Consider the following 72,089-nt stretch of genomic DNA (forward strand, 5'->3'; position numbering starts at 1 on the left):
CTTGAGTCTCCTCTACAACCGTGGTAAGTAAATACAAGGTTTCTACCATCGTACTGTAATTATACTATGGGAATTAAATACTACACTGACCCAAATAATCTCTACGAAGCGTCATTTTAAATTGGTTGTAACTGCAAAACGCTCTATGAAACCACAATCCACAGATAGTGTGCTGTGTACTGTCACTGTTATTTATGTTAGCATGCTGTCACTTACGTTTGGAAGTGTTGTGTGACTGTCTCATTTATTTGGTGGCGGCGTCCTCGGATCTAAGGCCAGGGTACTGTCGGGTTGGGCCTGTGACAGGAAGTTGAGGTAAATGATAGCACGGTGGATTAGGATTGAAATTAACTACTTGCTACAAATCAAAGATGTGTCACTCAAGCGGGGACATGCTTCAGTTAATTTATCACCATGGAGATGAGGCTTTCTCTCCACCAGACTCATCTGTATCAGCAAATGACACATTTATATTCAGTAGAATATGAGCTTACATTTTGTTTTACACCCGTGTTGACATTTAATTCAAAAGACAACGGCCAACAGGCTAAGAGTATTCTCAAATCTGGTTTAATGTGTTTGAACATTCAGCTATTGTAAGGATGAGCCATGATTTCATTGAGATAATGGCAGGAGGAAACGCTTTTTGAATTGGTTTGTGCATAGTGTTATAAACTATAAAATGAGGTTCAAAGCCGAGAAAAAATAAAATCAGGATCCTCCTTTAAGGTGTGGGGCCATGAAGAACAAATGCAGATGTTTATAAGAGTCGATTTTAACTGAGTTCATTATATCACATATCTCATCAATATGCACTGCCTGTGCATCCTCAATTTAATTTATGTCTGAGAAGGACAATATTTAAAAGTGGTAAGGTGTTCAATTTTTTTTTCAAGCAAGCTCCATATTAACCAATGGCATTCCTGTGAGTGTTTGTGTCCATTGGGCAGTATGCACATCTCCCAGCAGCACCACACAGCACCAGAAGCAACCCTGCAGCTGTTCTTCTACGTGAGGGCTGAGTGTTAACTGCTGCGGTGGTACATACATATTTATGAGATTCTTACAAACTCATGATATAAACATCAGTATATGGCCAATGACAGCCATTAGAGTGGTCACATTGAATCAAACAGAATAACCTGCCTTTGATGTCATGGAGTTGTCAGCATTATCTTTGCCATTAGTGGACACATATGAGGAGCAAAGGACTTTTGAAATCAACTCTGCCTCCATTGCCCCAGCCTTAGATTTATTTTTTGAAGGGTGCAAAGCACCTTTTATGTGTGCTGTGGAGATGAGAGAAGACTGCACTGATGTGACCTGAGAAAACGTCAGGATAAAGGGAGGCCAGATTAGGAAGGACACTGAGACTTCTTTGATGGGGCAGTGCAAACCGATTTTGAAAGGAAATGGTTGGAAGATGCTTCCTTCCGTAAACGTTCTGTAAACGGAAATGTCAAATCATAATGTGCTGGTATTGGGCTTAAAGAATGTTTCAGTATTACAGAACATGCAGTTCAGTAAACCCCCCCCCCCCCCCCAAATAAAACTAAGTATGTTAGTAGCCTGTGATGTTTGACAGAATGTGACAACACCTCAGTGATAATGTTAATTTTGAGTTCTTTGACAGGAGGGACAAAATTCTCATTCTGAGCACTGGTGAGTACAGGAACAAAGAAATGCGCCATGGCAGATTGTGGCGGAATAATTGATTTCATTTAGCAAATGGCAAGCTGAAACTATCCATCAAAAGATGATGTGGGAAGAAATCTCATTATACTTTAGCATTTTGGAAACCATGCTCTTTTCTGCTTTGGGAGACATTTCCTCTTCTTGTTTCCATTTCCCTCTGCAGTAGACCCCTTACTGAATAAAAGATAATGGATGAGTTTTTACAAAAAACATAAAATATACTTTACATTAGCTTTTAGTAGACTGTTCAGTCATGGCAAAACACATCACCACAAGAAGTCTAATGGATCAGCTTTGGGTCCAGACAGTCCTTTCATTTGATTAAACATGTGACCATGGCACAACAACAACATGAATTTGTTTTCCACTGTTTTGAACTACGGTTTATCTATCTATGAAAACTCCACAGGGTACATTGTACTGACTCAGGTTTAAATATAGAGATATTTCTGAGGAGACATCAAACATTCATTTCCAACATAGATTTGTGAAAGCCTTGTGAAATGTAGAATCATTCCAATTTAAAAAAAAAACACTAAAGCATATAATGTAATTACTTCCTGAGTTTCACAGAATGTCAATCACAGTCATACCTCTGAATTGCTTAGTAGGATATTGAAATATCCTCTTCCAGTGCGAGGAACTGAAGGCATGCACTAATTACTATGAATGATGAGTACTAAGATGACTAATGCTGCTAAGGACAGGTTTTAATTGAGAATAATGTAACAAAGTATCCTGCAGATTTATATGAGTGAAGAAGAGATTCCTCATTGGGTTGCTCAGGCCCAGAAGAGAAGATTCATTTTGACTCAATGGGACTAACATAATTTTATTCAAGCAAAGCCAGCACTGAGTTAAACCACATAAGGGTGATTTTCTATTTTCTCAAGGACAAATGTCATCACTTTCAATGGCGTACAATCAAATCTTGAAAATGTAGATTTACTTAGGATTGTAGTTTGTCGGTATATTTAACCATCTCTGCCTACTATACATAAGTTACTTAACTAAATTATTTTAATACTAGCCAAACCAAGTAGGTTCAAGGAATAAGTACTTCCTACATTTGCTTATTGTTTATATCCGTTGGTGTCAGCAGACAATAAAAAATGTACAGTGTGAATATTTACATTTTCTCATTTGGCAAACACTCTTATCCAGAGCGACTTACAGTAAGTGCAGGGACATTTCCCTGAGGCAAGTGCCTTGTCCAAGGACACAACGTAATTTGGCACAGCCAGGAATCGAACCAACAACCTTCTGATGAATAGCCCAACTCCCTAACCACTCGGCCATATTCCTAAAAATCTTTATAAAACATTTGGTTTGAAATTAATAATGGTTTTACAAATAGTTAACATGTTTACATGCACATTTTATCATGTAGATATGATCTCAAGGACAAGGGAACACAAACATGGCTAATAATACAGCACCCAGTGATATTGAGGACTAGGGGGGGACTGCCTTTAATCTTTAATCTCTCTCATCATTACTGGACAGTATAATGGAGGCAATGGCCCTCAAAGGCACAACATAAAACGTAAACCTGCACAGCACATAGAGCAAGAGAAGAGGGAGAGAGTGCTTGTGAATGAGGGATTGTGCAGGATACTAGCTGTACCAGAACATGGTCCTTGGGATCCATTTAAAGTCCATTTAAATCATCAGCTTCAGGAGGCAATGAACACTGGAGAAGAAATGTACCAGTCTATATTAGGGAAGGAATTTGTGTCATACTGAATCACAACCAATCAGATAAGTGAAAAACAACAGCCCCTTCTGCGGACCACTGGACGTGGTCTGGGCTTCACCCACGCCTCAACACAGCGGAGATAGCATAGAACATCTGCCATCAGATGAAAAATAAAAGACAATTTGGTGAAAATGTACAAAAGACATCTGATTTTATTAGAAGATGTTATATAGTAATCAACACTCGAGCAAGTGTATTTCCCTGTGATGGAGTCACCCAGAAGGCTAGGATAAGGATTAGTAATGCATTTCCACATTAGGATGTCTCTTTAGGGTTAGGGCTGCATTATCCCCTCATGTTTACTACTCAGCGACTAGCTGCAGGCCACTCTTTATCTGTGAGTGACTGACTTGTATTTGTGTGTTAGCATTTTGTGTCTATGAACTAACTGAGTGATCACCAACACTGGACAGTTAGCCTCGAATGGGCAAGGCTAGTTCAAGAGCATTTATCGCCATGCCTTTTTTGCCTCCGGTGTGCAGCAAACACATATGGGTGTAAGATGGGAACATTTCTTTTTTGGTGTCTGATCGATGCCTTACTTGTCCTGGCTTTTGTGTTCCTTGTAAGATATCTTAGTGTAAAATGCATTTACACCGGCACATTTTTTTGCTTATCCTATTTATTTATTTTTTATACACTGTAAAGTCAGTCTGGTGTGTGGTGTGGTGCAGGCACACAAAACATTGTCTTCTTAACTACAGAGTTAATCAAACTACTGTATTTCTACTGCTACTCTTCTGTAGCAGTGAAAACATAAAGGGCAAGGACAAGTGTCTCTCTGACATCAAGGTGACTTTGTGATGTTCAAGCTGTAAATTCGAAGCTACTGTTTAGAGATAATAGACTTGACACAACTTTGATACAACTGCACTATGTACCAATACATGGTGTCCTTGAGTAGATATAAAGGCTACAGTCCACCATCAAATATTTGTTTGACTTTCTCCCTGATGAAAAATAACTGACAGCATTCAAAATGCAGTGTGTCTTCTTCACGGAAAGCAACAGCCAGGTTTTAATGTTGTCGAAGTCCTTTTATGTTCAAAACACATCATGTAATACACAGTTTCCTAAGTTCTCTCCAACAGATACTGCATTTTTAGCTGATGCAGCTGCATCATGCATATTTTCTCCATGAGTGAATAAGATCATAATCATAATAGGTGTGAGTGTGACAAGTACCTGAGGTTGCATCCTAATACGTCTTAGCATGACATGGTTGAGATAAGAATAATGAACATTTGCTATCACTACTGCAGGACCGGCAGAGGGAGTTCAGATACTAATATCCGTCAGCAGTTATTTGCGAGGGCAGTGTACAATGGAGGAATCACATACTTAATATGAGGGGAGCATAAATAAAGATTATTAGGTTAATTAATTATTTTGCATTTATTACTCTTTTGTACCCCGATATAATTACTCTGCGCTGATTTAATTGAATTTGAACGAGAGCCAACAGAAGATAATTTGTTTTCAGGTTACCAAATGGTTCCAGTGTTGCCAGGCAGAGAGGAAATGACACATGGTAGCAAGGCATAATTCATCTGGCTGGGACACTGACACCCAACCAACAAAAAGGAAATTAATTCAGCTCCCCAGCTGCACAGGCAAACAACATTAAACACGGAAATAAATAACAACACCAACCCAAAGACCCAAAACAAAGCCGTGTTGTATTCAAAAACCAACACATCCAATAACCGAGCCAGTGAATTAGAAATTGAGCATGGGGTGTCTTATCTGATATATAGTGTGTGAGACTGTGTGGGTTTATATGTGTGTCTGTGCGTAAGGGGGTGAGGGAGATTAAATGTGATGTACTGCATACATGTGGGTGTATCTCTGCATGTGTAAAGCTTTGTGGGGCACGTAAGCAACCTTATCATGCAGGAACATAGCCTAAAAGAACAAGAATGGGTCAACAAATCTATAAATGCTAAATGTATTTCTTGGCTAACTTACATGGGGTATTCATTATGTTTACCTTCTTTAGGCAATAGTCAGGGGTGCAAAAGATGGATAATCTCCAGGATGGCATACCATGAGATCCTGAAGAATACCTCTTTGATTGGGTCCTTATCATATAGGCCCTAAAGTACACTATACATGCAAATCACTTACAAACTACATCACATTGAGTTGAAATCACAAAGGAGTTTGACACACTGTGTTTCATTAATGAACTGAGAGAGTGATGAATGAGAAAGTCCTACACTTGAGTGGAACATGTGAATGCATGGGGTTATGTGTGTTTGCCAGCACATCTGTAGAAGTGCATTAGTGCGTTTGTGTATTTTGGTGTATGGTGTGATATTGGCTGTGAGGTATTGGAAAAGGTGTCAGGGATCTCTTTGTTGTTGCTAAAATACAATACAAGTATTATTTATTGGTCAAAGCAAGCAAAGAGCTACATGTGTAGGCAGGTGGATGAAGTAAGTCAAATAGGCCTTGGATCCACATGGTGCCACATGGTGTAATTGACAATCAAGGTTATCATTATCTACTACAGTATATGTGTGGCCACATTCTAGTGGTCTACAACATATCTTACTTTTGTTCTGAAATTAATTATATTACCATCAATCTAGTTACAATTAAATGCAGTTTCATTGCTGAAACTGACTGTGAGGACAAATATGGAAAACTGCTCCAGACTAATTCTTGGTTTTGTTTAGCACTACATGTTTTTACTTATGGCGTTGCATAACTTGCATGGTCCTATACCACTAAACTGAGGGTTATTGTATTGGCTTAGTATTGGTACCTCAAGTTTATATTAGTAATCAAGTACACTTGATTAAAAATACAGTTAATTTCAAGGATCTACTTTTCTAAATGGTGGTTATTTATGTTTATTATCAGTTGATAGTTGGTGCATTTCATATGGTGTCATCTGCAATTTAGCTTCTAAAAATGTAAAACGCATATTATGTCTTAATTAAATTACCACTGTAAGTCTGACAAGTACAGAGCCTTAATGCATTTTAGAAAGTTATTAACTGTTATCACAGAAGCAGATGCTTGTCAAAGTGGGGAGTGGCGTGTGGTGTGTGGGGAGTGGCCCCGGTTTGTTCACACATTTGGCTTGTTCATCATTATAACGAATAGAGCCAAAGGCTGATGGAGGTTGTGTAGCCTAGTACAGCAAATCCACTAATTATACACCATCGATCGGATGCAACAGTATTTCCGTTTTTGTCTGAGTAACCACTACAGCAACGGGTAGAATAATGTTACTGAAACAGTTAGGCTACCAATAGAATCTTGGTTTATGCGATGAATAATAAACTTTTCCAACTAAGCTAGACTTTGAAAACTTGAAGAACAACATAACTTCTGAAAGAAACGAAGAGCAAGAGTACGCACCGATGCTTGCATCGGCAGTGCCTTTACTGCGCGTTGGACTTGTTTAATGGCTATTAGGCATCTGCTAAATATTTTTTGTTATTTCAACACCATATGAACGGCGAAAGGTAAATTGTGGAGTCTGTCGCTGCCGGTCGCGTGGCTTCTTTGTGTACAGCAGCTGCTTCTAAATGCATGGGCAAACACCGCGGCTTGGCGCAGATATAATACGCCTTGAGGAAACGCTTGGACACTGGCCAATCTTTATTGGAGTTTTCTAAGCTCTGAAGAGGTTATTCAACAAATAGATGAGGAATACCAAAACTTCGTAGTTTACCCCCTGCCCAATCTTATGTCCACTTCTAGCTGAAGTCCCGACAGAGCTTCCCGTTTCGCCGCCTTTCTCTGTGCGCGTGGATTGTAAAAACGTAGAAACAAATTGAACCTTGTTCTCAGTACAAGTGCGCGGTTTCTCGACACATCATGGATGTAAGGTTTTATCCATCTGCCGGAGGAAATCCTATTCCAGGAGATCCACCAAACCTGGATTTTGCCCACTGTCTGGGCTACTACAACTTCAATAAGGTAAGATCATACTCTGTTATGTAGCATAGTTTTTGGACAGTATTGTGGCATGCCAGTTTCTCATCATAAACGATTTGATTCACTGTTCCACTGCGCAGTGCCCTAGTCAGCACTTGATCCTTGATCCTCCAAAATAAGAATTGTCTACGAAACTGTAAATCTACAGTGTTTATTTATACCAGTTACACGATGTTTACGCTGGTGTTAATGCTACGCTCTGCATTTTCACTCAAACTTATTGTCTCTTGGTGCATGCGAGGAGCCTAGACAGAATGGTGAAGGTTTTAGACTTAATTACGCATGTGTTTAGGGCTAAGTTTTATCTTATAAGAAAAGAGGCTCGCACACTTTTCATTTTTATGTACATTGTATTGCATATCATTACAACTTTGGTCACTGTGGAAAGATCCATGACCAGATACATCTAAGCAGACTCATTTCAATCATACTAGCGTATGTTAGTTTGAAAAGCTTTAACCATTAATTTGTTTTAGCGTTGGTCCTTAATGGTAATGTGCCATTCTTGTGACACACAGTTCTTGGGTAGATGTATAGACATTGTGTTCAACTGCAGTTGTTTTTTCCTATCCAACCCATACATCTCTATGATGGAAGCTTGAAACAGACTGAACACACTTGCATGCCAAATCTATCAGACTTCGTTTCTTAGATAGACAACAATACTAACTGTTCCTGACAAATGTATTTGGCTGTTTTTCAAAAAATAATAATCTGTGTTGTTGTAACCCAACACAATGGGTTGGGCTTTAATGAGGTGGTTGTTCACACCAGCTGTGTGGTGCTAAAGCACTGTAAGTGGAGACATTTCTTTTTTTCATATAAAGAGACACACCTTGCTCATTCTTTTAAAAGAGACTTAAAGATTGCATTGGGTTGTGACATGCAGGTAGACCACCAGACAACTCTCCATGTCTCATAACACCATGGATTTGATGCTACAGAACACTTATCATCCTAGTCCTTATCACTGTCAGGGGACATGCAAACTCTGACTGGAACATTGTGTCAGATTCTAAATGGTTTGCATTGTTTGGCCTAAATGTCTGGCTATCTAATTTCCCCATTAACAAAAAGATTTATACAACTCCATCCAAAGTATGTAATACCATGGCTTCCTAGTATTGCCTGTATTTTCATTGAGCAATGTTACAGTAATGTTAGCATGTTTTTCCTATAGCAGGTACAACCTGTTATTGTACATGCAAACTTGTAGAACCAACATTAAATTGCCAATAAGGGACATAATGGTGTAGGCCAAAACACCAATACAGTATAAATTAATCTGAAATAGATGTCTGTCCACTTGCTATGCATCTCATTAAGTAGCACATATCTCATGCCAATTTAGACTTTTGTGTGTAAAACACAAACACCGTAATTATGTGACTTAACTCATTTCAAGGTAGCACAACACAGCAGTTAATCATTCAGATGATGTGTCATGTTTGCGAGTCATGGTGAGATGAAGTATTACACATGCCATCCATTTACAAGCTTCCACATCAACTTCTTACACCACAGTGCTTCAACCGTGCCTTCGACAGTCAATAGATACTCAATTTGATTCATAAACAGCTATACCCTCTCAAAATGTTGGCGAAGGACTTAATTCAATTTTAATGACAACACAGAAGAGAAGGGCCCAAAGGCATTTTCAAACATCAGAGATTCTTTTAAATCTACAGAAAACCCAAACGAGAGGCACAAACTTAATTAGGTGCTGCAGTCATGACTACTGAAGCTGCCTGTTATTTGGCAGTAGGATGAAGGAGAAACAGCAGTGGTAAGGAGGTCCATGCAATAACTTCCCCCTGCTGAATATGTTAATATAATGTACATTACAAGGAAAATGAGCTGCTGTAATCTAGTGGAATTGAACTCTGGGGCCTTGATGAAAAATATCATTAAGGCTGATTTAAAGCACTCTTGCTCATGCTGCCTTGGTTATTATTCCTGCATCTCAATATTTAATAGCATGGATTGTGTTCAGGTGTATGACAGGCTTGTCGCAGCAGGGTGTGTCTGTTAAAGTGCTTTGATTCAAGTTTGAACACAAGGTAACACTGTTTAGGGGCAAACCCACAGGAACTATTTTTTTCATTGATTAGTTGGTCCTTCATAAATAGTGTGCAGTCGTACATTACATTACATTTTTTCTGGGGTAATGGCTTGGTTTTTTTACTGGGTCTTTGGTTTATACCAAAAGCACATGTGGTTGTAGTCAGTGAAATTTACAAGAAAAAGGTCTCACTCCAAAAGGCTTAAAATAAACACATGCCTACATATTTTTTTTAATCTTTGGTTGCAGAAGTACATTTGTTTCTTTTCTATTTGAAACCTTTCAGAAGTGGGACACTTTGAATTATGTGGCCTTTAACTAGGCAGAGTCAGCATAAAACGTCACAACCAACAGATTTTTTGGCTTGTTTTGAACTGGTTTCAGCATGTCTCAAAGTCAAACTTGATTGACTGAAAGGCCTTCATGAGCCGAGGCCCTTGTTACTTGCACATTTATGGCCAGGTGCTCCACTCTTCTGGAGTTGAATAATGTTTAAGTTATAATACACATTTCATCTAACGTTTCATTAGCTTTTCTGGCAGAGATAATTAGCTGCAGATGTTAACAGAACAGCTAACAGATCACTTACCGACACCACAGTTCTGTTTGCAAAGTTATTCATAACACTGCAATACACTTAACACTACACTTACACACACACACATACAATTCATAACACATAGTCACTCGTATGTTTAATCTGTTGACTATAGAGAAAATGTATATCAAAGTTAGTTGAGCAGATTTGCTGAGTACATTTTTATTTCTGAAAGGTTTTCTTGCAATACCTGAATGAAGGGCTGAATCTTTCTGTCTCCTTGGTGATAGGTGTCATTGTGCCAAAATATAATTTAGTTTGGTTAAAAAAAGAAGAGAAAAACTGTGAACTGAACAGGAAGTGGGATACCTCAGAGACAGAGCTAGATTAGAGATCTACATTTAAAAAAAACTAGTTCCTCTGACTTTTAAAGGTTTGGAGGACCACTTGCGATTGCACGGTGGCTTGCACTGTTGCCTCAAAAAGGTCCTGGGCTTGACTCTCGCTTGGGGCACCGTTCAGTGCTCAGGTGGGCTATCTCCTGGGCAGTTCTGTGTGGAGTTTGCATGTTCTCCCCTTGCTCACAATAGTTTCCTCTGTAAAAGAAGGCCAATAAAAACATGCAGATCAGATCACTCTCCTATCCAGGCATGAGGTGAGCACTTGGACTTTGCTCATGGTTGTGGCTGATCACTGCTCCTGGCTACCCTCAAAGGAAGGATTAGAGGATGTGAAAATGCAGAGGAAAAAACTCAGAGGTAGACACTTCTACACCCGTGTCTGTGTGTTCCCAGTGTTGCAGCTTCCTGCACTACTGCATGATGAATAAAGTATTTTCTATGACTTATATCACATTTGCATTTGCTATGAGCCCACTGTTAGAACATGGATGAAGGGAAGCTGCCCTAACTATGATACATTTGTAAGCAAGTCTGCAGCTGCACATATCAGGACACTTTATTTAGCTGGTAAATGTGGTACAGGTGAAACTAAAGCCTGACTCGATGGCTTGGATCCCATTGTCTCATCCATCTGTATGGAAAACAAAGCAGAAAGGAAATTGGTAGCCTACAGAGATGCTAAATTACAGTGCCTTCACACCAGTAAACCCCTCAGGGCAATATCTCCCTATTGTCCTCTGGCCACATTCCCCCCCTCTTTGTTTCTTCCTGTTGAGTGGGAGTGAAGGGGTTAAGACACTCCTCAAACATGGGCCGTGTGCATTTTGCCAGTGTACACAGCTGGTGCCATTTCATCAAACTGAGTCTAAACATATCCAAACACAACTTTAAAATGGGTCTACCTTGAGAAACTGCCCACTTTGTCATGTCTAAAAGTTGATTGATGTTACTACAAGGATATGTTAGAGGCTTTTCTGTACAGGAAGTGAATGCCCGATGTGTTCCTGAACATTTAATTGCACCTTGTCAAAGGCCTTTTTCAACAGATTTATTAAACAGCAAATTTTCCTGAATTGATTTGCTAAATGTATTGTTTGCCTGAAGTACTACTGTATATAGAATCTCTTGCCTATTAATGACTTATCTGTCTACATTTGAATTGTTCTACTAATTCTGGTGATTCCCCATGTAGGACTACATAAAACAGATATGTGTGTTAGCTTGATCAAACATGTCACGTGTGGTTTTTATCCACATACTTTGACTTCCTGCATGCTTCATAAAGCTTCCTGTGTTCCCCAGAACTATGCACAGTGAACAAGGCAAATAATTGTTGGCATGAAAGCTGTGCCAGTCTGGAATGATAACATTTCTGTAGCAGGATTTAGATAATAGTATGGGTGTACCCACCAATCATGCTTGTAGATGGTAAGAGACTGTTGCATAGAGTGCATTATATAAAACATTAAAAAGAGTAAAGTGTAACATTAGCTGATAATGTTCTCTTCTTTCTATAGAATATGTTGATCAAGATCATTACTTTTATCCCTGTTGGCATATACACACACACCTAAAAGGTAGTCAGAGTCCTATTTACTTTGTGTCTATGTGCACTTGTTCATTTCATACTGAAGCAAGTCAACACCTCGAGGTCTTGTCTATTCACTAAACACACTGGGATAGTCTTCATGAGGTGGTTGAGAAGCTGTTGAATATGTAAATCTCAGGCTGACACAGACCATTACCCTGATCAGCGCTCATGACGATCATCTTTAATCCCAACACCAGCGCTCGTAAATCCACTCCATTACATCTCCTCAAACATCAGCTAGCATGCTTCATTTAGAGCTCACGCTCAGAAAACATCCCACTTCCTCTGGACAGCTCAGAGGCCTTTGACAGCCGCAAAAGCACAACACTTAAGTAAAATGGGAAAGAGGTTTCATGTTTGGTGTCAGATTACCTGCATTTATTGTGAGACACAAATTCCTGGTACACTGTTGTTATTTGGCATTAGGACACATGAAAAGAAGGGTGTTCCTTAAAAGGCCACATGTCACAGTCATTACCATGACTTCTACCCACATCTCAGAGTTGATTGAACGTGTATGAGTTTTAGTTTTAAGTTAGCAACTGGCCTCTGTTCCTCTAATCATTGAACAGTTTGTTTGTGGTAATGATGTGTTGAACCTCAAAGTGGCTGTGTTTTTTCCTCTCTTGATGAGTTCAATGACGTAAATACTTTTCCTAATTGCTGATCATTGCGGCCAAGATGGAGATTATGGATTTTATTCCACATTATAATCAACAGAAAATTGCCCCTTACATTTTTGTCTCTCCAATCTCACATTTTAGAAAGAGTAATTATTCTACTCAATTCCACACCACACTCGGCTATTACTGAAGTTTTAATTATTCTTGCAAGAGGAAATGTGTTTTTACAGTGTACTGTATGCTACTGATTCACATAATTAACTGACCAACTAAAGGCATATGTATATAGCTAAACTAATATTTCAAAGTAGCCCAATGTTTCTCAGATAAAGATTGTGCACCCATAAACCAGACTTTGGAGTATCTGCAAGATTTTCCCACCATGATAAAACATTTCAATCTAGCTTTGTCTAACAACATCTCTAAAAGCACCAATCTCACTGACTTATTAAAGACTTAAATTCCCTGTGGCCTAGAAACTGCTTTTACTGTGAATTTGGATGTTTGCTAAGGGACCAGTCAATCATTTGTGGTTGGTTGATTCAATACATGTGTCATATAAATGATTAGCCTAGACTTTCATTTTTGTAGGCACACATTTTTTAAGTATTGTTTCTTTGAGGCAGCCATGTCACATTTTATATATCTTTTGTTGAATTCTTGTTGATAGTTTAAGAGACTGAATCAAAACTCTCAAGTCACAAAACCTTTAATCTAACAGCTATCCACACAAAAGTTGAGGAAATACATTACTATATTTTCCAGAACAAGATATGCATGGTTCTTCACTCAACACATAAACAAAGCCCTGTCAAGAAATCCATGAGGACTGAGTTGTTTTCAAAGATTATTTTCTTGTGAACCTTTTCTGTGACCCTTTTACAAAGAGAGCCTGTCTTTTCTTCTCATGGAGGTATTATTCACTCACTGTAGTGACATTCATTCGCAGGGTAGTGCATTGTTGCAAGGGTGAAAATCTCCCCTCATTAGTGCACTGTAGAGACCGAGAGGCATCTCTGATATTACATGTTGGGCAAAAGAAATCACACAGAGGTGATTAATCTATCCATTGTTCAGCTGCCACTGGCTACACCATGCATTCCTTTAATGCTGTAAGCGACCAGGTTGTCCTTAAGAGAGTGACAATGGCAGCAGATATGCAATGGCATGCAAATGTTTCTCCAACACACTGAGCAAAGAGCCTAGATAATAAGGGTAAGTACAACTACTGTTTGAATGTTCAAATAAAAAAGGGAGAGGGTGAATATTTAAATGAACTGCTACTGTCCAACAAAGTATTTTGCAAAAGAAGGCTTTGACTTGGGTGTTTGCAGGTTGTTTGTGTACTCGAGGCATGTTGTTTAATGTTTATCTCCAGCCATTTTTTTTTGTTTCTAGACAGAAAGGCCATCCCCCACAAATGGACTAAGTGTTGGAGATCGGGGAACCATGTTTTTCCAGTGTTGGCCTTCCAGGGTCATAGACATTGATTGTAGACTGCCCCCTCCCCCAACATTATACATGTCGCAACATTGTAATGTTACCATCTCGGCTAATCCAATTTTAGTATAGCATTAATACTGTCACATTTACAGTCATCTTCAAGTAATAAATAAAACTTTAATAGTCCCCTCAAAAGCTCATATAAATTGGAAAAGTGCCATCACACTTCGCCAGATTTTAATTGGATCTTTTATAGACATGCATTAGACTGATAAGAATATTATATTGCACCAAGTCCTTTGTTTTTCCTGGAAATGTAATTTGCCATAATTCATGTTCAAATTAAATGGCTTCAAGATTTACATAGGCACTGTTATGTCCTTTGTAAACTGAAAAACTCATAGAAATTGGCATCTTATTATATTCATCTGTAATACCCACTTTTGGGAAATATTCCATATTTTCATGCTCCCCATTTTTTGGAGCTACTATCTGATGTTAAATGCATAGTTTCATATGAAGGATACATTTTGTACCACTTTCTGTATAGAAGAATCACATTAGTCATGTACTTATGTCTTTGCTAGTTGCAAGGAGACTGGTATCAAAACCAGGCAGTTTATGGCAATGCAAATTAGTATATGTATTTTTTATTATTATAATAGTGTTTGACAGTAACCCAGAGCAATTAATCATTAGAATGTCATGTGAATTAAGAGTCAGTGCACAGAGAAAGAATAAGAGAGAGAGATACACTTTTGTTCTCTAGTACATTGATCTCTGTCTTACAGATACAGTAATTGTTGCTACAAGACTCTATGACAAGAATATGTATTATTCCATGTAGTAAGATACATACAAAGTCAGACAACTTGTGTTTGACATTTGAGTCTGACATAGTTGCCTGTATTCTGTCCATTCGCTAAATGAGGAAACATGCTGTCAAAGATTTGTAAAAATACTGTGAAGTTGGAGCAAGAGGTTTTTCAAAGCTAACAAACATGTGGTTCCTCTCATGGCTGGCCCAGCTCTAATATTTATTTCACGTGCATGTTAAAAGTGAAAAGTAGTTCCTTTTTACAGTCTTTCCAAAAAATGTACATAGGTTGCCTCATTGCTGATGCGGTTTTTAGTGGCCACAGAAGTATCCTAAACAAATGAATTCCTCCCTTTTCCTCCGGCCATAATTGAAAGGTGCATGTACAATGTTCTAATAAAGACCCAATTAGGGACACAGTGCAGCTGGCCTCCATCTGGGCCCTGAAAGCAGTATTGATGTGGAGAGTGGAAACTTTGTGAACTAGTTGTTAGTGTACTCCTTAGTCTCTCTCTTCATCGGTAAACCATTCAGGTGGGGCTTAGACGTTGAATTCCGCCCACAATTGTTCTTCAGATGATTTGCCTTGCAGTAAGTCTAGTGATAGAAAGATAGTCTTTTTTTGAAAGGGTGTGTTGTTCATGAACCTCAGGCTATCTATTGGTAGACAAACCTGGTGGTATGACCTCATGTTCAAATATGCCCGCCATTGCTGTGCATTGCCCTGTGAACTCTCACAGGTGGCCGCAGTGTGGGATGGCAGGGGTGGCAGAGACGAGGCAGAGGAGAGAGAAGCCACTGCATTTACAGACCATCCTTCCTGAGACGGCTATTCACAGGTCTTTCATACATACATTCCTAAGAAGAAAAACGATCTTGTTTCTCTGACAATAGACAATAACCCTCGAGCCTGCTCTGCTGAGGCCTTTACTCAACGGTGTATTTCTTCAGACACCTGCTGCACCTGTGTGAGGAGCTATCAGAGACAATGCACAGGACCCTTTTTACCTTTCAAACTGATAAAACACAAGAGAAGCAGAGTGATTACACTGTATCAGAGACATTACAGGCAGTTGATTAAAGCGTTAGCAAGGAGTTAGCCAAGGTTAACCGTCCATAATGAAACACTGTGAAAATAATGATACGCTGCATGGTTTTATGAAGGCTAGTAGCTGCTCGGCAAAGCTGTTGTGACCTTCAGTAGTTACGCAAGATAATCGTAGTGAACCCCCTTGCACCCCTGTAGATACATGACTCCATTACATGTGATGAGCATCTAAGAGAACCTTAGTCTACCAGCTCTGCCTCTGAAACTGTTTCAGGGACATAGCTACCATGGGGTTTGACATACAAACCTACTGTGCACTCACCTATATTCAAAGACCTTATTCAACAGGGTATTTTAAGAAATGTATTTATCTTGTTATGGTGGCTATCATCTTTTCCTCTGTTCAAGGTTAAATACTTTAAAGGTAGTTGCTTAGTGTTTCCACGGGTCATTGCTTGTTATCATAAGCAGCAGCATATCAGTTAGCTTTAGTAGCTTGGATCATGTTCTTGCTGTTGCTATATCCAGACGGGAATCTCTGGACCTTGACATTTCACACATGGACTGGGGGCTATCCATGGTCACTTTATGATAACTTAGTAAGCAATACTTACTTCACTGAACATGGAAATCCTAATATTAGTTTATCACCCCATGAAGTATTTGCAACAGTTTGTATGTGGCTGTGATATCTTAGGAATAGAAATAGATCAAGATAAGCACAAATTAGTTAATAAGCTAACACTAGAGGCACATCAACTGATTAATCTCTTTCTATTAGAGATTGTCTACTTCTTGTAAACATGAAACACTTATATTTGTGTAATTATCTTCCTGTTTATTTGTCATCCTTCTAATGATGGAACAGTGAACACATAAAAAAATGGTGTTCTAATTTCCCTTTTTAAATTTTTATTATGTCAAAACCTTTTTGTTCTGTAACCAATGTACAGGGTTGCAATGTTGCGATGGTGCACAAATGGTAAATTCCCTTATATCTTTCTTTGGCTCTAGCATTTTTAACAACAAATAGCCACTCATATTTTCCACATGCTGTTTTAATTTGTTTACTCAAACAGATGCATAGGTCTATGACTCTCCATCATAAGAGTGGGCTGTGCTAATGTCTCTCCAGGCTAAACAGAGGTCTGAGAGAAGCATGATATTTAGGCTAATTCACAAGTGTGAATGCCTCACATTAGAGGGATCCAGTTGGACAGCCACGAGGTTGAGTGCTAATTAGTGTTTTAAAAGCCAATCGGTTCCGTACAATTACTGCTACTGCATTCGGAAATGGCATTTATTTAATCTGGTATCAAAGTTTACCACGCGATGAAGTGTCATAACTGGCAAATTGTTTTTACTGTTTAATTGTAAGAGGGTGGAGACTTTGAAATTATAGGATGGCCCTACATTCCACCACTGTTGTAGGGTATTGACATTTTCCCTGGAATATATTGGCAACAGGAACTAATTAACAAATAAGAATAATTGCTCCATTTGTGTATTTATCACTGGAGTCCTCACAACAGGCAAGCCTCAAGCAGGAACAACAAAGTAGTACATAAATCAAAGTGGTTTTCTTTGCCAAGGCAGACCCCCTGGGAGGTACCTTGGTGCTTAATTAAAATCCAGAAGGATCATGTTTTAAGTGTAGGTGAGAAAGTCCTGAATAACAATGACAAATCATGAGCATTAGTTGTGTATTTTTGAACACAGAAACCATATTCTTTTTCTTAAAATTAAAATAATCTGAAAGAATTGTTTGTCAATGCAGTGCAGCGTAACACTATAGTTCAGGCTACTTCTTTTACTATTTGGCTCAGTTTTCCCAAATAAAAGATTAAGTAGATTTATCTCATAATTACCCATATGGATTGCAGTGAACACTGCCTTTGTTAGACTTTCTATCATGACTTAACAGCTCAGTTCAACATTTGTTGTTATCCTTTTATTGTATTATAATCTCTCAACATTATTTACCAAGTGTGTGTGTGTGTGGGGGGGGGGTCTTATATTGTCTTATATAAATATTTGAACCATTGTATTGCACTGTAGATAGAGGGTTTTATAGGGACAGACAGGCAGTCAGATCAACATGCTGTACAGTTTGTATGATAGGATGTCAGAGCTCACTGGCTGCCCCTCAGGCTATTGTTGTTCCTGATCTTTTGAGTTCCTGGATCTGACAACTCTGCGCAGACCAGACCAACCAGCACTTATGGGTCTGTGGGCAATAGGAGTAACAAATTATGAGAGACAAACCATATGGATTTTCCAAATGTATAACAAAGATTTAATCAGGTGGTTTTATTCTGATGTGCATCACCTCTTTCTCATGACTCATAAAAGGATGAATTTAGTTAATGGTAAACCTCTCCCAAATGAAATCCTCTCATTTACATACTATAGCTCTGCAGAGATGTCCTCAAGCTATCGTCCCATTGGCTTATAAGTCACAGTGAATCACAATGGAAAATATGCAGACAGTGCAGATTGGAATAAAGACATCATGATTGTTTCACAGTGTAATAGTAATCTTCATCAATTCATGATTTTTTTGGGGGGCAAGCGTGAGTGGCACTGACTCCTGATTAGAAGAAGCCAAATATAATGGCTGCCAGTCAATGTGCCCAGCTAATTGGGTCGATGTCTTTAGCTGAGATGAATAGAGAGATTAATTATTCCTACGATTCTGTTGAATTTGCCTCTCTGTCTCCAGGTAAAGTGCCCAATGACACGATGACAGACATAAGCTATTTCCTCCTTCTCCCAACTAAAAGACAGTGGCATTCTTGATTTATTCACCTGTCCCACACAATTGTGTTACATTTACATTTAGCAGACGCTCTTATCTTACAGTAAGTACAGGGACATTCCCCTGAAGCAAGTAGGGTGAAGTGCCTTGCCCAAGGACACAACGTCATTGGCACGGCCGGAAATCGAACCAGCAACCTTCTGATTACTAGCCCGACTCCCTAGCCACTCAGCCACCTGACTCTCATCTTGAATGGCACTTTGCAGCGGTGTGTTGGTCCGAGCCTCCGCCACCTCCAAACGAAGGCTGCTATGAGGATGGCGTAGATGAGATCTAGGCTGCCGCGTGAAATAGCGGCAGCCGCTCCCAGCAGACTGTGTACTTACAGAGATGAGGAGAAGCGGGTCAAACACCAGCCTAATGAAGACGAATGGAGACCAATGACGCTCTGTGTGGAAGAGAAGGAGCCTGGGTTGGAGAACCTGCTGCACACACATTTATTTTGGGGCAGAAACTCACATTGTGCCTCCTATTTGCCCTAAAATAGAGGTCAAGGCTCAAACACACCATGTCACTGACCCCCCTTTTTTAGCCTCCTGGACTAGAAATGGTAGTAAAGTGCTCTCTGGGAGCGGTGGTCAATGGAGGAAATCGACGCAATCCTTAACTATAGATACTTACCAGCAAAGAATGTTACCCTAGAAGTGGTGTTGGACAAATAAAATGTGCAGCTGTATCGCTTGAAATTCTTCTTTTAAATTGTGTGTAACCTTTTCTGAAGTAGTTTTCATAGCCTACTGTACACCCATGGTGGATTAACTGTAGCTAATGCCAAAATAGCACTATACATTAATAACCTATTCATCACTGAAATGTATATCCACATGGTCTCACACACCTAACAAATAATCAGTTGGATCATGATTTTGCAATGGTATATGATATTTAACTTCAGCCCAGTTGAAAGAGGGGGAAAAAACTAGATGACATTACCATAACTCTGCAGTCCCCCATTCCAGATGCTGGTTTGTGGTAGTAAAGTACGTACATGACTGACTTTATTACTTATATGATTGGCTTGTACATTACTCGTAAAAGCAAACGCTTAGCCTGATATTGTCCTTGGGGAAATTCATACTTTTTAGGGGACATGGCTGCATTTGATTGGTCACACACTGTTTAAGCGTCAGCTTCACAAAAGCTTATTTCTGGAGAGAGTTTCTTTTCTCCTCTTTTGAATGCTTTGCTAGCTAAGCTTAGCTTTTACCCTCCTGTTAAAATGAAATCCTTGAAAAACATGGCGGGTTTCAGTGACTCTGTAGACTGTCATTCCAGGTGCCTTTGATCACTGTGCTGTCTTTTCACTCTGAGGAATAGAATACTTCTACTTTGTGTCTAAACAGATCTGTAGTTTCTCTTTGTTACTAGCCTGTCTAAATGTCACTGCTATGATATGAAATGAATGGTGAAGATTAATATTTGTAATTATGCCACACTGGTATCATAATCTTACCCTTCTTTTCAAATTGGAAACGTTTAAATGACATTTTGGGTGTAAATACTGTTAAAAACACGAGCAAAGCACTTACCTTTGACAGACCGTTTCACTTAAAAAAAAAGAAAAACAGACAGACAAGAAAACAATATCTTCAATAGAACAGACATCAGGTTAGTTATTTAGATGTAACTTGTCCAGTTGCCAAGAGATTTCCAGTCTGTCAAATGGATAAATGTTATATGCCAGACTGTGTATGCTTGGAACAGTTAATTTGTCTTTAATTTGTTGGTAATAGATCAACAGCTGTCTTTTGTATCTGCAGTTGTCTTTTTTTGCTGCTGCCCTGTCATTATAGAATCTTAAAAAAGAATTGCGCAAGCAGTCAGGCTTCAGTGACAGACATGTGCTGTTGAGCTCCAGCCCTCAATTAACAGACATGCACTGTATCAAGTATTGTAAATTAGACAGGTGTGTTGAAAACACAAAAGAAAACATCCTTACGCTGTACAATTTTGGTCATTTCAGCTAATTTGCTTCAATCTTAATCTCCGCTGACCTGTTGATTGTCAGTTTCAGACACATTTCTGGAGAGGAGCCCAACAGTATTTGCAGCAGGACCTCTGTCAGTAGCGCCAAGCAACACAGCCACAAATTGGAATGTGGTACAGCTCTGGGAAGGAAGCCAAGATTTAAATTAGACAATAACCTCTGCTCTCCTATACTGCCTCTCGTCTCTTGCTGCAGGCATGGCCATTTGTTTAATACAGTCAGCCCTGTAGTGTATAATAGACTGATATATGAGTCACCGCTCAGCAGTTTGTGTTTCTCAGATTTATAGAGATTGAACAACTGGTCGGTTTGTACTTACTGTAGGCTTATCGAAAGAATAAATGGAAACGACAGAGGCAGAATGGGCTAGATACACCCACGCTAGTTTACAGCTGTATCCTTACCAAAACATGCATAGAAAACAAAGTCCTAGGTATTAGAACCCATTCCTCGCCTAAAGCAGTTTGATTTGTGTGTAAGGAGAGAAGCATAAAGACCAGTTGTAGACTCCAAAAGTACAGCAACATTGTTTTTCCATTCGATTATCGTCGTCGTCGTCATCTGCCGCTTGTCCGGGGATCGGGTCGCGGGGGCAGCGACCTAAGCAGGGAGGCCCAGACTTCCCTCCCCCCGGCCACTTCCGCCAGCTCTTCCTGGGGGACCCCAAGGCGTTCCCAGGCCAGCTGAGAGACATAGTCCCTCCAGCGTGTCCTGGGTCTTCCCCGGGGCCTCTTCCCAGTGGGACGTGCCCGGAACACCTCACCAGGGAGGCGTCCAGGAGGCATCCTAATCAGATGCCCGAGCCACCTCAGCTGGCTCCTCTCGACGCGGAGGAGCAGCGGTTCTACTCTGAGCCCCTCCCGGATGACCGAGCTTCTCACCCTATCTCTAAGGGAGAGCCCGGACACCCTACGGAGAAAGCTCATTTCGGCCGCTTGTATTCGCGATCTCGTTCTTTCGGTCACTACCCATAGTTCGTGACCATAGGTGAGGGTAGGAACGTAGATCGACTGGTAAATAGAGAGCTTCGCCTTTCGACTCAGCTCCTTCTTCACCACGACGGACCGATGCAGAGCCCGCATCACTGCGGACGCCGCACCGATCCGCCTGTCGACCTCGCGCTCCATTCTTCCCTCACTCGTGAACAAGACCCCGAGATACTTGAACTCCTCCGCTTGGTTCAGGATCTCCTCCCCGACCCGGAGATGGCACTCCACCCTTTTCCGGTCGATTACCATGGCCTCAGATTTGGAGGTGCTGATTCGCATCCCAGCCGCTTCACATTCGGTTGCGAACCGCTCCAGTGAGAGCTGAAGGTCACGGCCCGATGAAGCCAACAGGACCACATCATCCGCAAAAAGCAGCGACCCGATCCTGAGGTCACCAAACCGGACCCCCTCAACACCCTGGCTGCGCCTAGAAATTCTGTCCATATAGGTAATGAACAGAATCGGTGACATAGGGCAGCCCTGGCGGAGTCCAACCCTCACCGGGAACAAGTTCGACTTACTACCGGCAATGCGGACCAAACTCTGGCACCGGTCGTACAGGGACCGGACAGCCCCGATCAGGAAATCCGGTACCCCGTACTCTCGGAGCACCCCCCACATGAGCCCCCGAGGGACACGGTCGAACGCCTTTTCCAAATCCACAAAACATGTGTAGACTGGTTGGGCGAACTCCCATGTACCCTCCAGGACTCCGCGGAGGGTATAAAGCTGGTCCACTGTTCCACGGCCAGGACGAAAACCACATTGCTCCTCCTGAATCCGAGGTTCGACAATCCGACGGACCCTCCTCTCCAGGACCCCTGAATAGACTTTCCCAGGGAGGCTGAGGAGTGTGATCCCCCTAAAGTTGGAGCACACCCTCCGGTCCCCCTTTTTAAAGAGGGGAACCACCACCCCGGTCTGCCAGTCCAGAGGCACTGTCCCCGATGTCCACGCGATGTTGCAGAGTCGTGTCAACCAAGACAGCCCTACAACATCCAGAGCCTTAAGGAACTCCGGGCGGACCTCATCCACCCCAGGGGCCCTGCCACCGCGGAGCTTTTCAACCACCTCGGCGACCTCAGCCCCAGAGATAGAAGGGCCCCCCCCGATGTCCCCAGACTCTGCCTCCACGTCGGAAAGCGTGTTGGTGGAATTAAGGAGGTCTTCGAAGTATTCCTTCCACCGATCCAGGACGTCCCCCGTCGAGGTCAGCAGCGCACCATCCCCACCGTATACAGTGTTGACAGAGCACTGCTTCCCCCTCCTGAGCCGCCGGATGGTGGTCCAGAACCTTTTTGAAGCCGTTCGGAAGTCATTCTCCATGGCCTCGCCGAACTCCTCCCATGCCCGGGTTTTTGCCTCCGCGACCGCCAAAGCCGCGTTCCGCTTGGCCTGCCGGTACACATCAGCTGCCTCTGGAGTCCTACCAGCCAATAAAGTCCGATAGGCCTCCTTCTTCAGCTTGACGGCATCCCTCACCTCCGGAGTCCACCACCGGGTCCGAGGGTTACCGCCGCGACATGCACCGACCGCCCTGCGGCCGCAGCTCCGGTCAGCCGCTTCAACAATGGAGGCCCGGAACATGGCCCATTCGGACTCAATGTCCCCGGCCCCCCCCGAGACATGATCGAAGCTCTCCCGGAGGTGGGAGTTGAAGCTCCTTCTGACAGAGGGTTCCGCCAGACGTTCCCAGCAGACCCTCACATTACGTTTGGGCCTGCCAGGCCTGACCGGCGTCCTCCCCCACCATCGAAGCCAACTCACCACCAGGTGGTGATCAGTTGACAGCTCCGCCCCTCTCCTCACCCGAGTGTCCAAGACATGCGGCCCCAAGTCCGATGACACGACTACAAAGTCGATCATCGAACTGAGACCTCGGGTGTCCTGGTGCCAGGTGCACATATGGACACCCTTATGCTTGAACATGGTGTTCGTTATGGACAAACCGTGTCTAGCACAGAAGTCCAACAACAAAACACCACTCGGGTTCAGATCGGGGGGGCCGTTCCTCCCAATCACGCCCCTCCAGGTCTCACTGTCATTGCCCACATGAGCATTGAAGTCCCCCAGGAGGACGAGGGAATCCCCAGGAGGAGCGCTTTCCAGCACCCCCCCCAGAGACTCCAAAAAGGGTGGGTACTCTGAGCTGCCGTTTGGTGCATAAGCACAAACGACAGTGAGGACCCGTCCCCCCACCCGAAGGCGGAGGGAGGCCACCCTCTCGTCCACCGGGGTGAACCCCAATGTACAGGCGCCGAACCGAGGGGAAACCAGTATTCCCACCCCAGCTCGACGCCTCTCACCAAGGGCAACTCCAGAGTGGAAGAGAGTCCAGCCCCTCTCAAGGAGACTGGTTCCGGAGCCCACGCTGTGCGTCGAGGCGAGGCCGACTATATCTAGCCGGAAACTCTCTACCTCGCGCACCAGCTCAGGCTCCTTTCCCGCCAGCGAGGTGACGTTCCACGTCCCTAAAGCTAACTTTTGCAGCCGAGGATCGGACCGCCAAGGCCCCCGCCTTCGGCCGCCGCCCGTCTCACACTGCACCCGACCCCCATGACCCCTCCTGCGGATGGTGAGCCCACTGGAAGAGGGTCCCACGTTGTCTCTTCGGGCTGTGCCCGACCGGGCCCCATGGGAAAAGGCCCGGCCACCAGGCGCTCGCCATCGAGCCCCACCCCCGGGCCTGGCTCCAGGGGGGGGCCCCGGTGACCCGCTTCCGGGCAGGGGCAACTGAGAACCATTGTTGTATTTCTTCATGGTTGGTTTTTTGAGCCACGCTTTGTCTGGTCTTTCACCTGGAACCTGTTTGCCTTGGGTGACCCTACCAGGGGCATGAAGCCCCCGACAACATAGCTTCCAGGATCACTAGGACACGCAAACCCCTCCACCGCGGTAAGGTGGTGACTCAAGGAGGGGCATTCGATTATTAGGTCTACCAAAATTTTTCATTAGACCTATTGTCCCCATACTTTAATCCAGAAGACTTGTTAAGATTGCATGGGTAACCTAATTCATTCATGTTGTTTCAACCTAAATTCAAAGTTTTTTTTCTTCATGTCATTAAAACATTATAGTATAACACTGAGCCCCCTAAACATTAGTTTACCCCTCAGGACCTTGTCTTAGCTGTTTACACTACCAATGCCAGTTCTAATGAGTGCAGCAACCAGTAATGGTGTCCAGGGAATGGAGACGTGTGTATATTGCCAGAGCAATAAGAAACTTCATTCTGACTAACTAATTCTCAGTAACTCACAAAAGAGTTCCAGGTCCCTGAGCTCATAGCCACCTGTTAAACCAAGTACAGTGGCTGTGCCATCTGGATTACCACTATCAAAACAAAAGGCATTTTCAGAGGTAAAAAGCTTTCCAGAATTGTCCTTAAACACAGCACAGGTAATGAGCCTTTAAACGCACAGAAGGCTACAGCTCTCGTGGAGCATGTAGAGTGGAGCAAAGTAGCCCATGTTTTAAATATACACCTCTGATAACATCTTCAGCTGGAGTTACTTCAAAGCCGGACAGCGTAAACAGCCTCAAGACATGGCTTAAAGGCAAATGCAAGACAACACCTCCAAGCTAGTCCTTTTTTGATGCCGTTTCTCAAAAAGTGCACATTTATAGGCAGCAGCCGTTGTGGGAAAGCAGCACCATGTTTCTGGGGCCCTCTCCATTGCCTAAGCCCTTTAGTGGGCTATGGGCCAATGGCTCTGCACCCCGCTAGATCAAAGACGAAACTCACATTTAGCTTGTGCTTTCTTTTAAGATTTGCTCAGAAGAGTGCAGACCAGACTGAGCTAGAGAGAGAGGGGGGAAAGGTTGGAAGGTTATCTTCTTAGTATTAAAATTAGCTAGATGTGAATTTATTGCTAATCTCATGCACTACTACCACTGCACCACTACCATTTCTTTGGTTGTAGTTTTGCTACCAAATACAGATTTGAGGCTGTGGACTGATTCCAGTGCTGTCAGGTGAAAGTCTGAACATTGCAAACATGTCAACATCGAACAAGCGGGGCCCACAAAAGAAATGTGAAAAGATGGAATACATATTTTCTGAACTGTAAAAATGAAAATAAACTTGTTTTTTTATTTTATTGCAGTTAAGCTTTATGTAAAGCAAAAATAAGCACTATTCCTAACATGCACATACATGCTCCATCTTAGTCCCTATTGAGGGTTAACTCCCAAGTAGGAGCATCTCTAATTTCCTGATCTCCCATTTCAGAGAGAGAGGGGTGGGGGGTGGGGTGAGGGAGAGAGAGAGTCTTATTTTTTTCATGGTATAAGTCAATATTCACCAAATTGTGTACCCTGCCTTTCAGTGGGCACCAGCACCTGGGATCCCACATTTAATTCACCCAGATCAGACACCAAACACTGGTTGTGAACCACAGAAAACAGGTGGTCTTTTATGGTGGTGTTTGATATCCCTGCAAGGAGTTAAACTTGTCCACCAGGTCCAGATTTATTAAAGCAAACAGGCCTGAGGAGACAAAGACCAGGGCTGGGCACAGTGCTGTAAAAGAGGAGACAATCAGGACACAGACTGAATGAAACTGTCATCAGCCAGATCCAGGCATCTGATAAGACCCAGCCCTGCTCTCAGGCCTGTCCCACCACATAGTTCTAATCTGCCCAGGCCTTTCCTCAAGCCTCGCTCTGAGAGACAGAGTCGGAAGGACAGAGAGACACTGGGAGAGAACTACCCTTTAATGATACCATTGGTGTTTTTTCCAAGAGCGGTCCTTATGTGCCAAACAGCCTGTGCTGTGCAAGCAGAGTAATGGTTTTATCTTTAAACTGAATTACCAATCGATTGGGCCTGCAGATCAGAAACCAGCATGGGAGCTGACTGCGTGAACCCAGTGTGCTGTGGAGTCGCTTTACAAATTGACTACAGAACACAGGGGGAATATATAGACATACTGCATATCTGTCAGGTGTGTATATGTCAGGATGCACTGCATGCGTGGAGACATGCTGTGAGCGTGAATGGCTCCTGCGATCACACCAGTGGCAGCTGCAGTGTTTACGCTGAATTGGGTTGTAAATGAGTATGTATTTAGTGAGGAGGACCAGGGGAATCAGAAGGTAACCTTCCCAGAGGTTTCTGTTTACTCTGCACTACGACTGGCCCAGAAGGGCGGGAGGTGGGCGGGGAGGAAAGGGTGCCACTTGTGTTGGGTCTCCTCCCCTTTTTTGTAAAATGAACGGGTCTTAAACGGGCACTCTTCCAAACCCAAGATCAAGCTAAATGTACCAAAATATATAATACCAAAGCAAATTACTTTTGGTCTCTCTGGGCAACCATCGTTCTTCTTCTTCTTTTAATTTTTTTAATAATTTCATAAATAACAGTAGTGTTCATGCTCTCTTTTCTAGATATGAGAACATATTAGCATAAGCATCGTGTTCCAGAGAACAGAGACAAGGCTGTGATTACTGAGCTCAAGCTGAACTGTAAAATCGCTTGTCAGCAGCTGATATGTTTCTGGCAAGCGTCTGCTCATGATTGAATTAGTTGCTGGGTTTCTGCAGGGAGGAGGAACATGGCCAAGTTGCTTACCTGCTGTCAGGCAAGCAGACTGATAATGTGGCTCTGACCGTTATTGTAAATCTAAGTGCATTTTTCTCTGTAGTTGTTTTTAAACATATGCCCAAACATGTACTGTATATTCATTCCAATCCATTAAAGCATTTAGCTAGATTTATTAATAAGACTTGATCCAATTTTATTCCAATGTGGAACATTTCAACGATTTCCTCAAAATGATGTAGGGTGCACATAGACTTTGCTCTCCAGTTGGCGGACCTGCAGTAAGCATTCGATCTCCAAATGGACACTCTATCTTACTGGCAGTTTGCTACACTATCAGATGCTCTTCAGGCGTGTATTTTGTGGATCAAACTTGTCCAGTCCATGTTTACTTATAGGATATGTGTGGTTTCCCCATTATATTTGGGTTAGATAGGGTCATGTTGGTGTAATATTGCATGTGCCCCGGGGTTGGAATAATTTTGTTTGGTGTAATAGCTGCCAAACAGCTTATTTCCCACTGGACACAGTTTCATAAGAATATTCTTGGTCTAAGGTTATACATATTGTGTTGAAATATTTCCCTTTCAAATGACATTGCCTACATTCGTGCCAAATATATTGAAGAGGTTGCAGAGCTGATTGATGTTTAGTTTGAGTGTTGAGATTCTCCAAATTTGTCTTTGAATGGTGGAAGCTAAGACGCATTTAGTAAATTAGGTTGTAATATGTCCCCAGGCAAATCCTGGAAGTACTGAATTATCAAATATATCAGAAAAAGAGAGACAGAAAAAGAGAGACAGTTATAGGAAAAAATCTGAAACAGAGGAGAGTTACTAAAATGAATTGATTGCTCTCCAAGAGAAGAGGGAATTCATATTTGTCTCTGCATGAGTCAACTACAGGAAGCACGCTTTTCAATCTCCCTGTGATCGTTGAAATAGTACAGTCTTTTCACTGTGGGATCAGGCGCTATGTAAGCTCTTAATTCTCCGTTCTGAAACATTTATTGAAGAAATGTGCTGGTAGTGCACAAGTGGGAATGAAAACACTGCCTGGCCAGTGTTTGCTCTGTCGTTTAGCCGTGTCTGGCGCTCACCACAGCTCGTATTACACAGCTTCTTTGGCCATGGGTTCACCCTGTTAATAAAAGCCTCCTATCCCACGGCTGTTTTAAAAGAGCTCTACTCTCGATGCTCGTTCCCCTCTGCCAGAGCCCTCCAGGAGAAAGAGAGAGAGGGGAGAAAGAGAGCGGCGAAGAGAGATATCACTTGTTTTCGGGAACATGCTGGGCTTCAGTGTGCTGGGCCGTCTAAAGGCTTTGTCACAGCCGGGCTGTTGCTGCTGTGTTCCTATAGATTTTTTCCAGTCAGTTCCTTGGTTAAGTAAAGAACACCCTCTGATAACATTTCAGTAACATCCTACCCTGTCATGATCAAGTGATACGACTCCGCTGATTGGCCCATCTCCCACCACCAGTGGCAAAGGACTTCGCTGCCAAAAAGCTTTCCGTGAGCGTAGCATTGTTTGCCCTAACAAGGCTGTTACTGCACTCATCCAGCTCCTCTCATCATTTTAATTACAGAGCGCTCATTGTCTGCTCTGACCCATTTCAGTGCCTTCCCAGCCGTCAGCTGCACGGTCCCTCCAATCACATCTAATTTCATCTGGCATTTGACTCAATCGGCCAGGCCCGTGAACATGAACATTAAAATGCGTTTGGCCAAAATGAATCGAGAATAACAATAACAAGATCCTCTCTCTGTTCTGCCTGGCTTCTCCGCCGAGGCCTGGGCCAATGGCCTGCCGCTACAGAGCTCTTAATGGTCAAGATTGATACCAGTGGCTGGGGACATTTCCTGGGTTGTTAGTTAGGGGGTTCTCCGAGGAGAATTGGACCTGTTCTCAGAGGAGCCTGGAAACCTTCCTCGAGGAAACGGAGCCCAGAGAATTTCACACCGCTAATTAATGCTTGGCCTTTCCTGATTGCACCATCCCTGGTGAGGGGGTTTGATTTGAACATTAAATTATCCCTCTGGGTCTTTATTCGTCTCACATGTTGATCCGGTGTGTGTTGGTTCATTCTTTGATATGTGCATTATTAAAGGTAAAGATGTGTGATGGGTAGAGAGGTGGTGCAAGGCAGCTTATTGCTTCGGAAATGAATGAAACCAATGAAAAACACCAAACATTAGAAATAGATGCCTTCAATCCTCCAGCTTGACATATACACACTCTTTGTAGTTTCCCTACAATTACAATGTGCAAATCAGTCAGTAACTTCATGAACCAATGTTTGTTCACATTCTGGAACATGTTACTCACATCTAGGATAACACAAGGGGTGGGGTGGGACAAAGACAAGACTGCAAGAAACCCTATCTCTCTCCACATCGGCACAATGTTCCCTGTGTTTGAATAGGAGAAGGATATCTCAGAGACTTCAATTTGTAATCTAAAGAAGAAGAAGAAGAAAGGGGGGGGCAGGGTAACACTCCACAGATAAGCCTTCTGTGAGGTTAATTACTAGCCGAGTGCTTCTGAGAATATCTGACGTACCCTGGCTGTGTCAGGTCTCCAAGTTACTGGGGCTGGGAAGGGAGGACCTCTAATTGTCAGATGTTTTTCAGTCAACTTTATCTATTCGTCTGTGCATGTGCAAAAGTGTGTTTGTTCTGCAGTGCCCAGCTAAGATACAGTTTAGAAGGGCAGCACCAGGTGAGAGGTCTAGCAATGGACTAGAGTGCTGCTCAAACCACCTGCTTTGCCAACTGCTAGCGGGCCTTGTGGCTTCCTTTCTCGTTGGTGCGTTACGCTGTTAACATAGCCGCTGATTCTCCCTTCTCTCTCCAGGGCACAGACTAATTAATGGATACCATTCGCAGTTGATTAGACGCAGTTCTTGCGGTAATTACATTCGCATACTAACCACTCAGAAGAAAAGGAGGGACAGAGAAGAAAAAAAAAACAAAAGAACAGAAAATAAATGAACGCACTTCTCATTTCGCTCTGATCTTAATTTGTTTCCACTATTGTTTGGCATTCACTAAGATAAGAACCCCCCCCCCCTTCTACTTCTGTTTGAGTTCTGCATTCATAATGTTTTGAAATAATGACTTTGTAATAAATACACAAAAGGAGATTTCTCCACTGCTTTGTTGAACCAGGAAAATGTCTTGGGGTTTTCATATGAAGACTCAACACACTGTGGTTTGCTCTTTCTGCCTCCCTGTGTAGGCTGGGTTGGCGCTGCTCACTCACAGTGAGGTGCATTGTGCTCCAGGGCCCAGCTGCTAGGCCATAATTCTTCATTCTCTGTCCCATTGTTCCTATCTGTCAGCACGCTTGTGTCTCAGAAGAAAGGAAGTGGCAGCCATTTTGCCTGGGAGGAGGCTGTGTGTGGGTTTAGAGGAGTCGGTTGTGAAAGCACCATGCTATTTCTTACCCAAAGCGCCACTGTATTTAATAGCTCATCTACACTTAACCCCCACTTATGAGCCCGACCAAACCCAAACCTACAATAATCTAGTCCTACTCGCCACCATCTTGTGATTGTTCCTGAGCATCTTCAGCCCCCACTACCACCACCAACACCGTCATGGGTTACTTCAAGTTAATAACCTGCCTCTGCATCTCGATACTTTGCTTTGTGATGCAAACCCATCCTTAATTGCCATCTCATAAGGTCTGAATAGCCAGGCCCCGAAATCTAATTATCCTGTACTGAATTGGCCAGGCCTCTCCCAGGATGGGCGTCGTTCCAACAAATAATAAAGCAATAGTTGTCAGGATGCAAGGAGAGCGAGGGGTTAACTCACAATGTAAACACGTGACACCAAGTGATACACCCACAAATGGATGGACACCCATTCTGAAAGGGAGATGTCTCATGTTTCATCAGTTGATGTAATGTTGATATAAGGTCAGGTTGATAATGATCAGTTCTCTTCTTCTCTTGCAGTTCCAGAACAACAACAACTACATGAATATGGCGGAGGCGAACGGTGCCCTGCTTGCAGCTGGTGATGTAAGTATGGCATATCACTGTTACTTTAATACAAGCTTAGTATTTAAGAGAAAATCAGGGGAGTCTGACAGACCAAATCTTTTCATTCTGAATCAACACATTTCAGATGATATTACGGTAGTCTGAAATCTGTTTGGTTCTAAACATTGTTAATAAAATGTTCATCTGTCTCCGACTGCATACTTGATAGGCTACTGTGCACGCACATGATACAATGTTGGAAACACCCATCGAGGCCTGAACTTAATATACATCTATACAAACATAATTTTGCAGAGATGCAAAAGATCAGCCAAGTTCAACATAAAAACGTAATTTAGAGCAACTGTGTGGATTGTGAAACCTCTGTGAGGTGACTGCCCTCACAGCACTCAGCCAAGGTGTCTTTCCAAAAAGACACCTGTTTTCATTCTCATTCAAAGAGGCCATGAAGGAGCCAGATGAGATGCTAGCGCTGTCATCCACCTTACCATTCTTTTACCTGACAGTTGACGATGTTACGACATGCCATCTGGCATCATTATACAATAGAAGTGTCAGCGTTATATGTATAAAGTGTATATTTCATGAAAGGCACGTGCAGGTTGGGAACAGTTAGGCTCTGTGACTTTCCCAAAGCTTTCGCTCAGAGCTTTGGCTGGATTAAGACTCAACAGTGTTCTAAATATATCAGTGTACTCCTTCACTTCAACCCTGTCATTAGACACAAACCTTCAAAAAATACTTGTCAGCCTTTGTAGTTTAACCAAGCCATTCCTAATCAAACCAAAACAGTAATCTCCCTTGAGATGTTTAACCCCATCAAATAATCATTTTACGGCAGGGAAAATTACGGCCTTTTTTGAAATGGTATAAAAGCATCTTAACTGGAGTAGTTAGCAGGAAACAGCAGTTCCCTGTATCGTTAGCTCCATAGCAATCCTCCTGCTCAATTCAGGTGCAGGGCTGTTACGAGCAGGGTCCTTTGACCTCAAATCCACTGAATGACCAGAGTACAAAGCAAGAGACTTAAAGGGAGAAGTTTAATTTCCCCCCACATTTGCTCCGACTGGGTGCATCCTGCACATCTACAGGACTGGTGAGGCTCAGCGTGGCGAGGCCACGCCAGCACAATCTGTTCACAGAGCGTTTACAGAGTGTTCAGAAAGCGTTCATCTCCAGCTGTGAGGGCCCGCTGGGTCAGGATGGGGGCTGGTCTGGTAAGGACTTGATACAACAGCCCGACTCATTTGCATTTTATCAAAAGGAACAACTGTTTCCAGTGTTATAGCGCAGATGGCATTGTACTTTAGCCTACGTTTTGTCTTCACTCTTCCATTTTCAGAGAAAGAGAGAGAGAGAGTGTAACCGCAGAGCACGGATTCTTTTATTTTCCAATGAAAACATGATTGGAGTGGATGCCGTATCGTTTTTTTGTAACCTGAGCTGAAGTAAAATTAAAGTGACTTTCCACTTTCTGTTGTGTAATTTTACACTGAACTGAACTTTCTCTCCACTGTTGCACCATATTAATCTACTTAATGTGTCAGCATTGGGCTTTGGGTGCAGTGGAAGAGAAGGCTTCTGCACCAGTGCCAGCCAAGATGGATCTTGCTCTGTGATGAACAACTAACTTTGAAAGCAGCTACATTCATGCTGCGTTATTTACACAGACATTGTTTTCAACTGGAACCAAAGGGCAACTTGAAAAACTGCCAGACCTTCTTAAACTCGGTACTATTTGGCTCAGTAGGATTAGGACTCACAGCATATGCTTCAATTCAGAATAAAACAGGCTAGAAAGGGAAAAGAAACCAGGAAATATCTAATGCACTAGATAAAGTAATATTGGCTGGCTTTGGATTGAGGTTGGTGTATTATTACCATGCGCACTTACATGAGGAGATAAGATGACCTTGGTGTGCTTGTTAAAGCATACAGTACCTCCAGACTGAGAGCTACACTACTCGCCTAAGGGAACATGATATTATGCATAGGGGGTTTAGTTTCACACAGAGGGATCCATTCTCCCTTTCAATCAAATTAGAGAGGTGTAATGAACTATAAATATGTAGAAATGGATTTAAGATGGTCCAAATTTGAAACATGTTGATTGTGGGCCTCAGCGATGTAATTTGAGGGGCTGGGCTTTTCTGGCCCATCAGATATTGGAAACAGAGCCGTTGTTCTGGTGTATCGATCCTGGTGCCTATTATATGCAGTAATTCTATGGTGCTGCCTTTAACAAGTCTTGGTTATTGCATCAGCGAATTGGATTACAACATTTATTGAAAGGCTGAAGATATTGCCTCAAAGCTTTACTATGACCCTGTTTGATGTTAGGAGAGACCCTCCAGTACTGGCACCAGGAAAAGTGGGATGGGGGTCCCTGAATCTGGAAATCTCTCATTAATCATGTCGCTTTTCAATGTCTTTGGGAGTTAATAGTACTTGCCACCATGCTTGCACTGTAATGCATGAGTAGTGTACATGGCACATGGTGTCGGGGAGATTCCCTGCACATCTGCTGGGGCATGAGATCTGGACTCTCTCTTACAAGGCCTGTTCTGCCCCCCCACCACTGTACCATCGGACCCTGAGCTTGCCAACAGAGCGTCCCGTCACACACACACTCACACATACATGCTCTCACACCCAGAGCCAGCATCTGGCTTGGCACTAGCCTCTGCTGAGCTTTCAGAACAATTTAAATGGATAATCAGGCGCTGATGTGAAGAAAGTGGATTGTGCATCTCTTAATCTGAGATCAGAGCCCCCCCTAAGCTGCTCCCAGTGCAGAATTAGGCAGGCTTTATGTGAAGTGACACCAGGCAGTGTGCAAGGCTGTAACACACTCTCTCTCTGGGTTCCACCAGGCTCTCCTTAGTCTGGCACCTCCTCCCAGAGGAGCAGGCCATCAGTGACAGCTGACACCTTCCATACTCCCGGACGAGACGTGTCTCCATGTCTCCATTTGCAACTCTTCTTGTGCAGATGTTAATTTGGATCATCATTAACTGCAGCAGATGAGGCACGGGCGTAGTGTTTGGGAGTGATCCCACTCCATTTGTTCTCTCCCTCTCTTCCCCTCTGTCTTTCTTTCTTTATCTCTCTCTCTCTCTCCCCCCTTTCTTTTCTCTCCTTTACTTCTGTGCTGTTTAGCAGAAACCAAATCCTTCCATTGCTGCCCTTGAAGGGCATGTCTGTGTTTATCTTAAAGGTCGCAGTCACATTTGCTCTGTTTTACTATAAAAATGGAATTCACCTCAGCTCACCTTCAACCATGGTTGTCTCAGAGCTCTCGGTTGGCACTGTAATTCAGGCCACAGTACACTAGCCCATAGGGCAAGACTGTCCATATATAGTCCTGTACGCTGCCCTGATTTCACTTACACATTTTAATGCCTGAGGAAATTTGCTTGCATTGCTAATTGTATCCATATGAGAGACACCAATGGAAACCATGGCTTGCCTCTCTCCTTGGCCATAATGGAGAGGACTGTAAAAGTAGCCAACCAAACACATTTTTACTGCACGTCAATCTTCCCTAATGACTGGTTCAGGTTTTGATTGTCTGAGATGATCTTCTTCCCCTGATCACTTCCATATGTCAGCCTGGACACTCCAGCGTTGAGCCATGACTGTCCATTTTGTTTATGTTAAACACTTTTTGTTTTGATTAGTTTGGACTCTCCACTGTTATTAGGCATGGAAGTGAAGAATGTTCCAGAAAGGGGTTTGTTTCCTTTGGGCTCAGGGAAGAGATGGAAGCAGGGTACAATGGTTGTTTCTTGTTAGTTTGTCTGCTTCTCACAGATAGAAGCAAAAGCTGGGATGAAGATGATTTGGGGAAACATACCGATTTAACAGAAACATGCAAATTAAAACCCAAACACTAATATATGGACAAAAATTAAGGGAACTAACCAAAAAAATAGAAAGATAACTCTACTAACAATCTCTTCCACTGGAATTCTTCAACGCTTGTTAAGACAGCTGCCCTGAGTAGGCAATGATTTAGTTTCAAGTGTCTGTGTGCTAAGGCAAGCGAGGGGAACATTAATATACTCTAATCAAGGGCTATGTTGGCACATTCCCCCCACTGCTTTCCTTTTGTATTATTCCACTGCCAGGCTGGAGAGAGGGAGAGAGGGAGAATTAGATTGACATATGTGCTCTCCCCAAGCCTATCCTGGCAACATGTGAATCAACAATGATAAAACACTGACCCAAGGAATAGAGAGACGGGTTTGAACTCAACTTAAAGCTTTGATATGGAAGAGAGGGAGCAGTTGAATCCCAACATGCCTGTGACCAAACTTATCTGGATGTTGCTGAAATTTGGTCATTGTTGGTGCGTGAATACATTGGCCTTTCGAAGACTGGCTTATGGAATGTGCAGATGAAGACAAGCCCGGAGTAGGTGAGCAGTCAAAAGCCAAAAGCTTTAATTCAGAAGGGAGAAGGATTAGGCTGTTTGATGAGCAGATTTAAGGGTGCAAGCACGGGGAACAAAGATAAATACTTTTGGCAAAGTGCAATAATCTCTGAAAATGTTCTTTAAACCCATCTCTGTGTGACGTGTGTTTTCTCCGCACTTTCTCCGCCCAACATCTTCCATCACTACCCCCCCCCCCCCCCCCCCCTAAGATTAAGAGCTTTTTTCATGTTGCTCCTCTCTCATGATTGCTGCTTGATATTTTCGGATTTGACATCGTCTCCATTCTGCACGTTCCCCCCCCCCTCCCCCTCAGCTCAGAGTGGACTTGAATAGGTTTTAGGAAATGTTATATCTCAGTTTGTTAATAGGCAAGTGTATCACCACTCCAATTTAAAGCAAAGTATTTCCTTTAATCAGTCGAACACAAGTTTTGATGTGCAATGGAGAGATCCACCACACCTTGATGGATAGTTTAAACCATTGCTTTGATCCTAAGAGTCTGTGTGGTATGTATTGTCATTAACAACATTGAACTCCTCTTTTTCTTCAGACATTTCACACCCCAAGCCTGGGCGATGAGGAGTTTGAAATCCCTCCCATCACCCCCCCTCCAGAGACGGAGTCTGGCTTGGGCTTATCAGAGGTGGACACACCCTTCCCAGGAGTCCCAAACCCTCCACCTCACCACAGGGGTCCCTTCACCCCCCAATTCCCCCCTCAGAGTCTGGAGCTGCCCTCCATCACCATCTCACGGAACATGATGGATCAAGAGGGTCTGGCTGGCAACAATGGCCTTCCAGTGGTGAGTTCAACAAACTGTCCCTATGCTGGAACTTCGACTCCATGACACTTATGAAAGTATGAGTAGCCAAACCTACATAAGCCATTTCACTGAGGCATAACCTTCACTGTGTAAATCACCCACCTCCTGCAGTTGCTGCACCTGCCACAGCATCTGGTCTTGTTTACAAAGTATGAAAGAAAGTACAACATTGCAGTAACGAGGGTCAAACATTGTGTGTTCAACATGACTAGTCTTTTTACTGTGGTAAATTGGTGCGCCCTAATACTACACTTTTTTTTTATAATGTAAGTTCCAGAAAGACCGACAGCAAATTCTGATGCATTGTGCTGTCAACTAGCTGTCACATAGGAATTCCATGCCTTTAGTTCTCTGCGCCTGAATGAACCCAACTACAATGCCTTGATGCAGTTTAGGTTCAGGTTTTTACTGTATGTGTTGAATAACCAAGGGCTTCTAGAATTAACCGTCCAGAGCTAGTATTTAGCCAAGAAGTCAATGAATGGATTTCAAGCTTAACCCTGCTGCCCATTGATGTGAACGCTAAAATGTGGAATAGTGGTCCCAAGCAATCACATATTTTATACTGATAATGTTATGTGGTAAAGATTGTAAGATTGTTGATAGAAAAAGGCGTTTTCAAATGCCACAGAGGCACTGAGGAGGAAAAATGGAAATGTCACTGCCTGACTAGTTGTCTTAGAGCCCTATTACAGAAAATTGAGGATTCATTTAGGGGAAAAGAAATGGAAGCCAGAGTGTCACTGGCAGAGATGATATTGATAGTGGGTTTGTTTTGTGAACCACCATTGAGGGAAAATATCATTATCTTTTTACTGTCTGTTTATATCAAATAGGTTTTAGACCCCCCCACCTTTTTGTTACACACTGCTGTCATATTAAAGATATTTATTTACATTGCTATATGACCAGGCACTACACATTTTATAACATTTTTCCCTTCAATGCTGTTGGCATGTAAAATAATTGCAGCCTTTAAAATAAAGTCCCAGAAGGCTTTTGCCTAAAGAATTTTCATTTCATGGTCAGTTAAGCTTTCTACATCTGGAAGAAACGAAACCTTGACACAATTACTGTCCCGACTGTTCTCACGACTTGGTGGAGGATTAGATTTGATTCTCAAACATTATTCCTCTTTAACACCATTTGCATGGCTCATGTCTCCGATTGTGAGGAGACTCTATTAAAAGTGAGTGGAGAATGTAGGTTTCTGCTCCTTGCCTTGTGGCATTGTCACTGGCACACTGCTCTCTCTTTATCACTCACCGCACATTGTACCACAGAAAGGCTTACGGTTGCCTCTTATTTTGTGTGCAAATGGGATTGATCCCCAAAAGTCCTGAACAGTGAGACAAGGCATTGAAAATTCCATTGATTTACGTCATTGTCTTGGCTTTGAAAGGGGAAAATCAAAGTTTGATTAAATAAGTAAGCTTATCTTTTGCAATTCATTATATAGAACGACACTACACAAGCAAAGGTCTTTCAATGTGTTTCAAAGTGATATCAACATTCAGCATCACAATATTTAGTGTGAGTTATTTGACACACAAATAAACCATGCAGTGTTACAATTACTTTTTCTATGAACCACATATTCCCCAAACATAATTTTTAGTTTTCTTCTCATAACTGTCTGACGGTAAATAAATCCTCCCTGTGATAGCCTGTCCCAACGTTATTAGAAACAAACCAATGTCTGTACCTGTACTCTTTGAGAATTGCCTCTATTCCTTTCCCCTAATGCCTTGCGTATGTCTTGCAAATTGGCCACAGATGCTGTGGTTCTACAAAGAGAAATACATTTCTCGGCTGCGAAAAACGCCTGGCAAGCCCTGAATGTGAAGTCATTATTTATTTAATCTGCTCTCCTAACAAGCTCCTGACTCTCATTTTTGTCTCCCAGCATGTGTCCTCCTGATTTGTGATTGGGTCTCAATGGTGCCAAATAGTATTGGAGGTAGAGCTGCCAGTATTGCCTATACTAGTATTGCCTAGACCTATTTCACTGCCTGCTGCACAGGTCTTCTATTCTTGTTCAGAAAAAAACAGGCTATCTCTTCCATCTTTTTAGCTTGCCTCCCTTCACAGGTAAACACAAGCAGAGCAGTACATGAAACATTCTCTGCAGAATGTCATTTATAATTGGGTTCGAAATGTACAGTAGCCACCAAGAGTGGAGATCAGAAGAGAGATCCATTTTGTTTATACTTTTGCTGTGTTTTCTAACAGAAATAGATACAGAGATGTAGTGCACATGATTACATTTGTTGTGAGAGCTGACCTAGGGTGTGTTTGTAGATATCCATCTTTAGCTACATTTTGTGATTATCGATTGGACCATGACAATTTTGCTAGAATAGTTGAGTTTTGGACAATGCTCAACAATGCAATCGGAAATAAGTAAGTAATTTGCAGATGGTGGTTTCTATGATGAAATTGAACCAATTCATACTAGTGTGTCCTAAATGTACTGGAAAATGTGACCCTTGTTGCAGGGAGCATGTCTTTTTTTTTCTTCTTTTTTTTCTCGCTCTTATCTCCCTTCCAAGCCTAGTCCGACTGACATCAGTTGTACATCAATTTCAGAGAGTGGATTTTCCCTCCCGTCCTGTTTTTTTCTCTTTCTTTTTTCTTACTGCAGACAGCTATTGTGACATATTGGGTCAGACAGAAATGAAAGATATTCATGCAGGCATGCAATACTTGTAATGAAGTCTCAACCTGACCTTCTATGTGATTGATTCTTTAATTTGGTTTTCTCAGGCAGTGCTTGAAATGAAATGATATCATGTTGAACAAGTTTTAAATACCCACAGTGCATGAGGAGAAGCGGGGGAGGGGTGTGAGATACTGTGGCAAGGGGAAGGAGTCATGGTCAGGGGAAAAAAGAAGGGGTGTGGAGAATTAGAATACATTTCAGGCTGGGTGTGAGGGTGGAGAGTTTTGGGGGGCTGTGTAGGTTAAGAAAGGTTGGCTGAACTATGTATGCAGAAGAGGAAAAAAATAAGGTGTGTTGCCCTGAGACAGGGGGTAAAAAGAGAAAAACAATTTATCTTCATGCTATTATAGCTTTTACCAGCATTCCAAATTCCATTTTTCTCATTTGGCTTAAGCACTGAGTTCTGCAGGTAGCCGAAAATGGGAATGAAAATAAAATGATGTTCCCGTTTAGAAGCCCAGTAAAGGAATATGTGCAGAGGACTGATAAACTATCTTTAATAGGACTGACCTTTCATGCTGGCGAAAGTTACTGGGGGATTCATCCTATAATTACCATATAGATGATTTTACCCTTCGCCTGCAATGGAACATTTCCAAGAGCTCTGTCGTTGATTGAATGGAAATTGAACTTGTTAACATTCTTTTCAGCCTGTTACAGCTCACACAGTGCCACTGTTAATAAATTCCCCACCTCCCCAAATTCTGATTCCAATATCTTCAAGAACAGACTCTTTGCTCTTTTCATTGACATCCCTATTGAGATTGTTATCCTCTGCACTTGTGCGTGTGAATAAGTAATATAGCATTTTTCAAACCCAGCTGCTGTGTGTATTGCCCTGTGTGTGACAGAAGGATGTTGGTCATTGTTGTTGTGTTTTATTGCGTCTGATAGTTGTTGGAATGCTTTGATGTCGAGGAGAGGATATAATGATTTTTCCAGAAATCAGTCTTCCATCAAACAAGTCAATGGACTTGTGGTGGCTTGACCGGTACATGGGTCAAGCTGGGTCCTTTTACTGGAGTTGTCCTGAGCTCAGTGTTTTACGGAGTACAAGTTGAGTATTTTCCTCTCAATGTTTCCATCAAACAGATTTATTGATTGGAGGATAGATTGCTTTGACTCTTACTAGCTTACTAGTGTTTGATATACAAACATGCACAGACTTATTCACAAAGACAAGCTCTCTCTCACACATACACACACACACACACACATACAAGAGGATGTGGATGGAGACTGGCAAAGGAGGGGTTTAGGAGGGGGTTGGAGTGGGTCGGGGGCTGGGCACATCTGGCCACTGTGCACTCAAGATAAGGACTTATTTACAGATTTATGATGACTATCAAAATAACTAGTTAGATGTCTGCTCTGTGACTGCAGACAATATTGCAATCAAAATGCAAATGAGAAAACAGAAGGATTGAAATAAACTTTTAGACTTTTTTCAGATTCACACACAGCTTCTTAATCAAGGTAATTGTAAAATGTTTTTTTTTAAATCTCACTAGAGCTAGGATTGGTTCATGTCTTTTTTAGTTGGATAACATGGTTCTGTTATTAGGAGTTAATGTCTTTTTTTTATAATTAGAAACTGAACAAGTTGTAAAAAAAACACACCCCTCTCAGTAATAGTTGAGAAAGATCGACAAGATGTGACCATATTTTACACAAACCAATAAGAACTATCAGTGGCCTTCTCTTTTTAAAGTAAAAGCATTTTATAAGTGCCCTTTGAACAAGTAAAGGCCATTTGGAGAGAAAATTATGTGTGGGAAAAAACTGCAGAATGAGTCATTGCAGTAAGTGAAATTGCATCAGTGGGATTGGACCAAAGTGTTATTATACAGATGGTCACGGCTAATGAGCTCAGTGTGCATCTTTGATGTTCTCAAGGAGTAGAGAGCACTGTTAGAGCCCTTGTGTGCTCACTAATGGAGATGACAATGAGACTTCCACATCAACTAGAACATTCTAGACTGCAGATATGTAAATCATAGTCGCTCACACAGGCTCACTTATAGCGGCATTTATTCAGGGAGGGAATTGAATGGCACCATATTTGCAATATCAGAATGAAAAACAACTCTGAATAATGTTCCGCTTTTACAGAAGCTTCTATGCAGATGTAAATATGGAATACATTTCGTTTGGTAGATTGTGTTTATGATAAGCAGTAGACATGGCATATGAGAAAGAAATGGATTGTAAATCCAATATGTTTTTTGTCTGAGGTGTAAGAATATTGTTTTGAAGACCGGGAGTTCATGAGGTTTTTTCAATAAATCCAGGTGCGTGGTGTGATGATGTGTTGATGTTGGTAGAGATTGAGTTTGTGCTGCTGAATACCAGATGGATGTGCCCAGGGAGAACAAATCACCTTTCTGTGTTCACTTCTTTTTTCTTCTTCTTCTTCTCCTCCTTCTTCTTCATCCATTCTCTGTGTTCCTTGTCAGCAGTACTGGCTCTCTGATCTATCTTCCCTCTTGGCAGACTGGGAATCCTAGTCATTTCATCCTCACTGCAATCAATGCAAACACTTCACCTCCCCCCTCTCCAAAATTACATTTCGAAGACCTAAACGTTTTATCAAGAAAATTTATAAAAACCACTGAATGTGTTATTTGATTGGACACAGGATAGTAAAAGAGAGCAAAATGTCGAAGACACTCAAATCTGATTCCCCTCAGCAAGTTGATTTATTGAGTTGATTATACAGAACTACATTATTTCACTCTTTTGCAGTGAAAATGTGATCTATGAAAGCTGCCAGCAGATAGAATTTCATCTCTTAAAAGTACTGGAGGTATCGTTTTATGCTTCAATCACCGAAGCAGTGAAAGTTATTACCTTCGAAATGTCACACTTTACAAAAATGTGAAGACTTTTGAGTTGTTGGGGAGCAGATATCCAAAGTTAGTTATTGCCCATACAAAATGTGACTGTTCCTTTTCAATGGATTTTGAGTTTATGTACCCATCTGAAGGATACAAAATCTGCTATTATCCATTCCATTCATACGGACTAGGGATATGACATATGCCTAAGCACACAATGGGGTTTTCAACCAAGTCAGTGCAAGTTATGCAACCGTGTATTTTCTGGCAGACCAAGTTGGGTATGCATGCATCTAGATCGTTTTTCCTTTTCAGTAACTGAGATTACAGTTTGTTTGTTTTGTTCATCCTTGATTCATATAAGGTGTGTACAAGGGTTTTGTATTATCTGATAACTGACACACTGGAGAATGATGGCCTGATTCTTCTGCGGAATGTAGGAATGCAATGGTGTGATTATTCTTTTTGTGTGTTCCTCCTCTGGTTCAGAACATTGGCCAGGGCCACCTTCGCCAGTATCCCCCCAACCCTGCCATGGTGATGAGGTCTATCATCAGTATGAACAACCCCAATGCTATGATGTCACGGAACCAGCTCACTACCATCAACCAGTCCCAGCTCAACGCCCAGCTAGGCCTCAACATGATGGGGCCGAACATTGCCCACACCTCACCCTCGCCGCCCGCTAGCAAGTCTGCTACGCCTTCACCTTCCAGCTCCATCAATGAGGACGACCAAGATGATGGCAATAGGGTGAGTTGAGACCAAATACCTTTTGGATACCATCAGAACAAAATATTACCAAAGAAATGCTTTGCATTGAGGTTCAACAGGTGGTTGATGTCAATTGGCGTTACAAACCTTGTATGTGCTACAAAAGCTCTGTCTAAGGAAGACTATTTTGATTGTGGCAGGTGATTGGAGAGAAGCGCCCAGCTCCAGATGCTGGGAAGAAGCCCAAGACCCCCAAGAAGAAGAAGAAGAAGGATCCCAATGAGCCCCAGAAGCCTGTGTCGGCCTACGCCCTGTTCTTCAGAGACACACAGGCAGCCATTAAAGGCCAGAACCCCAACGCCACCTTTGGAGAAGTCTCTAAGATTGTAGCATCAATGTGGGATGGCTTGGGAGAGGAACAGAAGCAGGTGAAACAAATTTTTTCCGTTTGGTTGAAGACGTACCACTTGATTGTTAGCAAATACAAATAATTGCTCCTACAGTGTGAATGAAGTTATATTGCAATTTTAACTCTCTGTTTGTCAATCAATACCTTGCTGTTTTGTTGCTTAGCAGTATGGAGTGTCATACTAAATTCCAGGATTATTGAGTTCTGACTTCATGGATAAAAGAGAAAGGAAATTGATAGACCCAAACCTACAAAGCAGACAGTTTTGACACTTTATGAAATTGCCTCAGGTGAAAAGAAGTATTGAGAGACCCTTTGTTTCTCACCTGTCGTTCACACCTGTCCTTCTTGTCATTGCAGGTGTACAAAAGCAAAACAGAGGCTGCCAAAAAGGAGTATTTGAAAGCCCTTGCTGCCTACCGTGCCAGCCTGGTTTCCAAGGTGAGACTCTTCTTTCACTTTTCACCTGACAGAAACAGGAATTTGATACTGACATGCAGTAAATTGAATATTCACATTTTCACACGGAGCTTGTCACCCTTCTGCTGTTGTTGTTTTACCTGTGCGAGAGAGTCCTCTTAAACGGGTTCAAATGGGTTCTGCATTTGTGTATAATCATTCTTTACATATGACTAACACATTATTGTTTCTTCCAGGCTGCAGCAGAGTCAGCAGAAGCTCAGACCATCCGCTCTGTGCAACAGACCCTGGCCTCCACCAGCCTATCCCCAGGCCTGGTGCTGCCCTCACCCCTCTCCCAGCATGCCTCTATGTCCGCGGCTGCCCAGGCCCTCCAGAACGCCATGCCCCGGGCCATCGCCCCCAAGCCACTGCAGATGAGGCTGGGGGGCAGCCAGATCGTTACCTCTGTGGCGGTGGCCCACCAGAACATGCCATCTGGCGGCGGAGTGCCATCACAGCTGCTGGGCCAGATGGGCGCTGGAGGTGCCATGGTGGTCGGAGCCCAGTCCACGGCCGTGTCCCAGATGAGCCCCCCCATGCAGCCAGTGCAGCAGCATGCCATGCAGCATATCCAGCAGCAGCAGCAACAGCAGCAGCAGATGCAGCAGCACCTGCAGCACCACCAGCTACAGCAGCAGCAGATGCACCACCAGCAGATCCAGCAGCAGATGCAGCATCAGCATTTCCAACACCACCTCCAGCAGCAACTGCAGCAGCACCACATGCAGCAGCAGCAGCAACAACAACAACAACAACAGCAGCAGCAGCAGCACATGCAGCAACAGCAACTGCAGATCCAACACATGCAGATGCAGCAGATGCACCAGCAGCAGATGCAGCAGCATATCCAGCAGCAGCAGCAGCAGCAACAGCAGCAGCAGCAGCAGCATCAGTCCCAGTGTTCCCCACCACATCACTCACCCGGTACGCCACACTCCGTGGGCGGCTCCTCCTCCCTGGGCAGCCCTCAGCCCGCCACCCAACAGCCTCACCCCTCTCAAATCCAGGCCCACGCCCAAGTCCTGTCCCAGGTCAGCATCTACTGAGCCAAATGGAATTCTTATCTCGAAGAAGAATAGAATAAAAGCATCATTTCATGTTGCTTTTTTAAGTTGCACTTAAGAAGTGTGTAAGAATTAGAATGTTTTACAAAGAACTGTCCATTGTTATAGACGGATATGCATACACATGTACAGGGGCAAATACCTTAGCTGGATTTTTGTCTATAAAATAGGCCGTGCTACAAGGAAAAGTCTATAGGCGTGTGCCCATTGATTGTTAGTTTGTTGTTTTGTTTGTTGGTCTTACTCTCAATTGTCAATTTGAAAAATGACTTGGGGGGGCGGTGGGGCACATTTCTGAAAAGACTGGCATACCCTTCACAGGGAAAAGGCCTGTTTTTATTTAACGACAAAGCTTTATTTATGGGGTCAAAGCAGTCAATTCAGCCTAACTACTGGACAGATGAATGGATTTCAACCGAGGTTTTGGCAGCTCTGGCCTCTGGAAAAGAGCACCTGAACTGAGAGACTTATAGGTACAAACCCACACAGTAACCCACACATCGAAAATGTCTGTTTCCTCGCTGGCCAGTATATTCTACCTTGTCCCTCTTTCTCTACCCCCACATTCCTGCAGATGTAACTGTTTAACAATGGCCTAAGGGAACTTTTTGAACAAATCATCATGCATTTCAGGCCATTTCTGAGCACATTCATCTAATGTCATGAAGGCAGACAATGTCTCGAGGAAGGAAAGTGAACTGAAAAATGTCCAGGGGATGGGAATTGCTGGATGGAGGAATGAAGACATTAACTGCCATAGATGATTCATGTCATCATATGTCATCAAACTGTAACTGTAATCTGCTGTATGTGTTTTGTAGAGTTGGGAGAAATCAGACATCCTCTTTCCAGTAAAATACCCTCAAGCTCGTTTACTCTAAAGTGTGTAACTGGCACTCCAAAAAAATCCTCCTTTTATGTATTTGTTTTTACCTCAGATGTTTCACAACTAAATTATGTTTTATTTTGTGTAATAAAGGGGATATTTTATGGTAAAGTCCAGGATCAAGGTTGATGGTTTCACGATTGATGTATTTTTACACTTCTCCTTGATACAGTAATCTTATTGAAAGTAAAAGAAAAAAAACTAGCAGAGCCATTTGTTGCAATGAAAAGGTAACTGAAAAGGTAAAGGAGGTATTTTTTGCCAGATGTAATTACATCCATTAGGAGAACAGTTGTACATTTTTCATATCACATGTTGTAAAGTTTTAATATGTGAGGCTTTAAATAAAACATTGGTAAATGACCTGTGGATTGCTATACCACATAGTGCATTTCTGCTCTTTTATACTTTTTTATGAGTTACAATAGCAGCTTTTCATTTGTTTGTATTTTGCTTACAGATAAAATCAACTGCTTTTGAAAATTGTCCATAGAATAAATGCATTTCAGTATGAACTTGCTTTGAGCTCTTAAATGGAACGTTAGTTTGAGTTTTTCTTAGCCATGAAACAAAAACAAACAGACATTCCATCACTAATATGATAGTAGCCATAATTTTGTATGAAGTATTATATATTTCATTGTGTCTCCTTGTTTGAAATTAAAATAACAATCACAAATATTTATTTCAAGGAATTGGTTCATTTAAAAAATGATAGTAAATATGATTTTGTATGAAGTATTTCTTCATGTCTTGTTAGTTATTGAAAATAAAAAAGATAATTAATAATTATTCAAATAATCATTTAAAGACGAAAAAAGAGATTTGTATGTTTTCTAAAAAGTCTTATACGTATGTACAGTATGTAAAAAAACAAAACCTTTGCAGGGATATGTCCATTCATGTTTTCCATGATTATAGTGTGTACGGTTTCAAAGTGATTACAAATGTCATTGTGTGCAAAAAGTGTGTGTATATATATATATACATGTATATATGTATACGCATATGTATATATAGTGTTGAGTCCTGACAAGATCACCATGTAACTGGTACTTGTCTCAATAACAGTCCCATTCTCACTGACCAGTGGTTTGGATTCTGACTCTTTCTTGCTACATATGAACCATTTCATTTCCAAGCTGTCTCCATGGGGTTCTGAGCTGCCTTGAATACGGTGTGTGGGGGGAGGGAAGGCTAGCAAACAATGATTATCATATTTCCACACTAGGGAGCAGAAGCCTCTGGACTAGGAAAGCCTTTTTTCTGCGAAGCAATTGTGAAATCTAGACCAGTGTTAGATACAAATTAAGGGGAGAATCTGTTCTCATGCATATTTTATACCACCTTGATAGAATTTTCAAATTGTGCTTTCTATTCAATTTCTTAGTTTGAGAAGGCATTTGTAATTTGGGTTGAGCTTGAGCTGCTGCTATAGTGATTGGGTCCTCAGCTCTGTGTGGAAACGATGCCCATTTCTCGGCTGTGATTAATTGCAGCATCTGTCCTGTCAGAAGCCGTGGTGAAGAGAACCGCTTGAAAAACTGCAAATAAGCACTGGCAGTGGTCATAAAACGCTTATGATGGAGTGAAAATTAAAAGCTGCAAGATCGCGCATGACCTGAATCACAACAGAGGGAGGGAATGTAAAAGTGTAGTGTCCATGGCGACCAAACACATACTTTAAAAACACACAGTAATGAGGCTATGGGAAATGGTTGTTATTATTCTGAACAGATTCACGGCGGAGGGCATTAATAATGCATGGGCCTCCTTGTTATTCCATAACCCCATAGCACTGCGGTCACTGTGTGTACAAATATCTCACAGCCAGGGATGGAGTTATGGAACTCCCCAATAAAAAGGTTACAGTTGTTTTCCAAACACTGCTGCATCCACAACACATTTCAGATGATTATATCCATTTAGGGGATGTAAAATTACAACTTGAATACATTCTAAATGCAGAAACAGGCATTGTACTGTGTTAATTGAAGTCAAACCAATTTTTTTAAATTGCTGTCTATGGGATCAATCTCTGTTTGAGCACTCAAATCCACTCAAAATATTGATGGCATGCCATTCCGCACTATCTTCACCTGCCATTAAGCAAATACGATCAAATTTATGAGGGACACAATGACAGTAACATGTCTTGTGATTCATGTAATCACAAACTGACCCAATTGTCTTATTCCCCACTGCAGTGGGGGCCTTGGCACAATGCTGTATTTGAATAAGGAGCCAGATGTGGATGCTAAGCAATCTAATGTTTTAATGATTTATTTGAGTCCTTTGTTGTTTTCCTGTTCAATGCACATATACAATGTGGGGATAACAATAGCCGGCTGCCACTGACCGGGTTGACTGGTCGATTCACGCAGCAGCCAGTCCTTGTGTCTGGACCCAGCTCTTAGATGCCAACCTGTCAATTCACCAATCAGAAAAGTATCTTAACAAGACCAAAAAATACTTAACTCTCACACCTGGTCTTGGAGAAAAGGACAGTTGACCCTCAAGTCCGATGGTAAGCTTTGTTCAGAGAACCATTAAGCACTGAGCCTAGTGACAAGATATAAGGAATTCTTGACCTTGCAGTCCAATTGCGGAGGCTTTGCTTAGAGCACTATTGACCTCATGGTTCAATGGTGAACTTTGGTTCACCATGAACACTGAGGTGCCTGTTGGCTGCCCTGGCTTGGGGAAATGCACTGTTGACTTTTCTGACAACTGGTAACCTTTGTTTAGAGTACTTGAAACCTTTTACATGGTGGACTGACATAGTTGAGGTGAAAAGCACCTTCAGAGAATAATTTCTAGAGTGGTTTGTTGGGTCTGAAAAGGTTATATTGACTCATGCAGGCAGTGAAAAATGTATCATGAATCCATATTCTAACAACATTTTATCATAATGATTATAGCATGAGTCTTTAGAACATGTCCCAAAATATCATTTATTCCACAGCAATTTCCTCTATGTAAAAAGTTTTTCTTTATGATTACCTGCTAGGGTATTTTACAAAAAATGCACTTGCACAACTGAGCCTAGAAATGAACCTAGAAATAGCTAGAAATACACCCACACACACATGCACGCACACACATGGATTTCTTCACAACGATGTTGCCTTGGTGACATAGTGATTCGGTCTTTAGGCTTATCCCTCTCACTTTTGTTGAATTGTGTGAAGGTAAGCCTGATCTGCCACTCTCCTGACCCTGGTCTGCCAGGAACTTGCTCGCACACTATCACAGGCACTCTGTTTATCCTTCAAATATATCTGCATTATCTCTGTTATATTGGATTGGAATCACAAAATGCAATGCCGTAAACCAAGAACGTGATGTATTTACACTGACACACCTGCAAGAGTCAGTTATCTAGATTCTATTGTACATTAAACCCAAGATCTTAGATCTTTGAGTATGCAGTGGATGTTTATCTACAAAAAGGTAAATCTCATTCTCATTGATTTTCAGTCTTTTGTCTTATGTAGAGGTCTATGCAGTGCTTCAAAAGGTTTAGTAGTTTGACCATGAACAACCAACTCAAACACATTTCTCAAACACAACAGAGAGAATTCCATAGACCTTATTGTCCACTGCAGAAAGGTCAATGATAATACAACACTGATAATACCAAGATTCAGGCTTGTTACACATTTGCATGCATGTGAATAGCAAACAATTGGCCTAATCTCAATTAGGATTTTAAGCAGTTTGTACACTGAATGTCTTTGCAGGTGTTTATGTTATTTGAGTTGTAGACCATTTGAAAACTACAACAAACTATCACTGAGTTGAGAAAGCTCATTTGTATTGTTCTCGAAGTCCCCAGAAGTCAGACAGATGTCCCCAGATTGCAAGGAAGGGAAGGCACTTTCATTAAATTCAGACTCGTTTGGATCCAGATTACACCATCCTGCTTTTTCTTCTGGCCTATTGTAACTTTCCAAATTCTTTTCATCAGTACTTTATAGTCTTTGTGTTCAGCAGACGATCCAGCTCTGAAATAGCTTTTTATTGCAACTAATTTATCCTGTTAATGCAGGCTACTACTGAGCTCACATGTTTCTATGGCAACAAAACTGATAAAGTGTACCGAGAGGCCATGGTGATAGAGTACACGTGCATGCTGTGTCATATCCAATTAAGTCAAACCCACTGTATACTATATTATTCCATGGCTCTGAAGAAAATCAATAAAAATGGACGGTGCACGACAAGGTTCCCCCTCTGTTCCCTTTCTTATACCCCTTTTGAAGGCAGAGAAGCCAAGACAGATCATGCCACTAGGATGTCTCATCTGCTACAAGAGGCAGGTGCTGTGTAGACACCATTCAAAACTTGGCCTATTCAATCTAAACTCCTCCAACGCTCCATTCATGCATAGCAAAACACCATCTGCTCCTGTTTTGCCTGGAGCAATCACAGCTGACCAAAAAAACCATGATAACAGCTGTTGCCAAACAAAAGCCAAACAAAGGGAGCAGGAAAAGGTTAGACGCAAGTTCAATGCTGAAAATTACTCAGTGAAGGAGGCAATGGAAAACATTGGCTCTCCCAAATAAAATGGTTAAAAAAATAGATCATTTCAGTAAAGCAATCGGAAAAGGTCAGACTTTTAATCCCCCTGTCTGGTGGAGCCCTGAAACTACAGTTGTCAGGTGATAATAGATGGACACTGAAAAAGATAGTCTCACACAGTTGCCCTGGGTTCTGCAGGGTAGGGGGTAAACCAAATGAGGTATGTGGTAGCCTATAATGCAGAACATTAGTTATAAAAGCATGCTACAAACAAATGTGGTGAGAATGATACTGCATTAGACAATTTCCCTGAATGAAAATTTCAGTGATTATAGAGACAAAATACTTGACATGATATTGATTATATTCAAATAATACCTTTAAACATTTGATTTTCCAACGTTGTTCTAACTCATATTAAATAAGACTTCACAAAAATCCAAACCATAAAATAAATAAATAAGGACTGATGATAGTGAAATTATGATATCGGGGGCTCTGTCATAAATAAATGTCCCATTGCATTTGTAAGGGCTCACTTCCTCTCCACCTCTGCAATAGACCGCATTGTAGCATGCGGTTCCTAAACTCTGGGAGGCCTTCCCTTTACCAGTGTATAGCTGTTGACCTCGGGGAGGAGCAGCCAGGAGACGTGAAAGGCCGAACAGCTTGCATGCCTTCAGACCTCAGCTGCTCCTGCAGCCTGTGCTGTAAAACCACTATTAGAGCCCCAATGACCTCCCACCAGAGCACTAGGAAAACCACAGACAGACACAACTGACAAGGACTCAACAGATATGGCATCTGAAGACACACATCCTGGTTGTAGTCCACAGGCCATTTGTGAGCCACGAGAGGCTGAGTGTGCCTGGGTGCAACTATATTCTATGATTTATGTTGACTATTTGATAGTGACCTCCCTGTGGATCCACCTGCTGCTGTAAGAAGGGTGGCAGAGTGTACCTGTTTGAGGTGACCGGTGAACATAACAAATACGGTAGTACACATTGGTGATAATCTGCCACAGACTCTCTATGCCCATACGATGCATTTAATCTCATACAGTATCAAGTCTTTAACATAACATTTGCTCCAACTTTGGAGACACAATACACAATAAAAAACATGGCCAGATCCTCTCTAACTATAGGAAAAGACTGGAATGCCTAGGGGTCTGGAGAGTGTATATCTGGAGTGAGGGGAAGAAGTAGTGAAGAGGACAGGCTCCAGTCTGTTTCCATTAGAGGTGATTTGTCTGCCGCACTGATTCCAGTCCCAGCAGTTTTATCAGTTTAATGCACAGGCAGCGTTCATTATTTTTTTGCAGAGAGGGTCGGCCTCTCTTCAGCAGAACAAGTGTGGGCTGTGTTTCTGTCAAAAGGGGGTTTTAGTGCTTGACCCGCAAAGCCATTCAGCTCTCAAAGTGATCCATTGTTTGTATCCTCTTTTTGTTTGCACTTTACAGAGAGAGAAGGGGCCACTGCAAGGGAAGGGAGAGAAGGGCTGCTGTGGTCTTAGTGCCAGAGGTTTACAGTCATCCCACTCTGAAACACATTTGGGCCAGTTTCCCAAGCTTCTGGCCAGTAACAGTACACACATGTAGTCACTGGCCAAAATATCAGCTTGTAAAGGGGTACAAGGTACCAAAAACAGTATATCATGTAGAATTTGGCCCATTCATGTTTCTGAACCATCGACTGAGAGAGATTATTGTAAACCACTACGGTCAAGGCCCCGTCACACCATAACGTTCTGGTCGACGTTTTATGACGTTAGAGGAAATGTTGCTAATCGTCCATGGTCGCTGGTATAGCGCTGGTATAGCGCCAGAAGAGCGTTGTGTGGACGCTGGTGACGCTGGTAATCGGCGGTAATCATCGGTGATCGGCGGAGAACACTGGTCGCCCCCAATTTTTTTTTACATGCACTAAAGTTCTCATGGAGATCAGCGTTCTTCAACGTTTAATTTTAAACGCTGGACACACTGAACATCGTTCGTGGAACGTTTGACTAACGTTGCACGCATTTGGCTATCGTTAGTCGTTTCTAGTTGTTACCCTAGCGTAACTTGGTTGTTATGGATCGTTTGCTTCATTTTCATCGTTTGCTTTCGACACACATCGTTGCGACCCAGTGACACGTCATCACACGATAATAGTTTTCAGGGGTGTCTTACTTGGTGGCTGTTACATGCTCATCATGCGTCAGTCCCACGCTAGTCATGCGTTATAGTCACACGTTAGTCATACGCCAAATGTGTCCACCTCGCCCTAGAACGCTCGAAATTGAACGATTAGAACTTTCAGAGAACGTTGACCAGAATGTTATAGTGTGATGGGGCCTTTAATAACAATTCAGAGAAGTTTTGACATTGTGTGGAAAAATAGATCAGCAGCTTTGGTGTAAGATGGTTTGTTCTTGCAGCCATTCTAAAACCTTTCATGCTGGAACCACTCAAGAGTGTTGAAAATGATAACCATAGCTTCACTGTAGCTTAAGATGTTCTGTTCGAATCTATAGATTATATAGTCAGTTTGCCTTTGCCCTACCAGTAGGTCAGTTGGTCAACTACCCCAGGAATCCATAAATTCCAAAGCCTATTCCCCTCCTGTAGCACTATGGTCAGGGTGAATCCTCACCAGTTCCCATTTCCGCTCTTTAAGGACCAATCCAGCCTAATTTGGACAGGCTTGAGGCCTGGTAATATGGGTGACGGGTTCCATGCAAACGCTGTTGACTGGAACCAGTTTCATCAGTAGGCACAGTCAATTTGTCTTGCACTTTTGAAGTGATGGGGGGGGGGGGCTGAGAGGTGGTCGGTCTATTTATCATACAAGTCCTAATGCGCTAATTCTGTGTTCATGATCGCCAGCAGCATCATCGATCACTGTCAGGTTGACAGACCCCTCCCCCGCCTCCCCCTCTGAAGCTGTCTACACGCATAAGGGGGTCATTTTTTCACAATATCCTAAATTTCTGAATTTCTCTTCATCTTACAAATGAGCTTGCCCTGCCACTGTTGATTAATGAAATATAACTTCCCCCCCACCAACCCCTTTTTCCCTCATGCTTTTTAAATGAACGTCTGTATATGGGATGAGTGGAGTTTGTGCAAGAGCTGTAAAGCCTTTTCATAGTATTCAGTCTGTTTTGCTGCTGCCTTTGCCATTAGAGGAAATTGAAAGTGGCAAAGATAAATTATCTGGGTATCACTGCACACTTTTTGAAAGCTTTGTCTGTGTCTGGCTCCAACTGGAATAATATTTGTGAGATTGAGACAAAGTGGGATGAGAGCTCTGCAACAAAAACTCAGTCTTTATTTAATTTAAAGCTAAATGCAGATTTTTCTCATATATACTGTTGATGTCAAACATCTTGAGCAAAACATGATGGCTGCAATCTCATATTCTGGTCATTTACAACAGACAGTCATGTCTAGGTAACTTCATATTTTGATGCATCAACGTTATCATAAGTATTACATGGTAAAGTGCAGTGCAGACAAACAACACTTTCAATATTGAAAAAGAAAAGTGTGAAAAGGTCTTATTCTATAAAGGATTAAAGGTGACGCTGCTAATTCAGCGATCGGACGTCAAACATAAGTGCTTGCTTTGACCTTTTCTGTGGCCATGAGAGCAGGGCACCTCACAAGGGGAAGTGTATTAAAAAATAAATGGAGGGGCTTGCTGGAAAGGTCAGGACACATGTTTCCGAGATGTCTGGTATGCGTCTGAAGCCTGGACGTCTGGATGTGTGAAATGAAGAAGGACAATTCAAAATGGTCTTAGACAAATGTAATGAGGCCTTGAAAATGACTGGCCTTTAGCCTGGACTATTGCCTGACATATGTTGTAAGACTCACAACACTCTCAGTGACAAATGTATTCATATTTATTCGATAAATATTTGTATTTGTCATGATATATTTGGTGAGCACCCAAAAAAACTGTACTTTACAACCAGAACATTTTGCAAGCAGGTCTTTAGGACCATAGTAAGGGATGGGACACATGAGTTGGCAAGAACAGTTTCAGTGGCTTAGACCCATCAGTGTCTTGTCTTCTCAAACATGAGGGCTGTGTGAGCTGTATTTCTTTCCTGTGAAGGGGGTATGGGGGGGATGGGGGGGCAGTGTCATTGGGTGCATTCAAGGGTCACTGGACCAGAAGAGGTGAGGGAGGGCTATTGTGGAGACTCCACAGACTGATAAAAAAAAAGGTTCCAACAGACCAGCTGCAATGTTGGGATTATGTCAAATTAACCGACCACACCCTGATGAACTTTGTCACTCTTCTGTTCCTTTCCATCCAAGGTTTTTCATGTCTTATTTAGATCATCTCGAATCACAGGCTCATGTTGGTTTGGGAGTCTTATGGATCAATGGCTAAAGCCTTGAGTTTACGTGTATGCTTTTTTGAAACAAGACACAAATTTGGTGAGATTGTATTAATGAATGTATTCATCTTTTACAATGTTCATTGAGCGAGAGGTTACAATATTTATTGAACGGAAATCCCTATTTGAGCAGCTGTTTACTTATTTTGGATTGTGTATGAGTCTGCATCCTAATACAAATTAGGCAAATGTTTTCCCAGATTTCCTCCCATGCACCCCTCTATATATTTAAAAGATTTAAGATACCTGGTGGAAATAACACGCCTGAGTAAAAAAAAAAAATATATATTTGGCAACCAAAGTTTATATTACTGTAACTACTATTCATTGGTTTGTACTGTGATAGTGTTGCCCTTTGTTGTCTTTGCAGATGGCAGACACTGTTACTTAATTGTGTTACGTAATGGTTTAGTCTCTTGATATATTGCTTAAATATTCATGTTTAGAATTCCATTGATAATTTCCGTCATATGAGAGACACATTCTGACGACACTGTTCCTATTGCATTGCATGAGTTATCTTTATGCCAAAATAAACCGATCTAAACAAACAACATTTGTTCAGTTCATCTCACCACACCTCAGATTTTTACATCCAATGTAGAGGGTATAGGATATTGTGAAAATGAGGGACAATCATGTCATGGTAGTATATCATGCATTGTGGGAAATTAACTGTCCTTGACAGGACATGACATTGACTTGGAAAAGAATGGGTCAAAATTGTCAAATTGTTGCTTGCGTCAGAAGAGGTTGGCTGGCAGTTTGAAAAGCTTTGGAGGAGTCATAAATAATATCTGTCCCTTTGACTTTAAGACCTCTTATTAAAGTCAACTGTAAATATCCAGTGGATATCCCTAGAGAGATTTTAAATAGTTTGATTTATAAAAGGAGGGTAGTAATTTGATAGAACACGAGTCCTACTCCAAACAATTTGTCAACTAAAAATATTCCCCATTATCGTATTGAAATGTACAGTATACTCTTCAAATATTGCATAGTGGCAGTTCTTCACAGGTAAAAAGGTCAGACTTTACTGTAAATGCAATCCCTTGGTAGCAATTAGTAAGATTTTTATGGGTTAGGGTTAGGGTATTACAAATATCATTATGTTTTTAGTACTCTTCCTTCTCTTTCTCCCTCTGTTGTTTTTTTATCCTTCTCTCTCTCATTGGTAAATGTGATGATTCAAAGCTTTGGTTCTGAACAAGCCAATGACTTGAATTTTCTGTTTTTACTGTAATAAACATTGACATGAGAATATGCCTAGGGCACAAAGCTCTAATGAGAAAATGGAATTAGTTTTTCAGCTGACTGATCAAAAACATTGTATACATTATAATCAAGCATTTATTTGACATGAATAGTGTTTGTGTGCATGTGTAAGTGTGTTTGTGTGTGTGTGTGTGTGTGTGTGTGTGTGTGTGTGTGTGTGTGTGTGTGTGTGTGTGTGTGTGTGTGTGTGTGTGTGTGTGTGTGATTGAGTTTGTGTGTACGGTTGTCTGTGTTGTTTGTGTGTACAGTGTCTGAGGGCATGTGATTGTTTTTCACAGAGGCTGTGTATCTGCTTTTGCTAAATAAACAATGCCTTTAAAAGCTAAATGTTGATACTTATACTTAACATAGAGACCCTGTGAACTTTGTGATATTGGTCCAAGACGATAATACAGTATATGTAAGTTGTGGTAAAACCTTTACATTTTGTGTCATTCTCTCACTGCAATGTCCAAGGGAAAGGTTACACACCAATTAACTGCCCTGACAGTGTCATTTATTTCATCTTGCTTGTATATAAATTGGCCCTCTTGGGTTTGACCGCTCTGACACAAATGAATGACTGAACATACATGGGTTTCACAACCCAAAGGTGATGGCAAAGCCCATGAACCATGAGCTGGCCAACAGTTGCACTTGGATGACTCACTGGAATCAAATCAATTATATTTGACATCAGGTTCTTCATTAAAGAAGGATAACTGCATGCAGCCTTTTCAGCTTGTTTGTACAGTGTGGAATTCTTTATTTAGACACATTTCCTTTATTACCTGATCAAAAGAGATAGTCCATACTCACTCGAAGGCTGGCCCAGTGTATTAAATGATCACTAGTTCTTGGTAGACCATCTCCCTTTGAGTTTTTAATTTGGTTTGTTTTACCTCCTCTGCCACAAATACTGTTGCATATTGTTCATTAGTGTCAGTTTGGTGTTTCTGCAGTTTTTAAAGTGCTTTTCAGCTTGAGAAAGATAGCGACTAAAGGGGACTACGCTGTCTCCCTTGATGCCATTCAACTTGACTCGCCAACCAAAACAAAGTATAAAATACTTATTTATTGCTGTTTTGCACAATCTGTTTTCTCATGTCTTTCTATGAGGAGGACCTGCTGCGATCATTTTAGTTTGATAAAAGCTAACCAGGACTCTGTGGGCATGCATGGAGAGAGGCGTTTCATTAACACAAACACACCAACACACACAAAGCCCAAATATACACCCACTCAGGCAACCAGAGTGAACAGCAAATCCCAGTGTGATGTCTTGTGAAAGGTTTTTTTCGTGCACGTTTTAAATGCTTTTACGTCGAACATGATCTGTAATGATCTATGGATGTTCTAAATGAAATGTTAGTGAGTCTTTACTTTGATCAGCACTGAACATCTGGTGAATGTGTGGCATGTAGTCAACAAAAGGACACTTTTTGAACGATGTATACCTGAGTTTAGACATGAAAACATACAAGTCCACAAGTGACAGTTGATATAGTTACGGTCCTGTAGGTTTAGTCATTCTGCTTCACAAACAGTAAATAGCTTTAGTGTTGCTTTGTGAGCTAGAGTGATAAACAGCAGTGGTTTTGTGGAGAGTGTTCTACGGGCCCCATTGTTCTCCTCAATGGAGGCTGTGAAGAAACTGCTGAAAGGCCAAACTGCACATCTGGAATGTAGAAAAGCAGCAGACCTGTTGAATCACAGCTCTCATTGCCGTCTCTCCTTACCACAGTGGGGCTCCCATACCAGCTGACAAGGTACAGTACAAAGTGGATTGCATGCCTCACTGGCTGTGTGTGTGAGCCCAGTGTCCATCTGCTGGGACAAGAAGGAGGGGCGGGGGGGTCAGGAGGGCAGGGGGGTCCAGAGGGTGGGTAGCCACAACAAGGGTAAGTGACAGACATACAGTGATCTGGGATCAATCCTCATTGCGTACCACATCTAACATCTTTTAGACCTCACACATTCGTTCATACACTAAAAACCACATAAACTGAACTTTCATACTCCATAATGAATCCTGGTCATGTTTCTTTGTGCTTTATCTGTACTACAGCCAGTGTGAAACCTTCATCAGTACTGAGTGATTAGCGCATAGGCCTACTGTGTTCATTGCCCCCCGCCCCCCAGCCCCCTCTCACTATTCCAAGACATAAATACAATACCCCACACTGTTTAATGTACTCTACATTGATATGAAGTTGCTTTTGCTTTGTTGTCGGCCCATGCTTGGTTGGATTTAATTATTCACATACAGTATTATCGTTCTGCAGTCCTAGTCCTAGTTACACAAAGGATGACATCGGCTTTCGCTGTGCTTATATAACTGTGAAAACTGAATTAAATGTAAAAACTCTTACATCGCTCTCAAAAGGTGACACTACCATAATCCTGTCACAGCTAATTAAAAGTACTTGACTAAAGCCCCCAGAAGGTTCTGTGAAAAGTTCTATTGTGGAATACATCACAGAGAGCACAACCATGCCACTGTCAAGTTTATGTATTATATTATGTCATTATATTTCTCCGTCCTTCCCCATGTTAGCGTTTTATACCCACAATCTTCTTAATTAACAGCTTTGTAGCAACTGTATCATATAGTTCTATCCTTGCTAGATATACATTATAGGCTTACACCATTCCAGATTATTGCATTCCATTATTTGTTTTACTTTCAAATGTACATTTTCATCTGGCTTGTGCCATAAAACCTGCTTTAGTTTGTGGTGGATCATTAATCATTATTTTACCTTGTTTTGCTCCTATGGGGACGTTTCTGTTGCTTTCATCCCACAGTATAAAATACACAATGAAACATTGCGTTTTCCACTGTTACAGTTATTTTGCCCAGCCGTTGCTATGCAACAATGTGAAATGTTGGGACACTATGATTTAGATCGCTTTCAACTATAAAGCGCTACACATAGCAGCATATATGTTACTAGATGTGAGCTTTTAATGTTGCCAGGAAAAGTGTGATGTAACATTGAACAGATCTGTGTTAGATCCCAATCTGTGTCCTGCTAGTTATTCATGTGCTGTTGGACATTTATGAGATTGAAATAGAAGCATTGTTGATGCCCTTTTTGATACCGTAACACTTTATTTTAGTCACCTATTTATTAATCTTGCGCTGGATAAACACGTGTACATTTTTATTTCTCTATTATTCTGTTGTGTCAGTGCGACATGATTGATGGATTGGTTGTCAAGATGACCTTCATACAAAGAAAAAATGTATATGTCAATGTGGAGCTCCTCAAAATGAAAATTTTTAAACCAACATAATCTATTAGTATTTGAACACAATTGATTTTCAAAACGTTGTTTAATTTATTAATCAGGTGTTGCTTCCATCCCAAAACATGGGTCATTGGGCTATCTGTGGTTAACCCAAACTGGCACTTAAAAAAGAAACATATCAGTAATCATAACTTTCTTTATTTTCTTGACACATTCGACAGGAATCTGGGCTCAGAGAATAAATATGGACGCTTCATAGATAAGTCCCCTAAGAACAGAGAAGCCTCCTATTTTTTAGAGTACACTTACCAATCATCACTCAACGGACGGAAATGAGCCAATTATTTCTTATACAACAGCATGCCAATTAGCTGGAGATCTCGTCTCTGTTTATGGTATTTCTGGGTGCTTTGTGGAAGATGCTGTCAGATAGTTTCTCTTCCAGTCCAAAGCAATTTATATGAGCATCAGTGAGAAGAAGAACAACTGGGTATTCTGTCATTGTTTGACACTGATGGCTAGTAGGAGAGGATTTCAGATCATTTTAGACAGTCGGTTGTACTTGAACTCTGATGCACTGTTTGGAAAGTGTAGCTTAGAGATGCGGTAAGTGTGGAATAGAAACAGTATGTAAAAAGTTCCTAAAACCATTGTGGAGAAGGTTTGGACAAACTGTATGAAACAGTTTTGCAAAGGCTTCCTTTTACCCTTGCCTTTATTCGTTGTGGCAAGAAATGACACTCTGCACAGACTATTTGCCAATATCTTGATTATAGCAATGTTCCTTCAGGTATTTTCATAATATGGCTTTCAAATATGCCTTTTGAAACATTGGGGATAGTTTCTTTTTCTTTTTTTTTGCCTCAATAACATTTCTGTGGCTGTCTACTCAGTCAGTGTAAAGTGATCCAGCTGTACCATGCTTCTCTATATAGCTCTCTAAATGTTTTCGGCTGGCAATGCGACTCCAGGTTATTCATGAAGGGAGCAGCTGCTGAATTTTCTCTTTTCATACCGACTCAGCATGGGCGTAATTATCAAGCTCATTTTCTTATCTGATTCACACACGTAACCAAGACACCGTTTGCCCTCCTCTAAAGCCCACTTGTTACTGTGTCTATTCTAAAGCACCAAAAAAAAGAAGAGAAAAAGCAAAAAGGAATCTCAGCTGGCTTGGTTACATTTAGTAACAAGGCTTCATTGTTGTTTATTATGGAGCGCAGCTTAGCAAATTTCTCACCAACTCTAGTGTTTTGTCCTCTCCGAAAGTTCTCTATGTGCTGTCTTTTGAAAGGCGTTTAAATAAGGTCTGCAAAAAGACATGATAGAAAATGGATTTAATTGTAAATACATAAATAAAAAAACAAATGGGGTACTGTAAATGACTGTATGAAGTCTGTTAATTTGCCCTCAATGAACAGCATACGATCAAACAGTTGTTGCTGCATGGTCTTTGTTTCACCATATGGTGTTTGAGATTCTCATTGGCCACTATTAATCCAGTTATGTGATCAAAGCTTGCCCCTGTTTAAACACACACTACCATGCATGGGAGCCTCTCATGAAATGTAACTGCTCCGTGTCTGTAAAGTTATGGAATAAAATCCATCAACAAAGAAATCATACCACTTGATCATTTAAAGAGCAGGAGCTAGGGAAATGCCAATGCATAATTCCCTTATATAGAGCCAATGGCCCATATGATTTTCAATTGTAAACCTTTTTAAATGTTTAACTCTAAGTATGTCCGACCATGACTATAATAATATGGCTGAGGTAATGAATTCATATAGTTACTCAGGTCAAAGCTTTCTCTATCAATGTGTTTATGGATTCATAGTTTCACAATCTTTAAAGCATGTCACTTTGGTTAATGGATTGTAAGATATCCTACCTCTTTTGCCATCCTTCCAATAACTAGCATTAAGAGTCAACCTAGTTTTTCAAGCTCCACTCAAAATGTTTTCATACCGAGGACAGACTAATTCCTTTAACAGAAAACATTATTCGTACAATAAATGAAACAAATGTGTAATTATGCTTCTTGTGTGATTTGAAAGGTATTTGTTGTCCCGCTACATCTTTATAAAATCAGTTTATCTTGATGCAGAGGTTCAAGATATTCAAAATCAGAATCAGAATTTGGTTTATTCGCCATGTAGGTTTACACAAACACTTGACTATTGCAGGAAGGTGCAAACAATAATCATATACGGATCTTAAATTAAGTTAAAAAGTACAATAGTCTAACTAAATCTAAGAACTAAACAATCTAAAATGCAAGCTGCTGCTGAGCGTGTCAGGTCTCCCAGTCTCTGTTTAGGCAGCTGTTTATGGTCTTGCTGCTTGGTGCATTGTAACAAGTAGGCTTACCTCAGTTGTGTCTTTCCTTTTCCAAACAAACTACATGAGAGGAGATTTCAAAAGACCAAACATCATGCATGCATTTTCTTTTATAAAATTGGGTCCTTTTTGCCACAAGAAAAGGGTTTATCATTGGGTTGTTAGTATTCACCACTTGACCTTGAACTGTTTCTAAGTGTGGATCAGCCTAGTTCAAGACTAAAGAAAACAAGCCAGGGCCCATACCCCATCTGACATCTGCCTTGCAGTTTGCAGTTAGGGTCACTGTAAAATAAGATAATGCTGTGATCTCACATGTGAAATAGGCAAAGGGCAGACAAAGGATGAAATACTCTCCTTGTAAGACCTGTAACTGATGCCATGTTAAGAGCCATCTGCCTCAAACTTGTCTTGGCTGTCATCAGTGATTCTAATTCAGCACAACAAAACACAACTGGAGCAAGCTCTGGGAGTTTGCTCTAGGCTGCCCACTGATGAATAACAAACACTTTCATATTGAGAGGAAACATAGATGGACATTGGCTGCATCACCACAATACAAGGGAAGGAAAGCTATTGTCATATGAAGTGTACTTTAGAGGAATTCCAACTGTCTGCAATATTTTAATATAATATTTACTATAATATTTTATGACAAACAAACAAAAAAAATCTTCAGACAAAATCTAAAACAGAAAAGCACTCAGCCTACCAGGGCTTCCTTTTTTATATATACAGTGTTAGCCTCAGTAATGCTTCATAATCAATACATATGACGCTTGTTCATAAAGGCTAGGACATCAGGACCTTTTCAAATTCCAAGCGATGTAGATCTGAGAAAGCATTTAATATAGATGGGTATCAAGGTGATGCTGCTACTTAGTTTTTTTCATATTAACATTTGGCTTGACTCAAATTCATAAAAGCATGAGCAGTTCAGCTACTGCAGTACAACGGGATCCTTACCTACAGGGAAGGTAAGCTGGGCCCTGATATTAGGTTAGAATTAGTTCTCTTACACTCTAATTAGTTAATGTTCTGAGCATCTTTCTTCCTTATTGCATTATATACCGGGAATTATTCCATGTAAATTAGAAAATTAAAGTTTTTTCCAGAGACAATATAAGCTTTGCAATGCTAACCGAACAAAACACAGTTGTTTATTAATATATTTAAAATATTAGAACCACTGCACACATTTTTTTTATTCCTAAATTTGTTGTAGTGGTGGTTGTAGTTTTTGTTTGTTTCAGTTGTTGTGATGCTGACTGTTCCTGACGAAGCAGAACAAGAGAAGGTCAGTATATAAAGGTGTGCTGTAGCCTGGAGGCAAAGTATCATTGATCATTCACAATCTCTTAACCTCCCTTATGTTCTCATTGTGACTCCAGTACCTCCACTTGAAAATAGCGTCCAACTTTGTCATAAGAAATTGTAAATTTGGGCTAGAAAGCATTGTAGAATCAAACAACTATGTCATTTTGGTGGCAATAATTAGTGTGGTGGTCAATACAGTACTTTCACAACTCACCTTATAAAAGCTTTATTCAATATAAATAGTGCAACCTTTTCTATGTCTTAAAACTATTTTCATTGTGCTATTGTATTGGTCTCTAACAGCCTCTACCAACTGACCCCTTAAAACACCCTCAGCTGATAATTAAATTGTGAGATGCAGGCAGAGCTTTAGTTTGTGTTGACAACCTAACCATCTCCAACATGTTCACTGCAGCTCTGTTTTGTTCTGCCCCTGTTGGGCCACATTCTCTAAGGGCTGCCACTAACAAAGCTGTACTGTTCTCTTGCCAAATTGTTCATTAGCTGTAAAATGTACATGACTGCATTATAGAAACAAAGCACGTTTCAGACTGTTGTAGTGGAAGTTATTTTCCCAAGCCTGAAAATGTATGTGCTTGGATTCTGAATCTCAAGAGACACTTAGTCAGACATTTATAGAAAGGTAAAACACATTAGCCTAATTAGTCCCTGGAAGAAAATACAACGTACGGTCAACATCACAATGGCTGCACTGTAACAGGAGTTTTTTTGTGAGATAGTAGTTAATTGGAACAAGAAAGTAAATCCTGCTCGCATAACACACAGCTTAGATTTTGTGAGGTTAAACACTTTGCTTTGCCTCTATACTCATAGTTGCGGAAACAGGTGTAAAAGATAACCAAGGAGGCACACGGACATATATATACATAGATAATAATAATAATAACAAAATAAGAAAGCTATTACAGAGGTATCTTTTACACTTCACACAGTGGTGGGAGGTTCCAAATTACAGTGGAAGCCCTCCAATGGACCAGGCTTCCAGCAAGACCTCTTTTATGGAGACTGTGCTTTTTCGTTGAGGGTGGAAGAAAAGGTAAGTGATCCTTTAATTTGATTCTGACATCGTCCGTGCTGACTTACTCAGCATCTACGTAGCCTGAATAGACAGGCGTGAGCTCCTAATCTTATCTCATCGTATATATTATAAAACGTTTTCATAGCCCCACGTTCCACACAAGCCACTCACAAGAACCCACCTGGAGCTTCATGTCCCACTCTTGCAGCACAGTCAAAAAATAAATTTACTGTCGATGTCAATGCACAATAATACTGTACAGACCATACATATACAGTACATATGCATTCAATTTGTCTAGCCTAGACTAGTAATACTTGGATGACATTGTAAATGCCACATAGCATATTTTCCAGATCATGCGATGCCTATGATTGTGATGGCAAAAGTGTGGTGTAAATCGTCCAAGCAGTTCTCCATTCAAAGTTAATGCATTCAATCATCTGGAGCAGCTGAAAGCAATCCCCTCTGTGAAGAGTTCTGGGTAAGTAGATGCATTGTTGATTACCTGTAGCCACTCTAAACACAAAGACACAGCTGTTCACTCATGCCTCACCAAGATACCAAGTTGTCCTCCAAATAGAAAACAATGCATAACAAAATGATGTGGAGAAAGGGCTGAATGTATGTCTTGAAAACAAACTCTTAGACCATAGCTTAAGCTATGACCAACTGCAAAGGAAAAGGAAATTGTCTCATTAATTTGAAATGATACTGACAGTGTACAAGGCTTAGAGAATGGCTTACACATGAATATTACAGTTCAGAGATTGAGATCTATCAATCTGTCAATTTTCAACTGCATCACACATTTAAATCCAAGTGAGCTTCATGCAAAAAAGTTTGTTGTTTTTCAAAACATTCTGGATGTTTTCTTGTGCATGAAGACATGATACAAAATGTTGAAAGGAGACCAGTTTTATTATTGTGTTGCCTTCAGAAAAGAAGTTAAGAGTGAACACTTGCAAATGAGCCACTGAAAGTGTTCTTCACAGCTATTGTTTTTTGAAGGGATTCATTTTCCCTCAGCAGTATTTTAACATGACTAACAGGCCTGTCTGGAGGACTGATGTTTATCCTTGGATCTCAAATTCCTGCCTTTCCAAAACAGGGCATGACTGACCTGGAACAGAACAGATGCCTTCTTTATTCTGCTGCCCCAATCTCTCAGGATGAGCAAAGCAGCTAGAGATGAGGAGAGGTTTTCACCAGAGTGGTCTGGGATGCAGCTTGCATTTTAACAACCTGCTCATTTTATCCTTCTTACTGTACCTAATTCTCCTTTAAATCATTTATTTTTTTAGAATCCCCCCACCCCCATTTAATCAAAGACTGCTTTTTAGTGAAGCATTTGTAATGTGCTTGGCAGGATGCCTAATTCCTCATCTCCTTTGTGTGTGTGTGTGTGTGTATGTGTGTGTGTGTGTGTGTGCGGTAGTAGTGGTAGTATGTGTTTGTCAGAGGGAGGGAAATGATAGGAAATAAGAATGTTAAAGTTTTGTTTTGTATCACCGTCACATTTTCAGTTTGCTGCCAAAGTAAGTTGATTTAACATCTTACTTTCAGCAGTTAAATAGACTGTGGAGCTGTGGGACGGGGGATGGGATGGGGGATGGGAGGGGCAGTGATTATGTGGTGCAAAGACTAAACACATACGTCCACCCTTGAGTGCTCTAGGACAAAAACAGATCTCCCTAGTTGTACAAAACAAAAATGCGGGTGCAATTTCCCGGTCACTCCTTTGTAAAACTGACACCTTTACCAACTTTATTTGATCACTAATACTCACAATGTGAAGTGGGTTCCTCGGCTTGTGAACGATGTATCACACAAACACTGATCCACAAACACTGGGTTGGATTCAGTTCCATTTGATGCACAATCAGAGTAGCATGATGTTAGGTGCAAGGGTAAGGCCTGCATCCATTAAGGCTGCTGACCAGTCTTTGTTGAATCATTCACTTAACATGTTTTTTTTCTTTACTCGGAAAGTTGATGTCTGAAATTTTATCGCAGATTATTTTAGCCAGGCGCATGGCGATGCACATTCTGAGCCTCTGCAGCACCATTAATCTGCACTGTGGGCAGCTGAGGAATGTGCATTGAATGGGACATTGATATTTGGTATCATATCTCCTGTCACCAGAGCCTGAAATAGCAGTCATTATGTGAAGCTCTCTAAGTCAGCGGTAAAGAGCAGAGCAGACATGGATGGAAACATAGATGGCTCACAACCCAAATACAGTTGCCGTAAAGACCTCTGCATGGACGACAAAATAAACAATGCTAAAACAGGCTAAACTGTTTGGTATATTAATCATTGTCTGCAGTTTTAGAGGCCGTCAGATGTCATGCTGACCGCTTCCTCAACTTCCGGAGCCAAAGAGCAAACCATTAAAATCAAATGATATAGTACATATCACTGAATGACACGAAGCATTGTGTGTTTGAGGAGATGTGTAGTCATCAGTAACAATGGTATGGACATTTCTTGGACAAGCAGCAATTTATCTCTCCCTTTGTCTTTTCATTCCACTTCCATCTAGGTAATAATAGTCTTGACTACAGAGAGAGAAACTATGAACTTTGAACACATCTCCTCCTTCTTTCCCCCGTGACATCGCTGGGGACTCATAGTTGCAGAAACCGCCAAGAGCAACCAGAATAGAAGCATTTACAGTATGTGTCTATGTAAATGACAGGCATATGGCTGGCCATTTCATAAAGCCACGCTGTTATGATTATTAATTATGGATGATGTTCTGGACCTGTCTTTGTCAGATTACTTTCTGTGGACAGCCAGCAGTGCCTCTAAGTGCTGGCTCTGTGACCTGTAGCCGTTGCTTGTTGCATTGTTCGCCCAGCAGCAGGTGGCTTGCGTGCTCTGCCTTTGTTGCTGGTGAACTTGAGCCATATTGGCACATAAGCAATTTCCCAAGAGACCAGAGTGATCAGGTTCAGCTTGTTGTGTTTAGATCTGGTTGCGTCTTACATTTTAGTAAGTAAGTAAGTAAGACTTTATTTATATAGCACTTTTCATACAAGAATTGCAGCTCAAAGTGCATAGCCTTTGCAATTATAAAAAGAACACAAGGCAACATAAGTGGCTTCACTCAATATATTAACACCGTGTCTCTGATTTGATCAATAGTTTAAACCACTTGTTTTGGAATTGAATAGTTCAATAGTCTTTCTACTGACTTATTTTTTTGTACTTTTTTTTCCAGTGCAGTGAGTGGCTGTGGTCAGAGCCCCACTAACAATTCTGCAGCCTACATCCCAGGCATGACAGAAGAATTCAGATATGCTCTGATGAAGGATGGCTATTTAAAGACTTTCTGATAGCACAGAAGAGCTCAGGGCTCCATGACAAAGTTCAAATTATTTCAAGGATGCCGCAAAATCCTACAACCCCTTATCAATAAATACTCGCACAGACAGGCACGGTTTGTTATGACAGATGTATTTTTTCACTTGACAAGCAGAACTACCTCTCAATTACAACCAGTATGAGTATTACAAACCTCGCCAGTGCCAGGCCATGACAGCAGCTGTTAAAATGCAAACATCTGCTCATTCAGAAGAGTTATTTTTGAACTCTTGAATCTAGGACAGAGGTATAATTATAGGTTTGGTACAAACTAAAGACCTGTATCTGCTAATGTTGTTATGTTCAGTGTTCTCATTTTGTTGTAATGCACAGAATGTTTATCTGCTCTCCTATTAATGTAAAAATAACGAATGGATTAGGGCATGCATGCATGCATGTATGTATGCAAGGACCCACACTGTACAGTATGGAAAAATACGGAAACCATTCTTTCAGTACTGTTTAACCCTTTAATGTTATGACACTCATTTGCAGTGGCTGGAAATGATTTGCCTGAAGCATTTTAGCAAATCAGATCTTTTGCTTAACAGACATGGCCGCAAATCCATCGGAGGCAGACGTACGCCCTATACCCCCGGATCAAACCTCCGACCTACGAGATCTCAGACTCGACCGTTACCAGCTACACCACGAAAAAATAGGGATTTGCTTGCGCGGGTGGCCTGTAAAGAGTTAGTTTAACCGCTCTACACCGGCTACACATGCAAACTACGGCAACGATTGACATTTGATTTTGTCTAAATCAACCTGCCTCTCTACTTTGTCCGTTACAGCATAACAGAAGCAGTCGTAGGCTATTAGTTCTGTAGGCCTACTTTATATGACAGAAAGCCACCAGGAACCAGATAGATTAATATGGATGTGTTTTTTTCAATGGGATAGGCGTAGGCTTACACTATTTGGTCTATTCGTTCTCTTCTTTCCACATTTCCTGTTCGTGAAGATCTGAGGTTGCTTGCACTGATATATTTCTCTCTCTGAAATTGTGTAGAGTAAAGTAGGTCACAACAAGGGCTGTCTCTGTTAACCAAGCATGTAAATAAATAGACACAATCCCACTTTGAACTAATCAGAAAACAATTATACTTCATTAAAATGTTTCAGTGCACTGCTGTGAGGATGACAAGTCATTTCTAACTCTGTTTCATTGCAGGTCCCTGGGCATCCAGATGAGAAGATTTATGGAGGCTCTCAAAGGGATTTGCAAATGTTACCTATCAAATATGTTGCCTGAACCTCTACTCATTGCAAACAGCAGGGCTTCTTGCTTGGCAGCATCGTATTCATTCAGTTCAATTCCCAGTGCCAAATCATCACATTACACTCATTCATTATACTCGTATCCTCTGTTTGCATTTTCAACATGATGTTGCCAAGCATGTTTGAAGAAAAACTTAATTTAATAGCATTAGTTCTTCTTGTTTTTGTTAAATTGTGTGCTATTCCTCGAGATCTTGACTTGCTTCTTGTGTGTTATAACACTTTAGGATTTAAGGGTTAGAAAGGTTTACTGTCTTGCTGGGATTTATAGTTCTCTGTTTAGCCATTGTACCGTGGGCTACCATCGTGCCTGGTGTGATTTAGAGTGTAATTGAACGGTGCAAAAATTCTGCACATATCTTTTTTGCTGCCATCAAAATAAAAAATCAGAATGCTCCTCACAGCATGCTAAATCAATTTCTACATTGTGATGAGGTCATGAATTCTCTGATATATGAAATTGTCAGGCAGAAAGAGCGTGTACAGTAGAAGGTAATAAAGGATAGGGAATGATGATCATGTCTTCTGACTAGGCTGTGGAGACAAGAGAAACAAGAGAGAAGGCCTGGCTAAAGCATGCTGAATGTTACTGTTTTTCCCTCCTCCAGGCAGGGAGATGAAGAATTCCATTTGCATTGCAGCACATCACAATTCATTCGCGCTGGAGCTATGCTGCTTTTCCAGAAGGGATGAGCATGAGAGACCGTAACCACTACACCGAGACTGATGAAAGTGTTAAAAAGTAAAATGCTGCTGCTTGGAAAGGGGGCATTTATCACATACCAGTCAATGACAAGTCCTGAAGTGTTTGTGTGTGTGTGTGTGTGTGTGTGGTTTGAGTAGATTTTTGTACATGTAAGTGTGTGTAGCCTACATGTAAGTGAGTGTATGTTTGCCTCCTGTGTGTATACTACGACCAAGCTAGATTTCTTCATACCATAGACAGAGTAGTTTTCAGTCTTGTATAGGCTACCTACCTATACGCTTGAGTAAGACAGGGCTCTCAAGTCTCACAAATTCGCCGTGAGACTCACGCATTTCAGACATTTCTCACACTCTCAGCTAACACCTTGTATTTCTTACGCATTTCAAACATTTCAAGCTGAGAAATGTTATATACAATTAAAGGATGAGGCCTAGTATTACGGGCCGTTTAGGAAGTAATTCTGACTGTCCTGACACATACACATGAAACACATACACATTCCCATTTTAAACATTCACACACATCCATACTACTGAAAGCTCACATCCACACATGTGAAATGCCCGCAAAGACACGTATGAAACACATTCAAATGTGAAGTGTTCAGACACAAATTCATACTACTGAAAACTCACATCCCTACATGTGAAACGCTTGCATAGACACATGAAACGCATTCACATTGACATGTGAAATGTTCACATGCATTCATACTACTGAAAACGTACATATACAGTACATAGCCTACATATGAAATGCTGGCACAGACTTATGTGAAACTTTGAGAATGCATTTCGGTATATCCGGAAGTCAGCTCAGTAGGTTAGCAATTTTACAGAAACAGGAGCAAAATAGCTTCTGACAACTTTTTACTTTCTCTCCAAAAAAATGTACACAAATATCTGTACTTTCTACTTTTTACATTTTAAAGCCAGGCTTGTTACTTTAATTTTCATCTGTATTTAGTGGCATGAACAATATTATTTATTTGCACAATTTGTTTTTATTTTCTGGCTATCACGCACAACAAACGTAAACTACCCTCCGAAGCTACGATGGAGAAAGTCAGAAGTTGAAAGGTTTCCAAATTATTTTCGAAATAAAGGTTTTGAAAATAAAAGAAACTTTCTTGTTTCATGATGTGTCTTACTTCGTGTGGGGGAAAAAAGTTGAGAAAAAGTTTTGAAAGGTTGAAACAATACCAGCCAATCAGAAACATCATCACTCGACAATCGCACCTCATTTACATAGAGTGGATCGCGTCGTTCCCGTTCCCACAATGCATCACTCAAGCGATTCGCCCGGCTTCATTGAAAATGAATGGAAAGCATTTTGTTGCTCAAACTGCTTCGCTGTAGTGGACACGTACAGTACAGTTTTGGTTCTGTTTCATCGCCAATAATAGGTTCATAATGTTTTAAAGCACGCAGAGATTTTCAAGCAAGGCAGGTGGCAGGAGGGGGGCGGAGTTCGTTGACTAGAATTCTCTCAACTGATTGGCTAGCGTAACCATCCACTTGCTTCAGTAGGACCCAGTCAGCCCCTGGAAGACTAATGTCAAACCTGCTGAGGTACGTTTGTGTTCAACATTGTTTTTGTAAATACAGCACAGTAAAATTACTCCACGTGCTGCTAAACTGCACAGAAGAATGCTTACGACGGGCTATTCATACAATATAAATACTATTAGTGATAAAGAGGCAAGTTGTTTCCCAGCAGCAGCTAGCCTGGCTTCAGCCTGCTGCTATGCTCGTGAGCGGACACTGCAGTTAGCTAGTTTGCCATCTAGAAATCACACTTAATATTGTATGGACTTTTGCAAAGTCGCTCGGACCCAGCTTTTCAGCTTAGTTGCTCTAGTTCTGTTGTCTCATCAGGTAAAAATATCACTACCATCAAGCAGCAGCAGTCACTTATACCTTTCCCAAAAGTCTTCACCGATGTTCTACATTTTGACATACCACCTTATGATTTATTTAGAAAATATATTGTGATCTCAACCCATAGACAACTTACACGCACTCTGCTTAATGGTGTACAATATCATTACAATATGTCTAATGTGTGTCAAGATTCATTTGGCAGCATGTTTTCCATGCAGGGGGAAATGGCATCTGGTCGAGCAGCTGTGTGATTATAATTGCTACACAACTTAGGCTAATAAATAGCAACATATTAGAAATGGAGTTTTAGTGAGTGTAAACTTTTAAGAAGTTTTCATGTGCATAATGTTCCATGCAAAGTGCCATTTGAACAGGCTCACAAGCTCAAGATTTCAGGACTAAGCCCCTGTACACAAACTTTGGGTAAGCTATTTATAATCACTTTGCGTATTCATGTCATGTACAGTACTTTTTTACCATTTAACCATTTATCCAAGGTATCATGTATAAAGTTCTTCATATTTTGTTTGATATGCACAAATTACACAACCTATATTGTGCAAGGCATCCAGTCCATTAAAATGGTACACATATTTTAATTAACCTATGTAAATGTTTTTGCATGCTTCCATTGTGTAACGTTAGATAGAATGCAGAACATTTCCCTGTTTTAATGAGGATTAGGTTTTTTGATGGTGATGTCATTTCTGGAATTTGGGGAGGATTCTTTTACCCCTTCAGCCTTTAGGGTCTTCTCTACTGTAAGTATTTAGTTTGGAAGCAAATCCTTAAATGAATTATTAAGTAGATTTTCCTATGAAACAACATTTCAGTGAAAAAGATGCCACGGGATAAGCAGACATGTTATTGCACCATATGACTTTGAGTAACGGGGGTGATTGTGCCATTATTAACCACACTTGACTGATTGTCAAGGGTAGATACATTTGTGGATGTCATTTCGGGAACTGTTTGTTATGCAAGGTTGCTAACATGCTATACAGCAGTCTGGAATAGCCTCGAGACACTCTCACCTTGAGTCTGCAGCCCATATTAACAGTACAACTAGACCACAATCCCCCTTT

At 41.4% G+C, this 72,089-nt stretch overlaps 1 protein-coding gene across 1 annotated transcript; it reads left to right on the plus strand.

Moving 5' to 3' along the window:
• The first annotated feature begins 6,567 nt into the window (after window positions 1-6,567).
• On the plus strand, window positions 6,568-46,000 carry tox3 (TOX high mobility group box family member 3). The gene is made up of 7 exons (XM_047042769.1): window positions 6,568-7,390; window positions 31,229-31,294; window positions 36,265-36,516; window positions 42,586-42,849; window positions 43,011-43,238; window positions 43,580-43,660; window positions 43,876-46,000. Exons 1-7 carry the CDS (start codon window positions 7,289-7,291, stop codon window positions 44,725-44,727), a joined length of 1,845 nt encoding a protein of 614 aa, XP_046898725.1. The 5' UTR covers window positions 6,568-7,288; the 3' UTR covers window positions 44,728-46,000.
• The last annotated feature ends 26,089 nt before the right edge of the window (window positions 46,001-72,089 follow it).

This window comes from Hypomesus transpacificus, chromosome 19 (assembly GCF_021917145.1).
Source record: "Hypomesus transpacificus isolate Combined female chromosome 19, fHypTra1, whole genome shotgun sequence".
Lineage (NCBI taxonomy): Eukaryota > Metazoa > Chordata > Actinopteri > Osmeriformes > Osmeridae > Hypomesus > Hypomesus transpacificus.

Bases quoted from the DNA above. Each gene is read 5' to 3' on its own strand.
- tox3 (XM_047042769.1), top strand. From the start codon at position 7,289: ATGGATGTAAGGTTTTATCCATCTGCCGGAGGAAATCCTATTCCAGGA. The intron at 31,295-36,264 runs GTAAGTATGGCA...CTTTTTCTTCAG, and splicing joins CCCTGCTTGCAGCTGGTGAT to ACATTTCACACCCCAAGCCT. The intron at 43,661-43,875 runs GTGAGACTCTTC...TGTTTCTTCCAG, and splicing joins GTGCCAGCCTGGTTTCCAAG to GCTGCAGCAGAGTCAGCAGA.